Genomic DNA, 72,089 nt, shown 5'->3' with positions numbered 1-72,089 from the left:
TGTAGTACACCACACCCCTCCCGATCAACAGGACCCCCGTTTCGACCGTAGGAGGTCTGTTTCCTCCGTTGTGCGGTACGCCGGGCCTCGTTTCCATCGCCTCTTCCGTCCAAGCCCTCCCGATGAACACGACCACGCATTCCGTTCCGACCCATAAACACGACGATGACGTTGTTTCTCCGTTCCGACCCAGCCATGTACACGAGCCCTCGCCGTACGTATGCGCGAGTAGGCGTTCGAGACCCCGCCCGTCTGTACACATACGTGGCCGTATTTTCTTTCTTGCACCCTAGCCGCCTCTACTACGACACGTGCGCGCCTCTACAACCACTAGTATATATGTACGTACACGTTCGCGACCAGAATGACAACGCTACGTACGCTTGGACTAGGTGGGTCCTGACTGTCAGGCACTTCCTTGCGTGCGAAGGTGTAGCTGGTGGGTCCCAGCAGTCAGGGGGGAAACGTTTTTTTTGCAAAATATGGTGGCCCGTCCGGTGGGTCCATGCTGTTAGGTGGAGGAATCATTATTTTCCACATAATAAGGAGGCACTTCCTTGCTGCCGCCGTGGACCCAGTTGTCAGCCTCTCCACGTATAGTCCACGTCTGATGGAAGTCGTTCCTTGACCATGTTGACCACGCCGCGCTGAGAGCACCAGGGCGGTGGACGACGGCGAGGCCTAGGAAGGGGACGACGCGGAGCCGGTGAAGACGCGGCAGTGGATGCCCACGCGAAGAGGAGTATGAGGGTTCACTCGTTCGGCTGCGGTGTGAGGCTGCCGTCGACGCAGGGCCTAGCCAGCGGTGGGAATAGTAGGGGGGCGGTGAGGCCTCCACGGCAGCACAGCCGGCCACGGGAGGCAGGAGCAGGCGGCACGACCGGCGCTGCTTTGGGCGGCTGGAGCAAGAAGACCAGAGGTTGAAGAAGCACTACGGTCGTTGGATGGACATCGTACGGTCACTGGAGCTAGAATCGTGCATATTGACTAAGTTGACAAAGCCCTCCGTCCCCGTCAACTTAGTAGGCCCACAAGTCAGCCTCCCACCAAGGTGGGTCCCAGCTAGCAGGGGGTATTCATTTTGTTGTGCGTAATAAGGAGGCACTTCTGGTGGGTCCGAGCTGACAACAGGGGGAATGTTTTTTTCGCGAAATACGATGGCCCGTTGGGTAGGTCCCAGCAGTCAGGGGCAAACGGTTTTCTCGCGATATACTGGTGGGCGTCCGGTGGGTCCCTGCTGTCAGGTGGAGGAATAATTATTTTCCGCGTAATAAGGAGGCACTTCCTTGCGGCTGCCGTGGACCTAGCTGTCAGCCTCTCCACGTACAGCATTCTTCCAATGGAATTCGGTCATTGACCACATTGACCACGCCGCGCCGACAGCACCACGGCGGTGGATGACGGCGAGGCCTAGGAAGGGGACAACGCAGAGCCAGGGAAGACGCGGCAGTGGATGCCCACGCGGAGAGGAGTAAGAGGGTTCATTGGTTCGGCTGTGCTGTCGTCGCCGCAGAATAACAGGGGGTGTGGGTGAGTGGAGTAGAGGGATGGCCTGGCCAGCGGTGGGAGTAGTATGGGGGCGGTGAGGCCTCCGTGGCAGCACAGCCGGCCATGGGAGGCAGGAGCAGGTGGCACGACCGGCGCTACTTTGGGCGGCTGGAGCAAGAAGGCCAGAGGTTGAAGAAGCACTACGACCGTTGGATGGACATCGTATGGTCAGTCGAGCTAGAATCGTGCATATTGACTAAGTTGACAAAGCCCTTCGTCCCCGTCAACTTAGTAGGCCCACTATAATGGGTCCCAGCTCGCAGGGGGTCTTCATTTTTTTGTGCGTAATAAGGAGGCACTTCCTTGCGTGCGAAGATATAGCTGGCGGGTCCGAGCTGTCAGCGGCGGTAAAGTTTTTTCGCGAAATACAGAGGCCCTTTCGGTGGGTCCCAGATGTCAGCTGGAGGAATCATTATTTTGCGCGTAATAAGGAGGCATTTCCTTGCGTGCAGCCGTGGACCTAGCTGTCAGCCTCTCCATGTATAGTCCACTTCAGATGCATGTCGGTCGTTGACCATGTTGACCAGGCCATGCCGAGAACACCAGGGCAGTGGACGACGGCGAGGCCTAGGAAGGGAATGACACGGAGCCAAGGAAGACTCAGCAGTTGTTTCCCACGCGGAGGAGTACGAGGGTTTACTGGTTCGTTTGTCGTCCCTGGAGAATAACAATAGGTGTGGGTGAGTAGAGGGATGGCTAGGCCAGTGATGGGAGTACGATGGGGCAGTGAGGCCTGCGCGGAAGCATAGCTGGTCACGGGAGGCGGGAGCAGGCAGTCCCGCCGGCGCTTGTTTGAGCGGCTGGAGCAGGAAGAGCAGAGATTGAAAAAGCACGACAGTCGTTGGATGGACATCCAACAGTCACTGCTCTTGTGTGCATTATTTCTAATAATGTACAGCCCATTTGCTAATTCTTAAGAATTTTTTTGGAGCCCATCTTCTTTTTGTTAGCATTAGACCCCATATTGTGGCCATGGTTAAAAAGTATACGAAATTTTGCATATTTCGATGCGATCAACTATTTTTAATCCCGAAATATCGATTCACATTCAAACTATTTTGAAAAATAATTTAGATAAATATAAAATCCAAATAATTGTCCACGCATAAAAATCAATGGAATTTATAATCTTGTAATGAAAAAAAATTGAAACTAATTCCCGGTTTGATGTGTTTTAAAAATGTACAACCCATTTCTGGGCAAACCGAATGAAACTCTCCTCATCTTGAAAGATTTGCAGCCCAGCAGGGCTGATAAAGCAAGTAGGCCTCGTTTGGGTATTTCTTTAAAAAAATAGAACTGAGCTGGCCATTTTCAGCAAGTAAAAAGCACAATTGGGCTCATGATGTGGTAAACATAAATAAAACCCTGGCTAGACGGGACACAGCCTCCGCACAGCCCCGTTGTTACCCTGATCTGTCGCTAAAACTAGTATAAATAACAACTGCTTGTTCCTCAAAAAAAAAACCCGCGCGACCTGCTGGGTCCCTGGTATCAGCCGCTCGTAGTGTAATTCTATCGTTTATTGACTACGTTGACAATGGTGTGAGCCCCAGATGTCCAACCATTAGGAGGGACCATATTTTTGGGCTTGTAATAGAGAGGCACTTGCTTACGTACGGCCATGACGCTGGTGGGTCCCTACTATCATCCTCTCCACGTACAGTCATTTCCTTGTTCCTCCCGGTTGTTGACGAAGTTGACAACGCAAGAGGGTGGCGCTCCGCGCATGGCGAGCGAACCAAGGCCGCAAGGCGGAGGACGACGGTGAGGCCTCGGGCGGAACTAATAGGAGCCGTGGAAGATGCACCGGTCCAGTCGCAGGCGGAGGGGAGTACGAGGGTTGACTGGTTCGGGTGCGGGTGCGTGTTGGGGCTGACGTCGCTAGAGAATAACATGATGTGTGGGGGAATAGAGGGAGGGATTGGCCAACATTGGAGGGTACATACGGTAGGGCGGCAGAGGCGCGGCTAGCCATGGGAGGCGGCAGCAGGCGGAGCCGACGGGGTCGTTTGGTTTGGGTGGCTGGAGGAAGAAGAAGAGAAGAGATAGAAGATACACGACAGATGTTGGATGTCAATCCAACAGCTGCTGGCAGAATCGTTTGTTGACTAGCTAGTAAGTCGACACCACCTTGGATTTGCTATTTCCTCGCAGGTCCCAAATGTTAGAATCCAAATCTGTCACGGTCATGCAACCTTTCCTATGAAAATTTATAGCCCATTTGATGTGCTAGTTCGAAATAAGTTTGTGGGTGCTGGTGGGGGCTAATCACTTGGCTTCTGTAATGCACAGTGAGCTCAAGCAGCCGGCGAGAGTGATGTTATTTCCCTTGGTTGGGATTTGTTAGTTGTTACAATATTTCACTCTAAATTAAACGACTGGCAAGCCATTTGCCTTGCTTCAAAGAAAATATGACAGTCACAGCCGAGTTGAAAAGGGCAAGAACATCTAACTCCATCTTACAAACTGTACGAAAGCACGAGGGTTAATTGTTCATCTGGTTTACAAAAAAACCCAGGTTGAAAAGGGCAACAACATCTAACTCCAGCACTGTTTTTGGCAGTCACAGTCAAATGGATCGGCCAGGTCCATAGAATGAACATCCTGGGTCGTAAAATTTACTGGATTATGACCACAATATGTTGTAAATAGAAGCCCGACACGTTCAGTAGCTCTTTTGCCCACCTGGAACTCCTTTTTTTGCTCTTCCACATACCCATCCGTCAAAACCATGCTGCTGATAAACTTAAGCCTGATGGACAATAGTAACCTCGCGTTCAACAGGAAGAATGTGACAAATCTAGTGTTTGCACGGTTGGCTACATATCGTTCTAGCATTATTGTCTTCAATCGAGTCTCATGAGAAGTGAGAAAATCCCAATGCTTACGAATCCATCGATTGGTTATAACTTTCTTACCCCGTCCTGTTGCCTAAATAGACATGAAGATTGAAAACAGTTAAGGTCAAAAAAAAGAGTGTTGAAAGAGCAAAAGTGACCGGTTAATTCTAGTACACTATATGCGGGCTTCCAATGTGTGTGAAATTATCACCTTTATATACAACTTCTCTAGACATGGAAAGCATTGTAGCAGGCCAATAATCTTGTTCAGATCAAAACTATTCATTTGGATATATAAGATCTTGACAGAATCCAGCACCATTGATGGGCCATCCATGGAGAAACTCTTCATTGAGCATAGAACATAATATTAGTACAAAATGTGTACTCCAAGATGACATATAACTTATGTGCAGAAATTTAAAATGCAGCTTATGGTTACAAGTGTGGATGATAATATAAAGTACCTGAAGAACTGTGGAGCCTAACACCATATTGAAATGAGCACAGAGATCATGTATTACACCCAAGGTCTCTAGTTTAGGATCAGAGAGGACGGTTATTTGCAACGGTGAATAACTAGAATCAAGGATCAACCTTTGAAGTGAAGGGGCATCTTGGATGATGAGCTTCCTTCCGTCAAAATAAATTCCAATTCTTACAAGATTAGGCGACTTTATTTGGAGACAACCGATTCTAACTGTGAAAACAAGCACCAAGCACTCCAGGGCGGGGCAACTAGAGTGGATGATGTTGTGCAATGAGGCCTCCGATATACGAACCCGCACAAGTGAAAGTTTCTTGAGAAATGGGAGTCGAAGGTTTAGTACTTGATTGTCTGGTAGGTCGCACAACGCAAAGGTGGCGGTGTGGAGAGAGGAGGAAAACCGCGAGATGGACATCGGTGTTGAGGGCACAGGTAGATGGCGTTCGGTATCTGGTAGGTGATTTCCATGGGAATAGTAGAACTCAAGCAACTATAGTTCTATGAATTCAGGGGATCTCAGCCAGGCGTCCACCATGCCTATGCTTGCTCAGGTAGCATGACGAGATGCAGAGGCTTTGAACGGAGCCCTGGTGGGAGGAGATGATGGCTCTGGGGATTTCAAAATCATTGAAGAGAGATAGCTGACGATAGTCGAGATTAAGGGGCACCCCGCGCCATAGAGGGCGCCACCGAATTGAGAGGACTTGGTTGCGGCAGCAATCCTTGGTGGGGAGAAACGAGATTATCTCCCCAAGGATGGCGTCCGGGAGATCACTGATGTGGTCCACCCGAGATTCTACTGGTTCCTGGGATACGGTGGGGGTGGGGTCGCCACTTCTCCCCGCGCTGCTGGGTGCAGGATATACAACAGGCATCACCGCTGGCGGGAGCCTCATCTTCTTGGCACTGGGGTTAGCCGACTCCATTTTCCTCGAGGGCATCCCGTTCACGGATTTGAGCAGAGTAACGAATGACGAGCCTAGTTGTAGTGCGAGTGAAGAAGAAGGGGAGCTGTGGTTTTTCTGTAGTAGTGAGGAAGAAGGGGAGCTGGGGTTTTCTGTAGGAGTGAGGTGCGGAATTTGGGGGTACGAGTGGAGCGAGTTGACGTGAGGTGGGTGGGAGTGAGGAGGAAGAAGAACACCCAGGTTTTTTTTGGGGGGGGCGGTGTGCTGGGTGTGGGTAGCGCCTCTTATTCAGTAAATATATGGACTTTTGAATTGATTTTACTATTTACTAGGGTGGATGGGCTGTTTTGTCTTGGGCCTAGAGAAACAATTACTACTAGTACAGTGGAGACACTCTACAGCTACCCAGAAAAACAATTACTACTAGTACAGTGGATACAATACCGCTTCTGGCTCCTCGTAGGTCATCGAAACGTCTCCCTCTATTGAATGCCGTTATACTTCTGTTCACCGACATGCGGGCCACTCAGCGTGCGGGCCCAAATGCCATCCACCAAATTAGAAGGCAGTATGCTGGCGGAGAGTCACCCCGGTCGTAGCGCGGCAATAACGAGCCGTCGTATCACAAAACCCCACCTCCTCGTAGTCTAAGTTTGACGAACAAAGCAACCATCATTTCACTCTTCGCTGAATCCCCTCCTCTCGCACCGTCTTCAAGAAAGGCAACACTCGCATCTGCCACTGTTCTTCTCTCCCAACGAAGGGAAGGTAAGTGGATCCGTGATGTTGGTATATTTTCGTTCAGAGAAAAAAAAGAACTTTTGCAAAGCAGTAACCGATCCTCACTCTCTTTTTTGTTTCATTTTCATTGCAATTGTGTTTTACTTTCAGTGGTCTCCTAGTATTCATCAGTTCCATGATGGACCAAGGAGAACCAGGCAAAGATCTACCAATATTGGAGCAGACGCGGGAGGCTGATCCCCACGAGACAGAGAGCTCCAAGAAGATGGAGGCAGCCACCGAGCCGATCCCAGATACGCTCACGACCACTATTGAGATTGTCAACGCCCCGTTTGAGGTTACAGACCCCGTGGCACTGCAGGAGCAGTTTTCCCCATTCGAGGATGTGTCCCCCCCCCCCCCCGCTGAGCTGCCCAAGGTGATTTTCTTCTTTGCCGATCTCGATTGTGGTTTTTCATTTAAGTATGTGGTGATGAATAATGCAAAATTTTATTAGCTTCGAGGCCATGCTATACATAGTGGTTTAAATAACTTGTGTTTCTTATACTAGAAAGTAATTCAGAATTTGTTTCTGTTTCAATTAGAGCCTTGATGCAGACAAGAATTGTGTGGTTGTACGTGTCACTCGCTATGAGGTGGATGACCTGAATATACGCACTGGGAAAACAAAGTTTTTAGGCTCTTGGATCCTGGAAGCCATTTGCGCTTATACCAATGAAGAGTTGTATTCCAGCCTCACTGTTGTCAGGCATGTTGTCCAGGGTGTACTGAAGCACAAGAAGTTCAAAGCTACTCCTTCGTTTGTGAGGCATACTGTTCTTGTCAAGCTTACGCAGGAAGATGACGTGGCATGCCTCCACAAACAAGTTTATGAGTGGCAAGGCCACAAGGTTGTCTTCATGAAGGTTCACAGGATTGAGCTGCTGCCGAACGTCCTCGATGATGTTCATGGCAAGGTCCATCTTGTGTACAGCCCAAATTAGATCGAGGCATGAAATAGTTGCCCCATCTAGTGTTTAATAGTAGTTTGGATTGTGTCTAATTATCCGAATTAGAAGGCAGTATACAGGCGGAGAGTCACCCCGGTCATAGCGCGGCAATAACGAGCCGTCGTATCACAAAACCCCACCTCCCCGTAGTCTAAGTTTGACGGACAAAGCAACCATCATTTCACTCTTTGCTGAATCCCCTCCTCCCTCACCGTCTTCAAGAAAGGCAACACTCACATCTGCCACTGTTCTTCTCTCCCAACGAAGGGAAGGTAAGTGGATCCATGATGTTGGTATATTTTCGTTCAGAGAAAAAAAGAACTTTTGCAAAGCAGTAACCGATCCTCACTCTCTTTTTTGTTTCATTGTCATTGCGATTGTGTTTTCCTTTCAGTGGTCTCCTAGTATTCGTCAGTTTCATGATGGACCAAGGAGAACTAGGCAAAGGTCTAACGATATTGTAGCAGACGCGGGAGGCTGATCCCCACGAGACAGAGAGCTCCAAGAAGATGGAGGCAGCCACCGAGCCGATCCCAGATACGCTCACGACCACTACTGAGATGGTCAACGCCCCGTTTGAGGTTACAGCCCCCGTGGCACTGCAGGAGCAGTTTTCCTCCTTTGAGGATGTGCCCCCCCCCCCCCCCGCTGAGCTGCCCAAGGTGATTTTCTTCTTTGCCGATCTCGATTGTGGTTTTTCATCTAAGTACGTGGTGATGAATAATGTAAAATTTTATTAGCTTCGAGGCCATGCTATACATAGTGGTTTAAATAACTTGTGTTTCTTATACTAGCAAGTAATTCAGAATTTGTTTCTGTTTCAATTAGATCCCTGATGTAGACAAGGATTGTGTGGTTGTACATGTCACTCGCTATGAGGCGGATGACCTGAATATATGCACTGGGAAAACAAAGTTTTTAGGCTGTTGGATCCTGGAAGCCATTTGCGCTTATACCAATCAAGAGTTGTATTCCAGCCTCACTGTTGTCAGGCATGTTGTCCAGGGTGTACTGAAGCACAAGAAGTTCAAAGCTACTCCTTCATTTGTGAGGCGTACTGTTCTTGTCAAGCTTACGCAGGAAGATGACGTGGCATGCCTCCACAAACAAGTTTATGAGTGGCAAGGCCACAAGGTTGTCTTCATGAAGGTTCACAGGATTGAGCTGTTGCCGGATGTCCTCGATGATGTTCATGGCAAGGTCCATCTTGTGTACAGCCCAAATTAGATCGAGGCATGAAATAGTTGCCCCAGCTAGTGTTTAATAGTAGTTTGGATTGTGTCTAATTATACGAACCTTGCCTGTTATCGAGCCCTCTAGGGCTAGTACTCTGTTTGAATCCGTCTATGGGAATTGCTGCTACTTTTGTGTGCCCGTGAATCATGTGAGAACCATCATAATTGTTGCCGAAACAGATGCGTCCTCACTAGTTTTTTCATGAATATGGCATGGTAAGACATAAGTTGTCACGGTTTATCATATGAGCAGTGTGTGTTTTGATGAAATAGAGTACTTGTTCGAGAGTTGTGCGCCGACATATACATAAGTACTTGTAAACAGTATTGGTGCTACCCCACTTGTAAGAAGTTGTGCAAAACACGGCACATTGGCTCAGGTCGCTTCAACACTAGGCTATTGACCATCTAACAATCAACAATCTGTTGTCTGACATATAAGCAACTATGTATCTTGTTACAGTGGTTCATGCAGTTAACTGAGGCCACAATGTAAATTCCAAACGTTCACACGCTATTCCAGTGTTCATGTGGAACACTCACATTAAACTCGGCTTCATAAAAAACTTGAAAGCGTAAGTTAAGCAATTTTATACATCTCAATGATTCATAGAACATAACAAACATATACTAGTTCACAGCAAAAGACAAAGTTGTGAGAAGGTTTACAAATCAGGAAAAAAAACAAGCAAGGCTTCTCTGAGCAAAGGGCCTCCCGGCAGGCTTAAATTTCCTGGAGTTCACTCTGGTTTTTTCTTGTTGCCACCATCCAGGGTTAGGTTCTCTCATTCCAGAATAACCAATTATAATTGTGTTCTCAGCTGGAATACTGAACTGAACCATGTAGTGTACTGACCAGGTGAAATTCTTGTGCATTCCACTAAATTTAAGCACTGCTATTTGCAGAAATAAGCAGACCACAATGCCTCTTGTTCGCGCACCTGTCCAAAAAACTGTCGTGCAGCCGTGCCAGCTAGTCCTCGGTCCATGGATGAACTGGCAGAAAGTGCATTCCGGACTAGGATGCAGTTGTTTTCGCTCGTCCCTACACTGCAATCAGGAAGTAAAACATCGAATCAACTTCTTTTATATTGCGTTGGTCATTCTACTTAGTAACTACCAATGTAGGAATACCTGGAAAATGGGTGGTTAGACGATGGCAACAAGGGATAGCCATCTCATTTTGCGCAGTTCTACTAAAACTAAGGTGTTTGCTTTTGATTGCGCGGATAGAAACGATACGGAGACAGACATCCCGAAACGATATGGAGACAGACATCCCTGTTTGCGCAAATACGAAATACGGTTATTTAAAAAGTGACAGATATTTGCAATGGTGTATGATTAACAACAGCATCTATCGTGTTATAATTGGCACTAGATTGACAGTATGAAAGTGTCCTTAAGTAAGTAGCATCACATCACATCAACACTGCCACTAGATTAACATGCAGAATAATAGCATTAGTATTACTGTCATGAGAGTAGCACATGGTCAATAAATGTGCAATCAAATTTGTGCAGTTCCACTGGGATGAAGCAATGTTAGCAGTATGTGATTTCAGTGTAACTGCAAAAATACAATTCATGGGAAATAAAGCAAGACGGAAGCACTTCATAAAATGGTGGTGGCATTGCTTCAATTTATCGACGGCACTAGACCATTACTTATAGTGACATTAGGTGGCATTGCTTAATGCTTCATGTGATTTTACATTAACGGTAGCGATATGGGCGTAGGGACAGCATGGGCATAAAGTGGTGAGGCAGATGTGGTTGCCGAGAGCAGCAAACACTCAGGCAGCATGTCTGCATTTGTCCCATTTTTTATCTCCTCGGCGACATTTTCCTATGTGAGCACAGGAAATCTAGACTTGCTCATTCTCATTTGCGTTGTCCCCCAACACCCGTCACTTTCTTTCCTTTTTCAACCAAGATATAGGTCCACTTGCCCGCACCTTTCGCCATCCACCATGCTTTCTTTGTCTTTTCAACCAAGAGACCGGTTGGGTAGCCAGTATCCACTACTTTCCCCTGTTTCCTCTTAGAACCAAGTCCTAGATTCATGCTACAGTTTTCCCACTTTCTTCCCTGTTTGAACCAACTCTTAGAGTCGACTGTATGAAGTAGCTTTACCTCTAATGATAGTAAAAGTCTAGGTGGCTTTGGAACAGCGGACGGAAGTAGAAAAAGATCCACACGAAGCCAAGTGGGGAGCTGGGGCAGTAGAGCAAGGCAGGTTTCAAAGGAATGTATACCTGAGGGTCGTCGGCATGTGGCAAAGACTGCGTCAGGAGGCCTCATCTTGGCCACAATACTGCAGGGAGGAAGAAGGGGTTGGAGGCCCTCCCGAGCCGGCGCTCTCTCGGAGAGAACAGCACGGCCGCCGATCGGGACGTGCGGGCAGCCGTTGGTCTCCTCCCTCGCCGCCGACGACAGCGTGAATGATGCACCTACACCCCTGCCCCAGTCGAGGTTGTCCGGCCGGATTTGTGACCAGCCGTGAGCTGAGAGAGAGTGTGGCCACCTATGTCTTGCTTAGATGTGGATAGCATGAGAGAGTGAGCGAGAGGAACCCTAGTAAAGCAAGCGCTAAGGCTCCTGCTTATATATATAGTGGAGTGATTTTGTTGTACCAGCTTCAAAAAATGCACTCCTATGTATACCCGCGAGTGGGTGTGAGAGAACTAGTGCGTGCATGCACCGCTTCTCTTCGTGAGAGTACAATATACTATGCCCAAAGAACGTTCGCCACAAGAGTAATAGTATAAGTGTGTGACGTGTGAGCTAAAATAAAATGTGCGGGGCATCTTTTGTTTTTTTAGAAGTTTTGAGGGTAGGGTGTGAAGAGCACATATGTGTGTGACGTCTACCTGCAGAGAGACGGTGGGTGCGAGAAGACTCGGGAGAGTCGTCACTCGTGAGGGTGCGTGTGTGTCGGATTTCGGGTTCCGGCAGACCCTTGAGGTTCGAACACTGGGGTGCGCGTGGAGATTTCACCTTCTACCTACCTGCACCCCTCCGCCTCGCAGAGATCTAAGCTATGGGAAGAACAGTACAAGAGACACTGGGTTTATACTGGTTCGGGCCACCGTTGTGGTGTAATACCCCACTCCAGTGTGTGGTGTGGTGGGTTGCCTCTTGGGCTGATGATGATGAGCAATACAAGGAAGAACAGCCTCGCGAGGGTCTATTCTTGGCTGTGGGGATGAACTGCTAGGAGGAGTTCAGTCACCCTTCTCTCTCTCTCTCTGTGTGTGTGTGATGTTACTCGATCCGATTTTCCCTTCTTTTACCCTGTGGGTGGCTAGTCCTATTTATAGGCAAAGGCCCTGGGCCTCTTCCCAAATATTGAGCGGGAAGGGCGCCAACAATTGGCCATTTTGAAGGGGAACATCTGGTACACTTATCCTGACTAAAGTTAGTCCTTGCCTGCCAAAGACTCTGGTGGTGACGCTGGCTTGGGCTCCACAATGACTTCCTCCCTGCCGTTGGACTGGTCTTGGTCTCGTTGCACCAAAACGGGTGCCTTTGCTTGATGCTCTCGCCTGCGCTTGCTCCCTTTGCACCAAAGAGGAAAGGAGGACACTACGCGGGCTGGCGCCCTTGGTCGTCATGGATTGCGTCACGGGCACCTCGTGAGGTACCCCACCTTGATCTCTCCGCCTCCTCGCGAGCCAGCCTGATGTGGCCGTGCCTGAGGAAGCTCCGTGTCGTCCGCCCTGCGAGGCTTGGCCCCTCGCGAGGGTCTTGGGTCTGTGTCGATGAAGACGGGCCATGCTGGGCCCCCTTTGAGCCACGCCGCAGGCCGTAGGCAGGCAAGTCTGGGGACCCCCATTCCTTGAACGCCGATAGTAGCCCCCGGGCCCAAGGTGCGCTCGGACTTGGCCATGCAGGGAGGCGAAAGGACAAGGGCGAAGCGCCGCGGGCCCTAACAGCCTGCGGCCTTGGGCGCCGCGTGGTGGTTGATTGGACGTGGGCGCCTCAGCAACCGCGCGAGTTGATAAAGGAGCGGCATCTACCCAGGCTTTGCTTTTTTGCTTTCTCCGGTTGCTGCTCAGATCCCCTTTCTTGCGCCTCTCCTTCCTTCCTCCAAAATTTCCAGATCTACTCCAACCACGTGACCTAGGAAGACATGGCGCGTCGTCAGTCCCCGGCCGGAGCTTGGTACTCGTCTGCCCTGGACTCGCCGAATGTGTCGGAGGCGAGCCTCGCCCGGTTGCGCCGGATGGCGGCAGCGCGGGGCATCGACGGGGCGAAGGTGGTCAAGGCCGGCTCCGCCACCCCTGAGGGCCAAGGGAGCACCTTCTATCCGTTCTTTGTAAATGCCATTGCTGCTGGCCTGGTGCCTCCCTTCTCCGAGTTCTTCTTCTCTGTCCTCCGCCATTATAAGCTACAGGCTCTACATCTCCACCCCAACTCCGTCCTTCTCCTGGCAATCTTCGCCTATTACTGCGAGGCTCACGTAGGGGTGCAGCCCTCGGTGGCCTTGCTGCGCCACTATTTCTACCTCTGGACCTCTCGCGGTCCTGCTTCCGCGTGCGCGAGCTTCATCGCGTACGGCGGCGCCATTGCCATTTTGAACCCCGGGAAAAGGATTGAGGGCTTCAGGAGCAAGTGGGTCTTGGCAGATGCTGGGTGCATCCACCCTCGGCTGATCTTGCCCACAGAGCAACCCACGAGCTCCAGCGATTGGGGTCAAGCGGAGCTCGCGGACCCCCGCGCGAAGCTGGTGTTGGAGAAGATGGACGCGGATCTTGGGCCGGCCAACATGGCGGCGGCGAAGCTGACCGGCACGTCGCTGCTGAGGGAATTCCTGGAGCACCAGCTGGCTCCGCTTCGGCAGTACTCACTTGCGATGTGGAGGCCCCATCCGAGCCTCGCGGCCTTGGCCGACGGAGATCTGGCTGCGGTCCTCCAATCTCTAGTCGGGGGCGATGTGGCGAGGTTGGAGGGCGCCCCTACGCCCTTGTTCCTCCGCGACGACTGGGAGCAGGTAGTGGGGTCCATGCCCGTCTTCAACGGGGACGGGCCCGTGCCCATGGAAACTCCCGGGGAATCGGTGGACGTGTCCTCCGACGACTCCAACGAAGAGGAGGAAGGAGGGGAGCGGGAAAAAGGGCCTGACTCTGAGGCGACTGACGGAGAGTCGAGGGCTCCCCTTCCCCCGGCGCAGGTCCCGCGTTCTCCGCCTCTCTACGAGCGATGACGACGAGGATGATGACGAGCAGGACGGCGGAGCTTGCCCTCGATCCCGAAGAAGGACAGGACCGGGCTGATCTCCCGCGGGTCTGCCCCGGCCCCGAGGCGGACCACAGACGCGCCTTCCGCTTCCAAGCTTCCTAAGGTTGACCCTTCCAGCCGGCTTTCGGGCTTCAAATTTGGCCGGAGGCCGCTTGAGCTCACTAGCAACGACCCGTAAGCGCTTGATTCTTGTCTTTATTTCTTGTTCTGCTTCTGAGGCTTGACGTTCGCATCTCTTGGATAGGCTGGCGCCCACCGCAAAGAAGCCGAAGGGAGCTCCTGAGGTTCCATCCGTGGCAGCGCCTCTGCCCGCGAAGGAAGGTGACCGTGACGCACGGGCTTCTCCTGCCCGGTCGTCCTCGCGAGGCCTGGCTGAGCCGGCTGGGGCGGGCTCAGCTCCCATGGCCCAAGTGACTCCCGAGGTGCCTTTGCCTGTTGCCGCCACTTCAGCCGTTGGGGCGCAGCAAGCTTCGCCTCAGGATGCTGTGGTCGCGCTGCCGCCTTCTCCAGCTACTCCACCGACTGATGTCTCTCCGACTCCTCCTGCCGTTCTAGATCGTGCTGCTGCTGAGCTGGACCGGTTGCGGCAGGATCTACTTGGCGCCGACCCTCGCTTGGTGGCCGGGTGCTTGGAGCTGGCTTCAGGATGGATTCGGTCTGACGCTTCGATTCGGGCGGCACTGGTCCAGCCTCGACGGCTTGCGATGAGGAGAGGCAGGCCGTCCTTGAGGCGAAGGCTGCACATGACGCAGCCCTGGGGGAGGTGGTCGACGTCCGTGGTCGCTGCAAGGCGCTGGAGGACGAGCTGCAAGGCCTGCGGGACCAGCTCACGAAAGAGGTCCGCCTTCGCCAAGAGCAGGAAGAAGGCGTGAAGGCTCGCGAGGCGGCCGTCGAGGGCCGGGAGGCCAAGCTCAGGAAGCGCCGCGACCGCCTAGGCGCGCTGGAGAAGGAGTTGGGGGCGAGGAAGGTTGAGCTGGATGACAAGGCCCAGGTTCTTGCCGTGGACCGCGTGGCCTTCGCAGAGATGGAGGCGAAGGCTCGCTCCTCGCTGAGGATGCTTTACGACAGCGGCTTGGAGAGCCCACTGGCTGGCGCCGAGGACGGCCCCGCCAAGCTGCTTCCCTTCCTGGTTCGCGCTCTTGAAGATGTCGCCCTTGGCCTTGGCCCCACGGCCGAGGCCGAGGCGCGTGTCCTGTCTTCTGCAGCGCTGACACGGGTCCTCACCCACATCTACCTTCGCGATCCCGGCGTCGACCTCGACAGCCTGCTGGAGCCAGTAAGCGGCGAGCGTGCCGCTGCCGCTGCCGAGGCCGTGAAGGGTCGTGCGGAGGCTCTGCTGGGGAAGTTCCGGGCCTTCAGCACCAAGCCGAAGCAAGGTGCTGCCGACCCCGCTGCTCCATGAGGCGAACCCACTCCACGCTGCTCCACCGCCGACAAGTGACTCTGTTGTGGCTCCTGTCCTGCCTTTAATTCCTGCACATGTATCCTGCCTCGGGGAGGCTTTTAAACTTGCATTTGGCATTGAGATAACAGTGTGGACTGTAATATTTGCTTTTGAATTCCTTGAAATTTGCGCTTTTCCTTCCTACTTGCTTATGTTCTACGCCGGCAGAGCCCGGCCCCGCGCATACCTCACCCCCGGAAACCAGGACGGGGCCAAGGAGTGAGGGGCTACGTGACAAGTTAGGCTCCTGATTCGCGATGCTCAGGAGTCCCCCTTGGTGCACGAACAGCAAGTAGGGAGGTATGATGTGGCTGGATCTACCGTTCTACGTCTGCAGAGCCCGGCCACGCGCATATCTCAACCGCCGTTAGCCTTTCGGAACTAAGGAGTGAGGGGCTACGTGACCAGATAGGCTCCTGAGTCGTGATGCTCAGGAGTCCCCCTTGACGCTCAAACGGCCTTCGTACCTTGGCTCCGCTTGGGGAGAGACGCGCGATGAACCAGGCCCGGGGGAGCCTGGCTGGGTGGCGTGCGTCTGGGCGTGACCCAGGCGCAGCCCCCGTGCCCAGCCCCCTCCCACGGCACTCCCGAGGGGAGGCGTTACGATGAGGCTAGACACTGAGCTTTGGGCTCCCTGAGGTTGATGCGGCCCGGGGGCCGCCCTCAGTTGTTTATCACCAGCGTGGAGCATAGCGCTTCCGTATGTGTACGGGCATAGCCGCTCCTCGGCAATGTCGTCAGCCAGCGCAGAGCATGGTGCTTCCACTGGTACGTGGGAGGGTGCTCCCCTCCGGGAGGAGCCCCCGGGGCGTGTACAGCCCCGCCTTGACACGTGGCTGGCACGGTACGGCCTGGCGAGGTGTATCTGGGCACCCATGAGCCAGCGCGGGACTCATGGGGCCCTACCTCTAGGCGGGTTGCGCCTGGCACTGGGCCTTATCTTGTGATGTGTCCCTGTAAATTTGGTTAGGTGCCGGCACTCTACGTCCTCGGGTCCCGGCCCTCGAGCTGGTCTCAGCCGTCGCTGGTATGCCAAGTCACTATGCCGTGGACAAGGCCAGAGGGTGAGGGCTGGAGAGCCAGTAAGAGCCCTAAGTCGCGATGCTCAGGTACCCCCCCCCTTTAACGTGCAAGTGGTCGGCATGGAGAAGAAGAGGTGCCGTGGACAGGCATCAAATAATCAAGCATGGTGGGTCGAACGCATAGCCAGAAATAAACGCAAAAGGGGTACATGCCGCTCGGTCTGGCCCGAGCGACTTGGGGGATGATGCAGCCCGAGGGGCGCCCCCAATAAGGTAAGCTAACAACATGGAATAAAAGGGATACATGCCGCAGGGATGGAGCCATGCGGCTTGGGAGTAATGCAGCCCTAGGGGGGCGCTCCCAACTGGAAGTGAAACTTGAAAGATGTCACCTGATGATGTTGAGGACGAAGGAGTGTTGATGTAGCAGACTCGGTGGGTTGCTGAAGCCGATCCTCACGAGCCCCCAGGCCCAGGGGCCTCAGGAGGCTCCGGAGGCGCTGGTGGTTCCTTGCGGACCATCTCCATCTCCGCCAGGGCTGTGGAACGACTGGCCTCTTGAGCCTCCATGATGCCCCTCGTGAGGCGCTGGTATGTGGCAGCCGCGTTCGGCAAGCCGTAAGGCATGCGAACGTAGCTGTGGGGTGGACCTTCGCAGCACCCCACTTGTGAGGGCCAGAGGCGCTCTAGAGAGGCGACTCGATTGAGCCCAGGTATGTCAATGCAGATGCGCAGCCCACCATCCTGGCCTGGATGGGGAGCCACAGCTGGTAGGCGGCGGCCGCCTCTCATGACCCTTGACTCCGGTAGCTCCTGAATGGCCTTGCTGACGAACTCCTGAGGGTCTGGCTCTCCTTGCTTTACTCCTTCCTGAGGGCAATGTGCTTCGAAACACGCCTCCATGTGGTGCCCAAGCGCCTCCCTCGTGACCTTAGCCAGGTCGGTGGCCCTCCAGGGGAGAGCCCCCGAGCCCTTCCTGAGGAGGGCGCCGGGCGCGCTTTCCTATGCGATGGAAGGAGGTTCCCCCTGGGCAGGCGCGGGCCCTGAGGGGCCTGCCTCCTGAGGGGCCGGGCCAGATGATGTCTTCTTCTTCCTGGGGGCGGTCTCGGGAAGCCTCCTGCTTCCGCGATCCGGGTCTTCCAATGACGCGGCCTGAAAGGCTCGTTCCAGGGAACACACCGCGTCCTTCTCTTCACAGGGCACCATGATGACTCCACCACTTCCTGGCATCTTGAGGACGTTGTAGCCGTGGTGAGTTACGGCCATGAACTTGGCCAGCGCTGGGTACCCAAGGATGGCATAGTACGGCAGGCGAATGTGAGCGACGTCGAAGTCGATGAGCTCGGTGCGGTAGTTGTCGCATGTCCCAAAGGTGACTAGGAGGCGGACCTGCCCAATTGGGACCGTGGAGCCGTCGGTGACTCCGGAGAAAGGCTTGGTCGGCTGAAGCTGGTTGTAGGGCACTTGGAGATTGTTGAATGTTTCCACGGACATGACATTGAGCCCTGCCCCGCCATCGATGAGGGTCCTGGTGACCACCACGTTGCTGATGATTGGGGAACAAAGCATCGGGAGGACTCCGGCTCTAGCTGCACACTTGAGCTGATCTGCTAAGCTGAACGTGATGGCGCACGCCGACCACCTGAGAGGGCGCGTGGCTTCCAGCTTGGGGAGGACTGCATTCACTTCGCGGGCGAACTACTTGAAGATGCGTTGAGAGGCTGGGGCTTGAGCCCCGCCCAGGATGCAGGCGACTGCGCGCGGATCCTGGAAGCCCCCAGCCCCCTCATCCTGATGGCGGTCCTCGTTTCTCCTTGGCTTCGGCGGCAGCGGAGGGAGGCCTGCGTTGCCTTGTGGGTGATCCTCGCGAGGCTGATCCCTCCAGTCTCCCTTGCGAGGTGGGTCTTGCCAGCGATCCTCGCGAGGTTGATCGCTCCACCCTTGGCGCGGGCCGCGGTCTTCCCAGCATCCTGCGTTCCTTCCTCCTCCTCGACCGTAGCCCTGGTCACCGCGGTTGGCGCGACGGCCGATCCTTCCTTCTCGCACGGCTCGGAACTCTTGACATTCGTTGGTGTTGTGGGTGTGGAGGTCGTGGTACACACAGTACCAACTGCCCTTGGGAGGTTCGGGCAGATCTCTGCCCCACTTGGTGTCTGGTTCTGCCGCGAGCACGGCAGCCCCCTTGCGCTTCACATCCTTGGCCTTGGGCGTCTTCTCTTCTGAGTCTGCGGCAGGCAGCTCGAGGAGGGAGAGACGCCCTTCCTCAGCCCCGGCGCACTTGGTTGCCAAGTTGAACAACTCCAAGGAAGTGCACAGGTCTTCATGCATCGCCAGCTCCTCCTTCATCTTGACATCGCGCACGCCGTCGGAGAAGGCTGAGATGATGGCCTCCTCGGTCACCTTGGGAATCTTGAGGCGTGCATTGTTGAAGCGCTGGATGTACTTCTGCAGGGTCTCTCCGGGTTGTTGCTTGATGCGGCGCATGTCGCTCACGGCGGGTGGCCGGTCGCGAGTACCTTGGAAGTTGGCGATGAAGCGGGTGCGCATCTGGTCCCAGGAGGAGATCGTGCCTGGAGCCAGGTTCAGGAGCTAGGTGCGGGCCCCATCCTTGAGCGCCATGGGAAACCAGTTCTCCATGACCTTCTCGTCTCCGTTGGCAGCTTTGATGCCCAGCTCATAGAGCTGGAGGAACTCCGCAGGGTCGGCCGTGCCGTCGTAACGAGAAGGCAGGTTTGGCTTGAACTTGCCGGGCCACGCGACGCTGCGTAGCTCGGTGGTGAATGCACGGCAGCCTGCTGTGGCCACGGGAGGCCTTGGGTGAAGTCGAGCTTGGTCTTGCATGCCCCCACGCGCTGCAGCTGGGAGCAGCACTGGGTCTTGACGCGCGGGAGCAGGAGCATGGTCGCGACGTGCTGGAGCAGGGAGCGCCCGGGCAGCTTCTTGCGGGCGAGGGACTTCTTGGCAGCTCTGCTCTTGCTGCGCTGGCACCTGACGGAGCGGGTTCCGCCCAGGGGCCATGCGCCTTGGAGCCATGGCGCCTTCTTGAGGAGGAGGCGACCGGGGCGCCGCCGGAGCTTCATCGCCCGCGCGGGGCGGGGTGCAGTGCAGCGGAACGGATGGCGCAGGAGAGCCCCCTGCGGCGCGGACAAGCTCGGCGACGTGGTCGAGCCATTCTTCGTAGACGTCGTCGACGGGACGGTAGCGCAGGAGCTCGTTTGCCGCGATGAGCGCAACTCGAGCCTCCATGGGTGCGCGGAGCGCGCGGGACGAAGAACCAGCTGGGGTGAGCGAGGGAGTAGCGGTGCGGCCGTCTTGCCGCACGGACGGATGCTGAGATGACACTTACTGCTCGTCCCCCTCCGGGCCGGTGGCGGCGTTGACGGCAGGTGATGGGGAACGGCGAGGAGGCCCGCCGACAGGAGCCGTCTGGGCGACGCGGGAAGCGAGAGCGGCCCGGTGCTCGGCGTGGGCCCGACGAGCGTCAAACATGGACGCGATGGACGGAGGAGAACGGGGTGGTGGAAGACGAATTCCGGCGCACCCCTACCTGGCGCACCAAATGTCGGATTTCGGGTTCCAGCAGACCCTTGAGGTTCGAACACTGGGGTGTGCGTGGAGATTTCGCCTTCTACCTACCTGCACCCCTCCGCCTCGCAGAGATCTAAGCTATGGGAAGAACAGTACAAGAGACACAGGGTTTATACTGGTTCGGGCCACCGTTGTGGTGTAATACCCTACTCTAGTGTGTGGTGTGGTGGATTGCCTCTTGGGCTGATGATGATGAGCAACACAAGGAAGAATAGCCTTGTGAGGGTTTGTTCTTGGCTATGGGGATGAACTGCTAGGAGGAGTTCAGTCACCCTTCTCTCTCTGTGTGTGATGTTACTCGATCCGATTTTCCCTTCTTTTACCCTGTGGGTGGCTAGTCCTATTTATAGGCAAAGGACGTGGGCCTCTTCCCAAATATTGAGCGGGAAGGGCGCCAACAATTGGCCATTTTGTAGGGGAACATCTGGTACACTTATCCTAACAAAAGTTAGTCCTCGCCTGCCAAAGACTCTGGTGGTGACACTAGCTTGGGCTCCACAATGACTTCCTCCCTGCCGTTGGACTGGTCTTGGTCTCATTGCACCTAAACGGGTGCCTTTGCTTGATGCTCTTGCCTGCACTTGATCCCTTTGCACCAAAGAGGAAAGGAGGACACTGCGCGGGCTGGCACCCGCCTGGTGCCCTTGGTCATCATGGCTTGCGTCACGGGCACCTCGTGAGGTACCCCGCCTTGATCTCCCCGCCTCCTCGCGAGCCAGCCTGATGTGGCCGTGCCTGAGGAAGCTCCGTGTCATCCGCCCCACGAGGCTTGGCCCCTCGCGAGGGTCTTGGGTCTGTGTCGATGAAGACGGGCCGTGCTGGGCCCCCTTTGAGCCACACCGCAGGCCGCAGGCAGGCAAGTCTGGGGACCCCTGTTCCCAGAACGCCGACAGTGTGTGTGAGAGAGAGGGGCACATATCAACGCAATGCATGTGTCCGTAAATCATTATCCGACAAACGTTCACCACAAGCCTTTAACTGACAAACACCGTAAGAACCGTTAGATCGGCATCTGGCAGTATCAGTTTTGCCATGTCATTTAACGGAACAGCCACTCCTCCTACACACAAATCTTCCATGTGAGTGTAAGCAACTGCCGTATGCTCCCTCCATTCCAAAATGTCGTGCATATAGCTTTATTGAAAATTCGAACCTTGCAAACTTTTTACCGAGTTTTTGTGTACCAAATTGCACATGTAGAATACCATGTATATATCATTTCATTCATCTTCGAGAGGTAACTATAAAGATGTGGGAGGAGTCTACAAAGAAAGACCATCGTATCACTTGCAGAAATTTCAACCATCCTTTGGTGTGGAGGAATATCATAGGAACACTATATGATATGATTTTTATAGGATTTTTTCCTTTAGAGCCAATTGGTTCATAGGAATAGATTCATATACTCCACATTTCAAAGGAAATAAACATGATATCATTTCTATAGCTTTAGAGCCACTTGGTTCATATGAATGGATTCCTATACTCCCATAATTTCAAAGGAAAATAAACATTAGCGTATATTCAATAGAAAAGTTCCTATGATATGAACCAAATTACATCTCTTTTCTAATCCCTCCTCATAGGAATTGAGATACATGCCATCTCTAGATTCAATAGAAAAGTTCCTATGATGTGAACCAAATGACATCTCTTTTCCAATCCCTACTCATAGGAATTGAGATACTCCATGTCATCTCTTTCCCTACAACTTCCATGTATACATCTTCTATTCCTAAATAGCTAGTACAACCCACTAGTAGCTTTTTTCCAAGACATGCAACTATGGCACAAGAACTATATAGTGTGCGAATAACTTTGAAAGATGGTCGCTGGATGAAGCTAATCCGACAGTGCAGAGATGGCAAATCCGAGCACTACTGGCCATTGGATATCATCAACATTCCACCAGATCTGCCACATGTACAATTTAGAAGACTCCATGGTTGAACTTAAGCATAATGCACAAACCTCAAAACACAAGCACTTCTCCTTTGTTCTAGAATCTTCCGTATCATAATTGATTTTTTTTCTAAATTAATTGCCATTATTTGTTTTTTATTTTATGCTTTACAATGCACAACCCCATGAATCTTAACATTTTTATAAAACTAATTGATTTTGAATGAGATGAACTATAAGAACTAAACGAACATCTACATCATGCATATATGACTCAAAGCTTTACATGCTATAGTGTGTATTTTTTCATAATTTGGTTTCGAAATCTCATGCGTTCAATGCATGTGTACCTTACTAGTTTTGAGTAGAGTAGCAAATTTCACATGCCCCCGGGTATATCAAAATGCAGGGCCCATGCATCATTGCCTTTCGGTCGAACCTACGTCCACAATTTTTTGTACATACTATATCTCCATTGGTCCTCGAACCCAAAATGTTGCCTTGTTCCCCTAAAACCAAGCGGCCCACACATATTTAAGGCGTCGACTCGAACTCAATCCCTCTCCCGTTTACTACGACGTGGCCCTGCACGCCATAGTAGTACTCCTACAAACCCTACCGCCGCACGCATCATCAGTTTTCTTCAAGAGGACGAGGGAGAAGCCGATTTGTAGTGGAGGCGCTTTTAAAAAATGATCTGTACTGGAGACCCCTACCCTAGGGTGCCCTAGGTAGATGTCGCACGCATCATTGGTTTTCTCTTTCCTTTACGCTCTTGTGCCCTAGAGTGAAATGATGGTTGCTTCGTCCGTCCAGCTTAATGCAGGAAAGGTGGGCTCTGTGATTTGACCCCTCATCGCTCATTTTCTACAACTGCGGCGCTACGACTGGGCTGCCTCCAATTCGAACTACTGCTCCGAACTGTAATTTGGTGCAATGCACGTGGAATAAGACGGTGGATGAGCCACATGTCGGTCAAAGGGGTCCTGTTAAGTGTGTCGCCATTTCGTGTGCGGTCTGACCCTGCTTGAGTTGCTACGCCAACACGACAGGTACAGTCTACCACTTGGTTTTGCTCCTTGGTGAATCCCAACTATATTGATCTAAAAAGATACGTACTGAACTACCCTCTCCGTCTCGTTTTTTAGGCGTCTCGGTTTATAGGGCGTGCACGTAGTTCTAGGTCATCCATTTGACTAACTAAATATGAGTTACTATGTCACAAAAAGTATATCATTGGATTATTAAGCGTATGTAGTTTCTAAACATATACTGTTCATCACATATATAGCCAGTTAAATTCTCAACCTAGAACGACGTGCATGCCATGTAAACCGATACGGAGGAAGTATAGTAGTAAAAATGAGGTGATTTTACCGAGTGATCGGCGAGGGAGCATGGCCTGTCATGCGGTCCCACGTGTCATGATGTACCAAGGCGATGCGCGTGTCCCTCTTGAGGCAGAAGCAATACTACGTGGTTTGAGATGATGGCGAACCGAAGTGTGAAATAATGGTTGCTTCGTCCGTCTGGGAAGGTGCGGCATTGTGATTTGACGTCTCATTGCTCATTACTACTACTACTGGGGCGGTACGACTGGGGTGCGTCCCCCTGCTGTTCTGCACTGTTATTTGGTGCTTGACACGTCGACCCGGTTGCTATATGTCCCACATGTCGGCGACATGAAGTACAGAATTCATGAAAGCGAGCGTCGACGGAGGAGTACAAGACACGGCTTGGGTTTTTGCTGCTTCGCGCGATCCATCGATACAAACCCGGACTAAAAAAGGCGAGGGCGGGTCTTTTCCCGCGCGGCAGGCAGGGGAGTTTGGCATAGTCTGTTCGAGGCAAGGAGGCAGGAAGGGAAACAAGCAAATAAAGGTTGAGCGACTTAGTTTTGGGAAAATCTGATTTTACGGAGTACGTACCCACTAGGGTTTATAGGGCTCATCTAAAAAACATTCGTTTTTCCGTTTTATAAGTCTCAATTCTACTACTAGTAGTAGTACCATCACATGTTGGATTTCGAGGTGCGTTAGATCACCCGATGCAAGCAGTGTCAAGAGAAAACTCACCAATGCATGTAGAAGTTCATGGAAATTTAGTGGTCATTCATGCATTTGTTCTAATTAATTCCTCGGTAACCATAACTTCTTGAGAAAAACGAGCATACTAATTACTTGTGCAAACTAGGAGTACGAAATTAATTCGACCACTCACTGTCTACCTTGGTTGGAGAGATTTTGAAATTGAGCCATAAACTGGAAAGGAGGGAGTAGTAACTTTTGTCTCGATTACTATTTGTGGCCTTGTATAGATGCAAAATGTATTTTTTTATAGTGGTATTGTATAAGTAAATGGAGGGAGTACTAAAGGACATATATATTCCAACCAATATGATAATCTCTCTAACCAAGGTAGTAGGGACGAGGAGTAAACGGAGGGACTAGTAAAATTTTCTCCTAGTCCTGCGAGCCACCGCGCGCGTGGGTGAGGAAGCGGGAGTAAGGCGTACAGTACTACTACTAGTAAGCAAGCTTCACCTCATCCTACGAGCCACCGTGCCCTTGGGCGGGGGAGACGATGTACTAAGCAAGCTTCTCCTCGTTCTGCGAGTTGACGGGACACATCAAAAGTACTCCAGTGTATAGAGCCTTGCCTCTAAGGTAGGCCCCACATGGTTTGCCTGTTTTTTAACATAACGCGTCAAGTCGCAATTCGTTTGTTCACCCATGGTAGATGATCCTCCCTCCAACAAGTGGACAACCAGTACACGGTCAAATTACCACGTGGGCTGCCTTTTCATACAGAAATGAGCTCCACCGTGTACCCGCGCGGGTGTGGTTGGGAAAGAGATGGGAGTGCGTGCACCGTGCGTGCACCTCTTCTCTTCATGCACGTCCCCCACCTACGTGGGTGTGTGTGAGGGATACAAACCTAGACAAATGACTTGTGCGGAATAACTACTCTTCGTAAGCCATTGTAAGAGTGGACAAAATGGTGAAGGGGGGATATGGGAGCGGCGGAGGTGTGTGGTTATTGGCTGGCGTTTGGCCTCGTTTAAATAGGAGGTTAAATAGATGGCGGACGGCACGAGCTCGGCCGGCGTTGCGTTTAATGTCGGACGTGTGTCCAGAGTGGGTTTCTCGGCTTCCACACGGGCGGGTTTCATGGAGGCGTTTGAATGCGGCAAGGAGGCGTGTTCAGCCCGGAGTACAGCGAGTGGCGCCCTCGACTCTGAAGTAGGACACCGCGCCGTTCTTCCACTGACGTGTGGGCTCTTTGGGTACATGGCCTGCATGTCAGTGACCCAACACAGGCAGCGCACAGCAAAGGAACCTTTGGTGGGCCAGGGCGGTCAGAAGCGGGCATTTCATAAACCGATGATTGTTCATTGAGTGTGATGTCATCCTTTTCATTTAGATAAGCCTACTATGTTGATAGCCCGTTCGATACGTTGTGGTTCATAAAGACCGCTGCAAACATCAATGTTCTGCTTATCACAGATAAGATTGATTAATACCCGTAACAATCCATGTCCTTAACAAAGGGTGCATGCACGTATAGGTTGAGCGCGTGTCTTGCGTCGTGTGCTGTGTGCATGCAGGCGTGCGAGTGTTGCGTGCATGCAAGGGTACGTTTCAATGTTGCATGCATGTGTGCGTACGTGCGTGTGTTCATGATTGCATGTGTACGTGTCAGTGTTGCACGCCTACATGCGTGCGTGTGTTCGTTACGTGTACGTGTCAGTGTTGCACGCATGCATGTGTGTGTGTCTTGCGTGTGTGCATGTGTACGTGCGGGGTGAGGCTACACGTCAGTCGGCTGACTTTTTCATCTCTGGTCATTAGATTTTCCAGCCGTTGGATACGAAATCAAGGGCCTGTAGTTTATCATCAAAAATCCACCCCCTTGAGCAGCCAGCCACCACCGGCCGAACCGCCAGCCCCCGCCGCCCGCGGTCGTCCCCCGCCGCCACGCCGCCCCAAAACCACTCCCCACCGCCGGTCCACCGCCGCACCGGCCATCCCTCTAGGCCCCCCTGTGCCGAGCTTTTTCTCCGGCGATCCCCACCCCACCACCCAATCAACGCACGCCACCGCCGGAGACTGCCAACCAGAGGTCTCACGACTTTGAGTACCCACCGACCACTAATTTATTACCATTTCTATCGTTCATATACGCGCTGACGGGTGGGCCATATGGTAGTGTGCGCTGCTGAATGTGGACCGTTTGGCTGGTCAATTGATCGTGCCATCAACAAATTACGGAGCTGTATGGTGAGCCAGTGACCGTATGATCACCCTAAAATGTATTTTATTAACACAGTACAGACTCAAACTACCATTTCTTTCTTTCATATACAGGCTGACAGGTGGGCCCCACAGTTATGCGCCCTGATGGTGCAACACTAGTTGCGCCACGTGGAATGTTTGACTGGTCAATTGATTGTGTCATCAACAAAATACGGAGTTGTACGGGTGAGCCAGTGACCGTATAATCATGACATGTATTTTTTTAACACGGTACAGATGCAAGGGCTCATATATACGCGCAAGCACTCACCGCTATAAGCGCACACACGCAGACCCTACCCCTATGAGCACCTTCGAGAGAGTGAGCCAGCATATGATCTTGAGATTTTACGAAGTCACCATAGGTGCCTCGTAGTCGAGTGGAACGGCTCCTCCCACTGAACGCACATCGTCGGGAAATACTGAAATTAACCCAGGATAAATACGAGCACCGGGACTTTAACCCTGGTTGGCTCGAGAAACCACTGTCCTCCTAACCATCCAACCACATGTTGGTTAGCACGACAAAATGTATATGGTGACTGTGATGAGCTTATTCTGAAGTCCAGTGACCATATCGTGCTTTCGCTTCAAATACAATGACCGTAAGTGTCATCAACAAAATACGGAGCATGCATCAAATGCAAAGTCCGTCAGTGTCATCAAGAAAATACGAAGACGTATCGTGAGCTAGATACCGTATGATCACCACGAGAATGTATACGGTGACCGTAATGAGCATATTCTGAAGTCCAGTGGCCGTATAGTGCCTTATCTTGAAATATAGTGACCGTCACGCGTGAATGTGTCGTGGGCATCCATACTTTTAGAGGGCCGAGAGATAGTTTGTGTGCGTATGTGAAAGTGGTGTAGAAAGAGGGGGTGTCCGATGGAGACAAGGAGAGATATGCCCTTCGTTTCTCTTTCCCGTGACTAATATTTTAGGAGAATATATAAACATTCACAATGCAGAACAAATATTTTTGGATGCACCATGCAATTAACTTTCATGTATAACATTGTACTATTGTATATGCTTATTTTCTTAGTGGCCTATTGCGTGTGTGGTGTCGTGGGCGCATCATTTCTAGTTGTGGTGGGTCAACATGAGGCTCATGGGTCGGTTCCATCCTGCGCCACATAGGTTGGACCAAGACGCATTATACGAAGACCCATGTGGACTCGACATACAATACGAAGCTAGCTACCAGAGTCGCGGAGGACTCTATCCCCACTGGTGATAAGCCAACTATATATGATTTGTAACCCTAGGCCCCCAATATGTTATAGAAGCTTGGGGGCTAGTTCGTCGATAGTATACACACACGCATAATGCCTGGTATTCATGTGTACTTTGTACACACCCCTATCCCTAATATACAGTACGAGGAGTAGGCTTTTTCCTCAACTGCAACGGTCCGAACTAGGGTAAAACTTTGCCCCGTATTACCATCCAGCCTAACAGTCAGGGATATCCTACCGAATGATATGATGGAATCATATCTGCCAACTACTAAGAGAGAGGTGTGTCTGGGGGGAAATGTGTGCGAGAGAGGCCTAAAGATAATGTGCGTGCGGGAGACATGTAGGCACATATATGTGCGTATAGAGGGCTAGTAGAGACCGTGCGTGTGTATATATGCATGTGAGAGAAAACTATTTTCCAACTGAGATTAGTGAAAAGAGTTGTACATAGTAGTCAGAAAAAGAGAGAGGGAGAGAGAGAGAGAGAGATACAGAGAGAGCAAGTGCGTGAGACTCCCCGACACCCCGAGAGAGATTGTGAGCATGTGCGAAAGAGAAATTCCGATGCATATAAAGTGTGTGCACTTATGCGGTGGATAGAGAGATATATAGCGCGTTTGTGAGAATGGGCCGAGGCATAGTGCATCTACTTGTAAAAGGCAGTTCTACGCATTAAATTAAAATATAAATGGCATTATTATTTTTGGATGAGATCATGCATTTTGCAAATTGCGTATGGACGAAAATCGGTCTATCAGACACCCATACTCTATTGAATTCTAGCATGTGCATGTGTTTATTTCATATTATCGATCCATAGAGTGAGAGCGGTTTGAAATACAGGCAATGGATGCTTTTGCAATTCATATATAAACATTAATTAGTGCACTCCATGTTGTTAGTGTGAAGTACTTTATACATTTGTCACTTGCATGGATACATTCCAAATTGCTAGCTATGAAATAGAATACATATCGAATTCAACATAAAGGGGGTTTCGAAGATTCGAATTCATAGGAAGTGCATTCATCTATTTGAACCCGAGATAATGGCATTTGTAAATCAAATGTAAAAGGGGGCATCAATCTTTGTTGTGCGTTTGAACATGCTATATATATTCATACGCATGTCTAACTTTTTTTTGCAACCAAGGAGATTATATCTACAACCATGCATGAACTGAGGTAAGTTGCATATTTTTTAATATATACTCGTGTACAATGTATATTCAAATGTACCCCCTCCATTCCAAAATAATCGTAGCTTTAGGATTTTCAAGAGTAAAGATTTGTGAAGTTTGACAAATCCTGAAAGTTCAATTCAAGAGAATGGAAAATGTTAATGATTTTGCTCCCAAATATTGAATGAAGCGCCAAATAGGCCTCTGGTCACCCGAAACCGCGCGAGACTAATGTTTGGTGGTAGGAAATTACTGTCCTGACTCTGGCCCGTGTAGCCTATCGGCCCGATGTCCAAAGGTATAAACCGAGGTAGGTTTGTAACTTCACCATGACACCAGTCTCAACCGCCTCCGAGAAGCATTCATATGCCGTGGGCGCCTAAACACCCATGTGCTCGGCCGAAATCTATCCCGCCCACATTTGGGACACCTGAGATTACCATCCTACCCCCAACCCGCAATATGTCCAAAATTTTAGATGGGGGCAAAGTTTGTAACTTTCCCCAAATTTCAAACAAGCGCGTCCCAAACCGAAACATTGTTCCCCCTTAGTTCCTTGCCTCCCTCCGTTTCCCCACTCATACCCCGTGGGCGCCAAAACGCCCTCTCCACCAGTCGCGAAACACCAGCCTCCTCCGTCCTCCACCCCATAGCGCCCAATCCACCGCCGCCCTCCTCCATCACGCCGGAGCTGGTACCCCGACGTCGTTGTCCAATGCAACCGCAATAGCAACGCCCTCAAGGACTTAGCAGCTGAAGCCGAGGTAGAGCTGCCTCCACGACACCGACGCCGACGTGCGTCGTACTAGAACCACTCCGCCCACGTCGTCCTGCGCCTCACTGATGTCGCTCCACTATCGCAACCGTCCACCGCACCGGAGTTGTTCTCGCTATGTCGTTGTTTGCCGCCTCGGTTCTGGTTCCCCACCGCCAACAGACGGCCACCGCACCACACTCAACAACTGGGCCATGGGTTCGTCCAAGGCTCCACCGTCCTCCACAACTTCTCGTTTCTAGCGAACCACAAGAAGATCGTTGGAAAAACAGAAGGAGGACACAACACTGTCAGCAGAAAGAGGTACTCCTCTTCCCTTATTCATGCAAACCTTACGTCTCTGCTCACACCGTATTCATCCCACGAAAGAAACTAGTTGAGCACTTCTTACTACATCTTCTTCGTGATACTAAATGCACAAGGTTTCCCCCCTTTACTATTTCACCTTTGCTAGAGGTCAGTAGCCCGCCTGGATTTCACTTTAGGGTCAGTCGAACCGCAATTAAAAGAAGCAGCACCCACTTAGGCGCGCGGAGCACCTAGTCCGCCTATTCGCCGGGGAAGCGGCGCATTAGTGTCTATCATAGGGGTTTGGGCACAGGAGCTGCTTGCGCCCGATCTGGAGGTCAGCGGGGCTTGAATGGATGGCCAGGGCGATGCCAAGCACAGCGGTACAGTGAGGTCGAGGGGAGGGCGCAGGCAGGGGACTGGGCCGGTGGTCGCTGGTGTTTCAAGGAAGATCGTCAACACTGACTGGCTGGAGGTAGATGAAGGCGATCTACTCGTTCTTTGTACATCGGACGGTGCAGAAAAAATGGACTGGCCTATTTGTTTTCAGTCGACTATTATTTTCATAGAATCATGTAGTAATTTAGTGTGCCATGCATGTTGTAGAGCTATCATATGTCTCCCGTCATTTATTTCTCACCGACCTGCTATCTGCTACCTTTACACTGTACTATTTGTCCACACACTTCACCCATACTCACACTATTGTTTTTTTATGCATGGGTATTTCAGACTCTGACGCAGTGTTGATGAATGCAGAAAAGAAAAGACAGAAGTCGCTCCAGTGTAATTCGAAGATAAGCACTAAGCGTTTCAGCGCTCTAAAGGGTGCAGTGTCAGTAGTTGGAGACAGTAAACGTAGCTCTACAGTTGATGATCTCAATTGCCACACACAACCATCCCAGGTGCTTGCTTTAACTTCACGCTGTCAAATGTGGTTGCATGTTGCATATGATGTCTAGCTTGTATTGCTTCCAATTTGGTTAAATTGCATCTGCTTACTTTACACATTATACCTTTGATAATGACATGCCTTCCTGCTTTTAATACATACTACATATGTCTAATAACCATGTTCGTACATCAAACTAATGCTCTTTTGTATCCCTCGTCAATCACTTATGATGAGACAGTCACCCCAGTGGGTTACTGTGAGACGCCATACTTGTTTAAAGAGTGTAGTGTCATCCTCCCCACATGATTCTCAAGAAACAGCAAGGCTAAATGAAGATAGTCAACATAGCTCTCTAGTTGATGACCGCAATTCCCCCACACCACCATCACAGGTGCTTGCTCTAACTTCGCAGTGTGATATGTGGTTGCATGTTGCATACGGTGTCTAGCTTGTAATGCTTCTAATTAGGGTAAATTGCATCTGCTTAGTTTACACATTATACCTGTGAATATGACATGCCTTCCTATTTTTGGTACACACTACATCTATGTGTTAACCTTGTTCTTACATGAAACTACCTCTCTTCTGTATCCTGCATCAATCACTTACGATGAGTCACCTTTATTCGTTGCATATTGCATATTATTTCTAGCCTGTTGCCATGTATTGCTTCTAATTTGGTCAAATACATTTGTTAGGGCACCCTTTTAATTTGGCAGAGTGATATTGGTTTCATCTTTCATATGGTTTCTAGCTTGCATTGATTCTAACAAGTTCAAGCACCTTGTGCTTAGTTTACACTTTATACATCATACATGTCAATATGTCACGTCGTCCTGTTTTTCATACATATTCCATCCTCCTATCATGCGGCTGCCTTACATGAAAGTAGTGTTCGTCAGTATCATGCATCAATGAGTTCTGAAGAGCAAATTTTATTCCTTTTTCTTGGGGGTTTGACTTGACAAGGCAAAATCAAGAAAGAGGAAGGAAAAGAGTAAGGAAGGCGATGATGGTGGTCCTCTGCAGCAACGTAAACGGAGCATCTGTACCGATTCTCCTTGTACTGATAGTGCATTACAAGGTCCAAGTCTCCGCTCCCCTACTCCACCATCCAAGGTGCTTGCTCTAACTTGGCAGTGTGATATCTGGTTGCATGTTGCATATGGTGTCTAGCTTGTATTGCTCCTAATTAGTGTAAATTGCATCTTCTTAGCTTACACATGATACGTGTGAATATGACATGCTTTCTTGTTTTTGGTACATACTATATCTGTCTATCACACCATGTTCTTACATGAAACTACTATTCTTGTGTATCCTGCATCAGTCACTTATGATGGGACACCTTTAAGTTGGTAGTGTGATATTGGTTTGCATCTTGAATATGATTTCTAGCATGTACTGCTTCTAGTTTGATGAACGCCACCTATGACGAGATAGTTTTAACTTGGTAGAGTGATATTGATTGCACCTTTCATATGGTGTCTAGTTTGCAGTGCTTCTAATTTGTTGAAGTGCCTTCTGCTTAGTTACCACATCATAGGTGTGAATATGTCAAGCTGTCCATTTTGTCATACATATTCCATCCTCATATCATGACTTTGCCTTTCATCAGAGTAGTGTTCGTCAGTATCATGCATGAATGAGTTCTTAAGAGCAAATTATATTCCTTTTTCTTGTCGGTTTGACCTCACAATGCAAAATCAATAAAGCTGAAGGAAATTGGCAAGGCATTGGATGATGGTGGTCCTTCCGAGAAACTGAAATGGAGGTTCTCTACAGATTCTACTCCGCCATCCTCCCAACAAGATTCGCAAGACAACGCAAGGCTAGACAGTCAACGTAGCTGTGTAGATGATGAGCACATCTCCCCTATTCCACCATCACAGGTGCTTGCTCTAACTTGGCACTATTATATGCGGTTGCATGTTGCGTATGATGTCCAACTTGTACTATTGCTTATAACTTTGTTGAATTGCATCTGCTTACTTTACACATAATGCCTGTAAATATGACATATGTTCCTGTTTCTAGAACATACTATATCTGATCACAGGATGTTCTTACATCAGACTATTGTTCTTGCATATCCCGCATCAGTCACTTATGATAAGGCACCTTTAAGTCGCCACTGTGATATTGGTTGTGTCTTGCATATGATTTCTAGCATGTACTGCTTCTAATTTGTTGAAACGCCATACAGTTTGAACTTGGCAGAGTGATATTGGTTGCATCTTTCATATGGTGTCTAGCTTGCAGTGCTTCTAATTTGTTGAAATGCCTTCTGCTTAGTTACCACATCATAGGTGTGAATATGTCACGCCATCCTGTTTTTCATACATATTCCATCCTCGCATCATGTGTTTGCCTTTCATCCGAGTAGTGTTCGTCAGTATCATGCATGAATGAGTTCTGAAGAGCGAATTTTATTCCTTTTTCTTATCGGTTTGACTTCACAATGCAAAATCATTACAGCTGAAGGAAATTAGTCCGGCAGTGGATGATGGTGGTCCTTTGGAGCAACTCAAACAGGGGGTCTCTACAGATTCTACTCCGCCATCCTCCCAACAAGATTCGCAAGACAACACAAGGCTGGATAGTCAATGTAGCTGTGTAGATGATGAGCACATCTCCCCTACTCCACCATCACAGGTGCTTGCTCTAACTTGGCACTATTATATGTGGTTGCATGTTGCGTATGATGTCTAGCTTGTATTGCTTCTAACTTTGTTGAATTGCATCTGCTTACTTTACACATAATGTCTGTGAATATGACACGTGTTCCTGTTGTAAGAACATACATGTACATGATGAGCACATCTCCCCTACTCCACCATCACAGGTGCTTGCTCTAACTTGGAACTATTATATGTGGTTGCGTTTTCCGTATGATGTCTAGTTTGTATTGCTTCTGATTATGTTGAATTGCATCTGCGTAGCTTACAACTTATACCTGCAACGATCACTTACCCATAAGACACATTTAACTTGGGACTGTATTGTAGGTTGCATCTTACATTGTCTTCTAGCTTGTACTGCTTCTAATTTCTTGAAATGGCACTTGCGACGAGACACTTTTTACCTGGTAGAGTGATATTGGTTGCATGTTCATATGGTGCCTAGCTTTCATTTCTTCTAATTTTGTTGAAATGCCTTCCACTTATGGTTTTTCCATACATATTCCATCCTCCTATCATACGTGTGAATATGAAATGTTTTCTTTTTTGTATGTATTCCGTCCTCCTATCCTGCGCTTGCCTTACATCAAAGTAGTGTTCATCTGTATCATGCATCAACCAGTTATGCAGAGCTAATTTTATTCATCTTCTTGTGGTTTTGACTTCATAAGGAAATATCAGAAAATAGGAAGGAAAAGAGTAAGTTAGGGGATGTTGGTGGTCCTCCGCACCGACGTAAACAGAGACTCTCTAGATTTGCCACTGCTACTGCTAATAAAGTTGAAGTCCCAAATATACATGATGAGTTCATCTCCCGTACTCCACCATCGCAGGTGCTTGGTCTAAGTTGATAGTGTGATAATTGGTTTCATGTTGCATATGTTGTCTAGCCTGTATTTCTTCTATTTTGATTAAATTGCACCTGCTGAGTTTATACGTTATACATGTGCATATGACATGGCGTTTTGTGTCTAGAATACACTGCATCTATCTATCATACCATGTTCTTACATCAAAGTACTGTTGTTGTGTATCCCACATCAGTCACTCATGATTGGACGCTTTTCACATGGCAGTTTGATAGTGGTTGCATCTTGCATTGATTTCTATGTTGTACTGCTTCTAATTTTTCGAATTGCCACTTATGACACGACACTTTTAACTTGGCAGAGTAATATTGGTTGCATCTTTCATATGGTGTCTAGCTTGCATTACTTCTATTTTCTTGAAAATTCTTCTGCTTAGTTTACACATCGTAGCTATGAATATGTCATGTCGTCTTGTTTTTCTTACATATTCCATCCTTATACAGTTGTCTTACATCAAAGTATTGATTGTCTGTATCATGCATCAATGAGTTATGAAGAGCGATTTTATTCTTTTGTGTTGTGGGTACGGCTTGACATGGCAAAATCAAAAAAGAGCAAGGAAAATAATATAGTAGGGAGTGGTGTTACTCGTCGAGAGAAACGAAAAAGGATCTGCCGTCCAGATTCTACTGGTACTTATAGTGCAGTAGAAGGTCCAAGTCCACCAGCTAAATCTGCAAACACAGTATCACCTGCTCCACCAGCTGCAGCATCCGCTTCAACTATACCAGCATCTCAACGAGTTACTCGTTCGTTTGCTCCGGAACTGGCCAGTTCCCAAGCTGCCTTCACACCTAACACTACTTCCGAAGCACTGCTGACACAACAGGACTTGGCAAGATCAGATGAACCTCATGAGCATCAACACCAAGACGGTACGTGACCGAGTCAAGTTGAAGTTGCATGCTCCTTTATATGTACTCTCACAGTTTGATGTACACTAACACTTTCCATATTCGTTGTCGAACTAGCACCATGGCGCAAGCAGAAACAGACATCAGGGATAATGCTTGACAGATTAACAAAATCTAAAGGAGGAAGAATGGAGATCCATTTTGAGGCAGGTTTAAAAAGGCCACGTGATGCTACAGAGGCAGCCAAGTTAGTATCAGAGGTAGCCGTTGCCATTAGGTGTCATGCATGTATCCTCCCAACGTGGATCCAGTACATGAATGAGAAAGACAATACCCAGTTTAACACATTCCTTGACCATTTATCTGTAAGTAATGTTATTCATCACAATTAGTAATATTGTCTTGCTCTGTCTCATACTTTGTAGCTTCCTCCTAATAAGACTCACATTCTATTTTCAACAGATGAGGTTCAAGTTTGATCCGAAAGATGATGCAACTAAACAAGCATGCACTCATGTTTTTCAATCTGCTATGCGACAGTATCGGTACCACCTTAGAAAATCTCACTTTGAAGGCAGGGCTAATAATGAAATCGCCCAAACATCTCTAGTGGAATATATTACAGATGAAGACTGGACAGCCCTTGTTAAACACTAGTCTGATCCAAAGTATCAGGTAGGCCATATGTATTTGATCAGACCACATATTGAACTTGTATTTATGTATGTGCCTTACAAGTGTATCTTCTTCTAGGCTAACTGTTTGAAGAACAAGACCAACCGTTCTAAAGTGAAATTCCAACAGACAACAGGATCTCGTAGCTATATTGCGCACTGCGAGGCTCTTGTAAATAGCTGCTACTTCCTTCTTTTTCCTGTGTCGTATTATCGTATCTATATTGACTTGTTCCAAATACAGAGGAAAGCATGTGCGGACCAAAAAGAACGTGAACCGAATGCAGTGCAAATCTTTAAGGATTGCCACACCAGCAATATGAAGGGCATGATCACACCAGTTCAAGCCACTGTTGTAAGTCCTTACTCCTCCTACCTTTGAACTGATTGGTATTGTGATGTGTACATTTAACTACTTGGTTTGCAGCCAATGTTAGTTACTCTGTCCACTTTTATACACAGTTGTCTTAACGTATCATTTCACCATACATGGTTTAAAAGAGATGAAGGATATTCTTTTGGTCCTGATCTATAATCTAGTTGTTATGTTCACGTGCGCACACAATGATAAAATAGCATGTTTGTTTTATATATGTTTGCCCATGATATGAATGATGTCATACTATGTTCATCCTACTTTAAACCATGTCTCTTTATCCTTAGATGTCAACGACTGTGAGGAAATAGACAATACAGTAGGCATGCTACATGGACATATGTTCCGAAAGTGATTTTATTATGTAGTTGGCACTACAATACATGCTAATGTATTACAGTAGTTCACCAAAATAATTTATGTATAAACGTGTAACCTACTTTGTTTGTTTTTATCTCATTAGTAACTTATCTGGTACACTAATCTACAAGTTCAAACTTTCAGGAAGCTATGGAACAAATGATTGAATAGCCACAACCACCTGAAGGTGACGAGGCTACCACAGGCACAATGTCACCTCTTGCTGCAGTGCGTCGGTATCTCTCCACTAACAGTGCAAAAAGCACCTTCCTACGTAATTCTGGGTTGGTTGTGAAGGTAACCTCGTCCAAATCGCCTACTGAACAAAATCTTCCTGCTAGACAGAGTGATATATCTGTGCTCCAGACACAAGTCCAATCCCTAATGGACGTCGTTGTGGAAACAAGAATAGTGCACTACAAAAAAAAGACACATCCGTGACATTTTGGGCCAAACGAAAAAAAAATTGTCATACATATGACACTTCTATGACGATAATTGTGACAAAACCCGGTATCATCATAGATGTGGTGGACTCCTACTTCTATGACAAAAGATCATGACAGAAAATGGGCTTTTCGTCCTGGGCGGGCCAGAGACTCAGCTACATTCTTTGGGCCGTCCATGGCGGAAAAAACCATGGTAGAAGCGAGGGGAAGGAAAATTTCGTGGAGTTCCCGGTTATGGTGGGAGGTCGAGGGCCGAGCGATGCACGTTTCTCTCATACACGTATGCGCGTGTGTGCGAGGCATTGTCTCTAATTGAACCCGAGCGAGGCGTTGGGCTCTAACTGAACCCGAGCGATTGCACTGATGGCTACGCGTTACTGAACCCGAGCGATCGATCGATGGCTGTTAACTGAACCCGATCGAGCGATTCCTTGGCTACTACTGCTAACTGAAGTCGATCGATGGGATGAAGAGTGAGCGTTGCGGGGGGGGGTTTGGATGAACAGTGAGCGGTGGCATTGCCTCTGGATGAACAGGACCCCGTGGTGTGGTGGAGGGCAGGATGAACAGTAGATGGTGGAGGGGTGCCCGTGGAGGGGTGGATGAACAGGACCCCGTGGTGTGGAGGGCAGGATGAACAGTAGATGGTGGAGGGGTGCCCGTGGAGGGGTGGTTGAACAGGACCCCGTGGTGTGGCGGGCTAGATGAACAGTAGACGGTGGAGGGGTGGTTGAACAGTAGCCGGTGGAGTAGCACGCGGTGGAGGCTGGATAAACAGGAGCCCGTGGAGGCTGGAGGAGGTCGACGGTGGATGAACAGTAGCTCGTGGAGGCTGGAGGGGGTCGACGGTGGAGATGAACAGTATCCCGTGGAGTCCTGTTTTGCGGTACGCCACACCCCTCCCGATAAATAGGACCCCCATTTCGACCGTAGCGCTCCAACACAAGTCCGTTTCCTCCGTTTTGCGGTACGCCACACCCCTCCCGATCAACAGGACCCCCGTTTCGACCGTAGGAGGTCCGTTTCCTCCATTTTGCAGTACGTCACACCCCTCCCGATCAATAGGACCCCCGTTTCGACCGTAGGAGGTCCGTTTTCTCCGTTTTGCGGTACGCCACACCACTCCCGATCAACAGGACCCCTGTTTCGATCGTAGGAGGTCCGTTTCCATTGTTGTGCGGTACGCCAGGCCTCGTTTCCATCGCCTCCTCCGTCCAAGCCCTCCCGATGAACACGACCACGCATTCCGTTCCGACCCATGAACACGACGACGACGCTGTTTCTCCGTTCTGACCCAGCTATGTACACGAGCCCTCGCCGTACGTATGCGCGAGTAGGCGTTCGAGACCCCGCCCGTATGTACACATACGTGGTCGTATTTTCTTTCTTGCACCCTGGCCGCCTCTACTACGACACGTGCGCGCCTCTACATCCACCAGTATATATGTACATACATGTTCGCGACCAGAATGACAACGCTACGTACGCTTCGACCAGGTGGGTCCTGACTGTCAGGCACTTCCTTGCGTGCGAAGGTGTAGCTAGTGGGTCCCAGCAGTCAGGGGGGAAACGTTTTTTTCGCAAAATACGGTGGCCCGTCCAGTGGATCCCTGTTGTTAGGTGGAGGAATCATTATTTTCCACATAATAAGGAGGCACTTCCTTGCTGCCGCCGTGGACCCAGCTGTCAGCCTCTCCACGTACAGTCCATGTCCGATGGAAGTCATTCCTTGACAACGAGGCCTAGGAAGGGGACGACGCGGAGCCGGTGAAGACGCGGCAGTGGATGCCCACCCGGAGAGGAGTATGAGGGTTCACTCGTTCGGCTGCGGTGTGAGGTTGCCGTCACCGCAGGGCCTGGCCAGCGGTGGGAATAGTAGGGGGTGGTGAGGCCTCCGCGGCAGCACAGCCGGCCACAGGAGGCAGGAGCAGGCGGCACGACCGGCGCTGCTTTGGGCGGCTGGAGCAAGAAGACCAGAGGTTGAAGAAGCACTACGGCCATTGGATGGACATCGTACGATCACTAGAGCTAGAATCGTGCATATTGACTAAGTTGACAAAGCCCTCCGTCCCCGTCAACTTAGTAGGCCCACAAGTTAGCCTCCCACCAAGTTGGGTCCCAGCTAGCAGGGGGTATTCATTTTTTTGCGTAATAAGGAGGCACTTCCGGTGGGTCCGAGCTGACAGCAGGGGGAACGTTTTTTTTTTGCGAAATATGGTGGCCCATTGGGTAGGTCCCAGCAGTTAGGGGCAAACGTTTTTTTCACGATATACTGGTGGGCGTCCGGTGGGTCCCTGCTGTTAGGTGGAGGTATAATTATTTTCCGCGTAATAAGGAGGCACTTCCTTGCGGCTGCCGTGGACCTAGCTGTCAGCCTCTCCACGTATAGTATTCTTCCGATGGAATCCGGCCGGACCACATTGACCATGCCGCGCCGACAGCACCAAGGCGGTGGATGACGGCGAGGCCTAGGAAGGGGACGACGCGGAGCCAGGGAAGATGCGGCAGTGGATGCCCACACGGAGAGGAGTAAGAGGGTTCACTGGTTCGGCTGCGCTGTCGTCGCCGCAGAATAATAGGGGGTGTGGGTGAGTGGAGTGGAGGGATGGCCTGGCCAGCGGTGGGAGTAGTATGGGGGCGGTGAGGCCTCCGCGGTAGCACAGCCGGCCACGGGAGGCAGGAGCAGGCCGCACGACCGGCGTTGCTTTGGGCGGCTGGAGCAAGAAGGCCAGAGGTTGAAGAAGCACTACGACCGTTGGATGGACATCGTACGGTCAGTGGAGCTAGAATCGTGCATATTGACTAAGTTGACAAAGCCCTTCATCCCTGTCAACTTAGTAGGCCCACTATACTGGGTCCCAGCTAGCAGGGGGGTATTCATTTTTTGTGCGTAATAAGGAGGCACTTCCTTGCGTGCGAAGATATAGCTGGTGGGTCCGAGCTGTCAGCGGCGGTAATGTTTTTTCGTGAAATACAGAGGCCGTTTCGGTGGGTCCCAGATGTCAGGTGGAGGAAATCATTATTTTGCGTGTAATAAGGTGGCATTTCCTTGCGTGCGGCCGTGGACCCACCTCTCAGCCTCTCCATGTACAGTCCACTTCAGATGCATGTCGGTTGTTGACCACGCTGACCACGCCACGCCGAGAGCACCAGGGTGGTGGACGACGGCGAGGCCTAGGAAGGGAACGACCCGGAGGCAGGGAAGACTCGGCCGTTGTTTTTGTTTCCCACGCGGAGGGGAGTACGACAGTATGAGGGTTTACTACTTCGTCTGCTATTGCCGGAGAATAACAACAGGTGTGGGTGAGTAGAGGGATGGCTAGGCCAGTGATGGGAGTACGGTGGGGCAGTGAGGCCTGCGCGGCAGCACAGCAGGCCGCGGGGAGGAGGGAGCAGGCAGTCCCGCCGGCGCTTGTTTGAGCGGCTGGAGCAGGAAGAGCAGAGATTGAAGAAGCACGACGGCCGTTGGATGGACATCCAACAGTCACTGCTTGTGCGTCAACCTTTTTTTAGGAAAGCCTCAAATCTGTGGAAAACATCATATATCCCATCTGCCATTATTTCTAATAATTTTCAGCCAATTTGCTAATTCTTAAGGGTTTTTTTGGAGCCCATATTCTTTTTGTTAGCATTACAGCCCAAATTGTGGCCACGGTTAAAAAATTATACGAAATTTTGCATATTTTGGTGTGGTCTGAACTATTTTTGATCCTGAAATTTTGACTCACATTCAAACTGATTTTAAAAATAAATGTATATCAATATAAAATCCAACAAATTCTCCATGCATAAAAATTAATGTAATTTAAAATCTTGAAATGAAAAAAATGATATTTGAAACTAATTGCTGGTTTGATGTGTTTTAAAAATGTACAGCCCATTTCTCATTACTGATGGGCCATTTTCTCGGCCAGTCGAATGAAAGCTCTCCTCGTCTTGAAAGATTTGCAGCCCAACAGGCCTGACAAAGCGACTTGCTTGGCAAATCACAAAAAAAACTGGGGTGTGGTCGTGGACCCAGCTGTCAGCCTCTCCACGTATAGTACTCTTCCGATGGAAGTTGTTCCTTGACAACGTTGACCACGCCGCGCGGAGAGCACCACGGCGATGGACGACGGCGAGGCCTAGGAAGGGGATGACGCGACAGTGGAAGCCCGCGCGGAGAGGAGTACGAGGGTTCACTGGTTCGGCTGCGGTGTGAGGCTGCCGTCGCCGCAGGGCCTAGCGAGCGGTGGGAATAGTAGGGGCGGGGAGGCCTCTGCGGCAGCACAGCCAGCCACAGGAGGCAGGAGCATGCGGCACGACCGGCACTGCTTTGGGCGGCTGGAGCAAGAAGACCAGAGGTTGAAGAAGCACTACGGCCATTGGATGGACATCATTATTTTGCGCGTAATAAGGAGGCACTTCCTTGCGTGCGAAGATATAGCTGGTGGGTCCGACCTATCAGCGGGGGGAATGTTTTTTTAGTCCATTTGGTGGGCTGGGTGAAACAATGATGTAGCATCTATGCAGCTCGTTTAAATCTCATTTGCATTTTTCTTGAAATCCGCGGACTTGCTGGGCTGGGTGAAAATATCATGTTGGGCTAGATGGAGAAATGTTATAAAAACACAAACACATGATTGCACGTCAGTAAAATCTTTGCAAGCTTATGTACGCAATCACTTGGAGTTAACTTGCCAAGTTATATATAAACAATTATTATTATTATTTTGTAAGAACTTTCAGCTTACGAAATAAAATATCATTTTAATTTGATGAGTTAATAGTACGTGGGGTATTATTATTTTGTAGGCTAGACGTGGGACAGTTGAGTTGGTTCTAGGGGAAACTACTCGGAGAAAACTCAGTTTACATCAAAAATGAAAGTGGGAGAAAATTTAGAGACCTGCTGGGTCCACCTGAGGAGGGGAATATGTTGGGAGGAAGGAGATTCAAAGCACGGCAGCCGAGTGAACTACTTTTTTTACGGACAAGTGAACTAGTTTACATACAAAAGCAAATAGCCACTAAAAATAGCAATCAGGTTAATGGGTTCTTAAAAGAAATATTTCAGACAAAACAGATAATTACGACACATAGGCTAATGCATGAAACACTCAGATGATAAAGGTGCTTATAAACAGATAAAGTGCAACATCTAGACCTTCCTGGCACGCTTGATCATGACGCTGCGGCTGTCCGTGTACTCGTCGGTTACGGGAAGCAGACACGCCCTCATGTCCAAGATCTGCCTGTACATGTCATAGCATGCGTATGCATCCTTGGCCGCGTAGGTTATGTAGGCTAGATTCAGAGGTACCTCCCACGTGTTCAGGTCGTCTTCTTTCATGTTAGCGTATCAGGGGTCGATGATGGTCTCAGCGAGGTCAACCACGGAGTCCTTCTCCTGCCCGTTGCTGATGATCTTGTATTGCTTCTGGATGTCGACAAGCTTGTTGCACCAGATGGCTGAATTGTCGTGTTCTTCCTTCTCTCCACCGTAGCGAAGGTGCAGTCGGCACTGCCGATGAAATGGGCGAATGCTCCAAAACCTGGTGCAGCCATAGGACTGAGACGAGGCAGAGCTTCACCGAGTCCGTATCGTTGGTGTACATCACATTCAACTTGGTGCAGCCATAGGACTGAACGGGGAACTCAAAGGGGGACCCCTTGCTGAAGTCCATATCCAGCAGGCTCACCCCTCGGGTCGCCATTGGAGTCTCTTCGAGTGAACGAGTGTGTAGGCGGCGGCAGCAGTTTGTTTTTCAGCTCCTGGGGAACTAGATTCAACAGTAAGCTGAGTGTGTACAGGCGACAACAGTTACTACCCCTCCCTCGTCTGCTGCACGCCCGACAGAAGATGCACCCTTGGCCACACGTCGGTTCACGAGCGGGTCTATATTGGTACTGTAATAACATGAGTTAGTGGTGACTTTACTTAAATTTAATTAGCTCTAATAGAAATTTATACTTAAAACAAGCAATGCATTCGCTCGTTCTATCAGTGCCACAGGATCAACATGCACAACAATTAGAATTATTATTCTTAGGACGCACACGATCAGCACATTTGTCGCACTTTCACAAAGATAATACTACCAAGTTTGAACTGTTTGTTATGGTTGTTGTCCTCTGCATCATCATGCCATGTTTCCCAGCTTGGAAGATTCAGAACCAACAAATAAGATCCAAATAATAAGTACAACAAAGATGCCTACACATCTCATTGATTCCCAGCTTGCAAGATTTAGAACCAACAAATAAGATCCAAATAATAAGTACAACAAAGATGCCTACACATCTCATTGATTCCCAGGTTGCAAGATTCAGAACCAACAAATAAGATTCAAATAATAAGTACAACAAAGATGCCTACACATCTCACTGATTCCCAGCTTGCAAGATTCAGAACCAACCCATTAGAGCCTTTTGATAAAATGAATATCAGGATTAAATCCATCTTCGCTAGCCATGTCATACAATCAAAGAACTTGGCGAATGCTCTTGACCGTCACAACATCTGTAGTTGAGTATTCTTGTTTGCATAGCACAAACCAGGAGAGCATGATTTCACTTTAATAGTGGCCTCCTTTACTCAACATGCAGCTCCACTCGGATGAAGCCTGCCTGGACTTCCATGATTCAATTCATGCGCCTTTTTCTGCAATTCACCTGAAATGAAGCAAAGATTGCATCATTCAGCTAGCAAGAAGTGCTTGCTCTCGTGAGTTGGCAGGTTCTTCTTTAGTAGTTGCACTAAAATTGAGGAACATTAATGTTGGCTGTCCGGCTCATGTAAGGTGCAACTATAACTTTGTTATCCTTTTGTGCAGTTCCACTAAAATAAAGTGCCATTGTGGTGACAGTGACGGCTCATCTTGCAAAGGCTAATAAAATGTTGCACGAGATTACCAGCAGAACTAGATGGAGATTTTGGAAAGTCCAATCACCATTTTGTGCAGTTCCACTAAAATTGAGAGATGTTGCCCACGTGACATTTTAGTTGAACTGCACAAGACACTCATTCCAAAAAAAGTGTTTTGTGTAGTTCACCAAAAGGTCACAATAGCAACAAGGTGAAATGGATATCCCTATCTACACAAAAAGATAGAAAGTAAACAGTTGCTGGTCAATAAGAATATAAGAAGCATATACAAAATGAAAAGAAGCATCTTAATTATGTTCATGGCAATCACGCAAGGACAATAGAAATTTTAAAATGTCAGCAATGCTTCATGTTACCAGAAGCATTACGATCAACAATGAGATTCCTCAAATATGGGATTACTTTAATGGTGGCATTGCTTGTTCACCAGACACAGTAAATCAACAGCAGCTATAGAGTTGGTTTAAGGGCATGGGACCGTGGGGACACCAGGACACTCAGCAGCGTAAAGGAGCAACTTACTTCTCATACTGGGGAAAACAACAGGAGTGCCATTTGTAACACAGTTTAATTGCATCTTATCAGTGGAGGCATTAGATTAACAATAACACTGGTTAGACATGTCCCTAAGGTAACAGTGTGATCGCTTCATTTTACATGCGCCCTTACATTAACAACAGCAAAAGGTTGGTATAAGGACATGCGACAGTGGACGCATCAGCACAATGTACCTACAAGGAGGCATAAAGTGGTGATGCCGAGTTTGTTCATGCTATGTGAGGGCAGCAAACCTAATCCTGGAGACCTTGTACTATGTGAGGGCAGCAGATCTAATCCTGGAGACCTTTTACTTGTGAGGGCAGCAAATCTAATCCTGGAGACCTTTTACTATGTGAGGGCAGCAAATCTAATCCTGGAGACCTTTTACTATGTGAGGGCAGCAAATCTAATCCTGAGACCTTTTACTATGTGAGGGCAGCAAATCTAATCCTAGAGACCTTTTACTATGTGATGGCAGCAAATCTAATCCTGGAGACCTTTTACTATGTGATGGCAGCAAATCTAATCCTGGACATACTCTGTTGACTTGTCCACCAGCCGCCACTTCCTATCCTTTTTTCAACCAATAATAGATCTGTTCCTTATCCAGTTTGTACTGCGTTTTCCCATTATTTCCCTTTTCAGCCAAGAGACCGGTTGGGAATCCGGTCTCTACTACTTTCACCATATTATTTCCTCTTTGAATCAAGTCCTAGATTCATGCTACAACTTTCCCCCCTTTCTTCGTTGTTTGAACAAAGCCCTAGATTCGAATGCATGAAGTAGCTTTACCTCTAATAATACTAAAAATTTAGGTGGCTTTGGAAAAGCTGATGGGAGTAGAAAAAGATGCACATGAGGACACGTGGGGAGCTGGGGCAGTAGAGCAAGGCCGCTTTCGAAGAACTTATATCTGAGGGTCACCGGGATGTCGGCGGCGGCAGGTCGGATCTGCGGACAATACGGCAGGGAGGAAGAAGGGTCGGAGGACCTCACGAGCCGGCGCTGTGTCGGAGAGAATGGCACGGGCAGAGGATCGGGCCCCTCCGGTAGCTGTGGGTTTCCTCCCTCGGCGGCAATGACCGCATGAACGATGCACCTTTTAGTCCTCTACACACAACGGCCGAAGGGATCCGGCCGGATCTATGACCAGTGGTGAGCAGAGAGAAAATGTCACTACCGCTGTCTTGTTTATATCTGGAGAGGATGAGAGAATGAAGAGAGCAACCCTAGTAAAGCAAGCGCTTAGGCCCCTGCGTCCATATATAGTGGAGTGATTATCTTTTTTCTCTCCACAACAAGCGTTTCAATTTGTGTATGTGGCATTAAAGAAAAGAAACTCTCTATTTAAGGTGACTACTGTACGACTCCTACTTACTACTACTAGTAGTAGTACAGTATTGTTCACTTGTGCTCCCCGCCCCTCCATTCATTGAACAACCCCACGGGTGAATAAACATACAGTACTTACTGTATTTATATAGAACGAACAAGCTCGAACTATTTTTGTGTAGTTAAAAGTTGAGGGCGGGGCCTTTCCCGGGCAGTACGCGCGACAGTTTTCGAGTAGGCAGTTTGACAGAGAGGCGAGGAGGGTGAGCGAGTGGGGATGTGTGATTTGACGGCGCGTTACTGCTGGAAAGACTTGTGATATGACCACTCACTATAGTCATGAATTACTGGCGCTCCGACCGGGGTGATGCCCCCCTTCCGTTCCGCGCTCTAATCTGGTGCATGATACGTCGACCCGGATGCTGGCGGCCACATAGCATGGAGCCGACCCCAACGATTTTAAGCTTACATGCACGGTACACGCTATCCTAGACTACTCTACACATGAAACTGCCACACAAGCGTCCGGGTTGCGCTTGGCTCTTCGCCTCTTCGGGAAGTCAAACAATGATGGAGTACTACTGCACTAGAGGAGTACTATAGTACGCTTCTGGCCATCTGACACTGATTGAACTGCTGCATGTCCACCGCGTGCGGGAGGGAGAGTGTGTAGCGAAAGCTTCTCCTAGTCTTGCCAGCCACCACGCTCATGGGCGAGGGAGGGACGCTCCTGCCTTTGCGTGTATGACAGGTGGGCCCGACAGGTGTGTGACCAACTGAAGGATCAAAAGTATGTCTAGAGGGGGGGTGATTAGACTACTTGACCAAATAAAAACTTAACCTTTTCCCAATTTTAGTTCCTGGCAGATTTTAGCTATTGTAGGACAAGTCAAGCAATCATCACACAATTCAAGCAAGCATGCAAAGAGTATATTGGTAGCGGAAAGTAAAGCATGCAACTTGCAAGAATGTAAAGGGAAGGGTTTGGAGAATTCAAACGCAATTGGAGACATGGATGTTTTTCCCGTGGTTCGGATAGGTGGTGCTATCCTACATCCACGTTGATGGAGACTTCAACCCATGAAGGGTAACGGTCGTGCGAGTCCATGGAGGGCTCCACCCACGAAGGGTCCACGAAGTAGCAACCTTGTCTATCCCACCATGGCCATCGCCCACGAAGGACTTGCCTCACTAGCGGTAGATCTTCACGAAGTAGGCGATCTCCTTGCCCTTACAAACTCCTTGGTTCAACTCCACAATCTTGTCGGAGGCTCCCAAGTGACACCTAGCCAATCTAGGAGACACCACTCTCCAAGAAGTAACAAATGGTGTGTTGATGATGAACTCCTTGCTCTTGTGCTTCAAATGATAGTCTCCCCAACACTCAACTCTCTCTCATAGGATTTGGATTTTGTGGAAAGAAGATTTGAGTGGAAAGCAACTTGGGAAGGCTAGAGATCAAGATTCATATGGTAGGAATGGAATATCTTGGTCTCAACACATGAGTAGGTGGTTCTCTCTCAGAACATATGAGTTGGAATTGTGTATGTGTTCTGATGGCTCTCTCCACGAATGAAGAGGAGGTGGAGGGGTATATATAGCCTCCACACAAAATCCAACCGTTACACACAGTTTTCCAATCTCGGTGGGACCGAATCAACAAACTCGGTCGGACCGAAAAGGTAAACCTAGTGACCGTTAGAGATTTTCGGTGGGACTGACATGCAACTCGGTAGGACCGATATGGTTAGGGTTTGGGCATAACGTAATCTCGGTGAGACCGATTACACAAACTCGGTGAGACCGAGTTTGGTAATAAGCTAACCAGAGAGTTGGTCAGGCAAACTCGGTGGGACCGATTTGCTCTTTCGGTGAGACCGAAAAGTTACAAAAGGGAAACAAAGAGTTTACATTGCAATCTCGGTGGGACCGATTCGCTCTTTCGGTGAGACCGAAAAGTTACGAAAGGGAAACAGAGAGTTTGCAATCCCATCTCGGTGAGACCGAGATCCCTATCGGTAGAACCGAATTGCTAGGGTTTGGCAGTGGCTTATGACAAGTGAAACTCGGTGGCGCCGGATAGAAAGAATCGGTAGGACCGAGTTTGGCTTAGGGTTTAGGTCATATGTGGATATGGGAAAGTAGTTGAGGGTTTTGGAGCATATCACTAAGCACATGAAGCAAGAGGCTCATTAAGCAACACCTCATCCCTCCTTGATAGTATTGGCTTTTCCTAAAGACTCAATGTGATCTTGGATCACTAAAATATAAAATGAAGAGTCTTGAGCTTTTGAGCTTGAGCCAATCCTTTGTCCTTAGCATTTTGAGGGTTCCACTTTCACATCCATGCCATGCCAATCATTGAGCTTTCCTGAAATAGTCATCTTGGAATAGCATTAGCTCAATGAGCTATATGTTGTTATGAATTACCAAAACCACCTAGGGATAGTTGCACTTTCAATCTCCCCCTTTTTGGTAATTGATGACAACATATAGATCAAAGCTTCGACAAATGATAATAAGCATGAAATATATCGTCGCTTTGAGAAGTATGTGACAAGTAAGAGCTCCCCCTAAATTTGTGCATATTTAAAATTTGCTTTGGACTGCAAATGCACAAAGAGTTAGAGTCATGGGTTACTCTTCCATGTCACATACATCTTGGTGGAGCGCTTAAAATGATAAGAATGAAATACATGCACTCATCACCAAGAATAGTGAATGATCACATAAGATAGATAAGATGATAATATTAAGCAAACATTAAGTGTAGCTTATGATCAAACACATGATCATCAATGTCTCACGAGCAATGACATAGTATCTCACACAAAAGCAAACAAAGTTCGAAAAACCACCAAATAAAACAAGAGAGAATAAAAACTAAAGCAACACTCTCTCTCGAAGCCTATGATCTATACATTTTCTCCCCCTTTGGCAACAAGTTACCAAAAAGTTCCTAGAAAATGCATAGTGCTAAGTCGACACTCAGGCTTGATCTTCAGGTGGTGGTGGAGTCCGGAGCACTCCAAGGACGAAGCCTTCTGTAGACGTGGTCGGAGTCGAGGCTGAAGTGGACGCTGGAGCTGGTGGAACTGAGGCTGTAGCTGGTGCAGACGTGGTGGCTCTGGGGTCAGCAACTGGCACTGCAGACGACCTCGGACCTCGTGGCACTCTGGCAAAGGCATCAGTTGTAGTCTTGCCTCTCCTCTCCTGCATGTCATCCTGGAGCTGCTCCACTGCAGTCTGAATCTCTGTCACTTTGACATCCAAGTCATAGAACTTTTGTTCCATGATCCTCTCTAAGCTTGCCTGGTTCTGAGTTAGGGTGGCTAGTCCTTGCTCAATCCGCAGGGTGGATGCAATCAAGTAACCAAGCTGCTCTTGTTTGGTTTTCAGGAAATATTCAGATGCCTCCTCTTGAGTAGGCATCTTGGCAGCTTTCTCCTTCCTCGCCTTCTCCTTCTTGGCTTGTGCTTGGGCAGATGATGGCTCATTCTCAGTCATGACCACTTGATTATCTTCAAAGTCTGGACGGATGGGCAGGTGTTCCTTGTCCAATAAGTATATGCCCCGTGCCCATCTTAGAGTTGATGAGCTCCTGAATCTGTGGGGCATATCCACAGCTCCTCTTCTGGTCTGCTGCTGTCCTCTTGATTGTTTCAATCATAAGGCTCATGACTTTGAATTTCTGTGGCACGTCAAAGATATGAAGCAAGTTGATCGCGTGGCCCCTGATCATCTTGTGATCTCCAGACTTGGGCAATAGGGTGTGCCTAAGAATCCAGTTGATGGTTGGCAGCCCTGACAGAAGATAGTGTACTGAGCCAAACTTGAACGTATCAAGTGCTTCATTTGGAATCTCCTTGTACATGTTTGACATTGAGTTGTGGTCCATCTTCTTCTTGGCATAAATGTCCAAGTCATCGTCATGCTCTTCTGGGGCATTAATCAGCTGAGCCCATTCAGCAACTGTAGACTGGTACCTCGTACCCTCTGACATCCATACAATCCTGCCATCTGGATAGAAATGGGCTGTGGAGTAGAACTGCATGATGAGTTCCTCGTTCCACTTTGTGAGCTTCTGCCCAACAAAGTCCTCTACTCCACATGCCTTGAAGCTGTCCTGCACTCCAGGGTAGTACTCTTCATTGTCCTTGATGTATTGCCAATCAACCCATCTCATATCACAGACAATTGGCTTCTTGTCTAGCAGCACTGTCTCATAAAAGTCTTGCTGCTCCTTGGTGTGAAACCTGTAGTCAACTGCAGTCCTTCTCCTTGAAGCATACGGGTCTGCTTCTCTCCACTTCCGGAGCCCTGAATCTCTCCTGAGTTTCATATCCTCAGCCACAGGATGAGCATCGTTGTGGTCTGGGATCTTGGGCTTGAGCTTTCTAAGAACATTCTCTTCTTCTTCTTCTGCAGCTTCAGGCACTGGGGCCTTGTTCTTCTCAGTAGCTGGGATGCTTCTTGTGTTCCTCTTTGGCTTTGGCTTTGGAGCTGGCTTGGCCTTGGAAGCAGCTGCCCCTGTTCTTATGGCATCACCCATCAGCTTGGGTGCCTTAGGTGCTGGTGCAGCTACCTCTTCTTCTTCCTCCTCATCTTCCATGATGGAAGCCTTGCCAAGCACTCTGGCTACAGTTTTCTTCACCCTTTCTTTCCTCTTCTTGCCTTCAGCAGCAACTGGCTCAATGGGAGTGGGCTTCTCAGTTGAAGCTCTGGCCTTTGACATAGGCTGCCTGCCTGCTGGCCTTTTGATCTTCATCCCTGGTTTTATGCCCTGTGCTGGCTCAACTCTCTTGGAAGTTGCTTCCTCTTCTGCCACATAATCCTCATCTTCTGAGTCTGAGGTTCTCTTCTTTCTCTGTCTTGTGGCAGCTTTAGGCAGATTGCTAGGGGTGCTCCTGCTGCCATCATCTGAGGAACTTGAGGGACTAGTGCCCTCACTCATCTGCACTTGCTGCTCTGACAAGTTCTGGCTATCACTTTGGTCTGACATGATGCAAACTCTGACTGCTGACCCTGTGAATAGGTTATAGATGAGATAGAGTGGATAAGCATCACAAAATGCAGAGATTTTTGCAAAAGAATAATTCAAAAACTTAGTTTTAGTTTCCCACTGAAAGCATCTCGGATCTACCGATTTCTAAACTCGGTGATACCGAAGCAGTTTTGGCACCTAAACTAGTGAACTCGGTCAGACCGAGTCACAGTTCGGTGGCACCGAGACTGCTAGGGTTTCACAGAGTTCCAAAATCGGTCACACCGATAAGTAATTCTCGGTCAGACCGAGTCTCACTTGTGCAATGGCATAAGCCAAATCGGTGGGACCGAGTTTTTCAACTCGGTGGGTCCGAGATGGTTTCGGCGGAAACCTAACCCTAAATTTTTGAATTAAACCTAATCTACGAGTTCATTGACTGGATAGAAGTTTAACAAACGTGGCAAGAATCATGATGATCACAATGTGCTAAGAATCGGATTGGGGAATAGCACAAAGATCGAGTCCATACCCTAGTTCGGCGGAGACTCGCTACGGCGGCAACGGCGGGGTTGAATTTCCGTTGACGGCGACGGAGACCAGCGACTGGAGGCGGCTGGCGGCGAGGAGACGATCCGGAGACCAAGTTGGCAGAGCAGGCTATCGCGCGGGCGAAGGGGTTCGGAGAAATTTCCAAATTTTTGCCCGTGACTATATATAGCCCGACCCTGTCGGTGTGACCGAGTGGAACAACTCGGTGGCACCGAGATGCAAAACTGTATACAGTTGTTGCAACTCGGTGTGACCGAATGGTTCAAATCGGTTGCACCGAGATCGAAAACCTAGATCAACTTAATGATCTCGGTAGGACCGAAAGTAGGGTATCGGTCAGACCGAGAATCATAAAGAGGTTTTGGAAGTTTAAGTCTATGACGAATCGGGGACTCCGAGCGCTCCTCACACAGAGTGGTTCGAATCTGACTTGATCAAATTTTGTGATGTAGCATGAATAGAGTTTGAGACGAGAAAAGCATAGATAGCTAGAGGAGGTTCTTAGGCATTCTTGTCCATCCACTTGGCAAAAGGAAATAAAACCAAACAATCAAAACAACAAGTGGATGTCCTCGAATGAGTAAAATATGCAACCAGCATGCTCACACAATAAGATGGCAAATGAAATATGTGACAAGGCATGCACAACCAATTCTAGCATCTATCAAGCAATTTGCGATGACAAGGTCATCTATATATGAGTATATTGACTTAGGAGTCAAGTGAGAACACTTGATCATAGGTCATACTCATCGTTTAAGCTCAAGTGGGGTTACCACTTTTACATAAAGCATTGTTGTGTTCACATCTTTAGAGTTGCTTTAGCTCAAGTCTTAGAGTAAAGCTCCCCCTAGATGTGATATCCCCCCTTAGAGGGATGAACTAACCTCGGGTTTTGTCGATGATGACTTCATGTAGATGTTGAAGATGTGGATGCTCAATGTTGATGTAGATCACTTGGAGCTATCCATTTGAGTGAATTGCACTTTCAATACCTACATGGGTTAGTCCCACAAGGAACAAACAAGGATATCCATAGACATAGAGTGATGCACACACAAGATGATGTCCATGAAAACTTTTAGGTTACCTTGTCCCTTGTCTTACCAACAAGAGGGTTTGTGACTCCTTGAACTAGTGCAAGATGTGGAAGTTGATTGCACTTGTTCTTGCCAAAATGATAAGAGTGAAGTATGTTGGCGGAGTCACCCTCAAGAACTCTCTAGTTCTTCTTCTTTTGGATCCACACCATCTTGATGGGAATCCTTGGAGTTGTAGTCGTACTTGATGAAGTGGAACTTGAAGTAGTCTTGGGAATCCACTTGACTAAGGTCTTAGGAGCTTCTTCAAATGCATCAATTTCCTCTTGAAGCTTGTCCTTGCCTTTTTGCTTGTAGTCTTGTGGTGGAAGATCATCTTGAGCTTGTGTCCCCTTGAAAGAAGTATCATACTTCTCTTGTTGAGGAACAAACTTTGTCTTGGGGTATTGATCTTCTTCCCACTCAACTCCATTGGCATTGAACTTTCGTTCAAAACCAACACCTTGATTCTTCCGGTGCATTCCTTGCTTGCGCACAATTTCCTCGAATTGCTTACTCCCGGCAAGGCTTTTGTACACTCCTTTCTCTATAATTCCCTTCAATAAGCTATTTTCTTGCTCAAGTGTAACTTGGCTAAGAGAATCATTAGTGGAATCAAGAGAACTACTAGAAGCAACAATATTGGATTTAGCATGATCATTGTTACTGCTAGAGGAAGAATCTTTCTTGTTCTTGTTACTAGACTTGACTTGAGGCATGTAAGTGGATAAGAGTAAACGCTTGGCAATGTAAGAAGAACTTTTCTTGCGGAGATCATCATTGATTGCTTTTAAGAACTCATGCTCTTGCTCAAGATTGAGCTTTTCAAAGCGTAATTTCTCATGAGCTCTTAAAAGTTCTCGATGATCTTCGAAGATAGTTTCATGAGCTAACTTAAGAGTGTTTAGTTCTTTAGTTAGAGCCTCAATCTTCTCCTTATCATTGTCATTCGTTTTATCTTGATTAGCATGATTAATTGACGTTTCATCATAGTATTCATCACTAGAGTTGTCAACAAGCAAATCATCACCTAACAAGTCATCTTCATCACTATTGAAATCAACATACTCGGGGTGTGTTACCTTAGGACCTTTGGCCATGAAGCATCTTCCAATTCCTTCATTTGGTGAGTCAAATATGTCGTAGGAGTTGGTTGACACAAGTGCTAGACCGGCAACACCTTCATCTTGAGTATCTTCGGAGTCGGAGTGATAACTTCTCTCGGAGTGGCTGTCGGAGTCGGAGCCGGATACCCATTCACCAACATGAGCTTGATGTCTTCGTTTTGTGTAGCTCCTTGATGATTTTTCCTTCCTTTCCGAATCCTTGCTTCTCCGTGAGTATCTTCGTTCATAACGATCATCTCTACTCCTTCTCTCTCTTGGTGGTGATTCTTTGCTTCTTCTTTTTGGAGAATCTTCTCTTCTCTTGTAGGGAGCCGTACACTCATTGGAATAGTGTCCGGGTCTTCCACAACTGTAGCAGTTTCGCTCTCGACTAGAAGATCTTTTGTCATTGTAGGACCTTGACTTGAAGCTTCTATCTTTGCTTCTACTCTTGTAGAACTTGTTGAAGTTCTTCACCATTAAGCTCAATTCTTCATTGAAGTTTTGTTTCTCACTTGATGATGTAGGGGCTTCACATGAGGCTTTGTAGGCACCACTTGATTTGTTGTGAAGTTCCTCTTTATCCTTAAGTGACATCTCATGAGCAACAATTCTTCCAATCACCTCCGTTGGCTTGAGATCTTTGTAATTGGGCATCATTTGGATCAATGTGCACACGGTATCATATTTTCCATCCAAGGCTCTTAGAATCTTCTTGATGATGAATCTATCGGTCATCTCTTCACTTCCTAAGCCGGCAATCTCATTTGTGATGAGAGCAAGCCTAGAGTACATTTCAGCGACACCTTCACCATCCTTCATTTTGAACTTGTCAAGTTGACTTTGAAGCACATCCAACTTGGATTCCTTGACGGAGTCGGTACCTTCGTGCATATCAATCAAAGTGTCCCAAATTTCCTTTGCATTCTCAAGACGGCTGATTTTGTTGAATTCTTCGGGGCACAATCCGTTGAAGAGAATATCACAAGCTTGAGCATTGTATTGCAACATCTTCAACTCATCCGCGGTAGCTTCACGGTTTGGTTCTTTCCCATCAAAGAAGTCACCTTGCAAACCAACACACACAATAGCCCAAACGGCGGGGTTATGTCCAAGAATATGCATTTTCATTTTATGCTTCCAACTAGCAAAATTAGTACCATCAAAGTAAGGACCTCTACGGTGATAATTTCCCTCGCTAGACGCCATACTCTCCTAGGTTGTGAAACCAAGGCTATGACCACCAAAAGCTATGGAGATCAAAGCAAATGGAGACCAAAGCTCTGATACCACTTGTAGGATCGAAAGTATGTCTAGAGGGGGGTGATTAGACTACTTGACCAAATAAAAACTTAACCTTTTCCCAATTTTAGTTCTTGGCAGATTTTAGCTATTGTAGGACAAGTCAAGCAATCATCACACAATTCAAGCAAGCATGCAAAGAGTATATTGGCAGCGGAAAGTAAAGCATGCAACTTGCAAGAATGTAAAGGGAAGGGTTTGGAGAATTCAAACGCAATTGGAGACACGGATGTTTTTCCCGTGGTTCGGATAGGTGGTGCTATCCTACATCCACGTTGATGGAGACTTCAACCCACGAAGGGTAACGGTCGCGCGAGTCCACGGAGGGCTCCACCCACGAAGGGTCCACGAAGTAGCAACCTTGTCTATCCCACCATGGCCATCGCCCACGAAGGACTTGCCTCACTAGCGGTAGATCTTCACGAAGTAGGCGATCTCCTTGCCCTTACAAACTCCTTGGTTCAACTCCACAATCTTGTCGGAGGCTCCCAAGTGACACCTAGCCAATCTAGGAGACACCACTCTCCAAGAAGTAACAAATGGTGTGTTGATGATGAACTCCTTGCTCTTGTGCTTCAAATGATAGTCTCCCCAACACTCAACTCTCTCTCATAGGATTTGGATTTTGTGGAAAGAAGATTTGAGTGGAAAGCAACTTGGGGAAGGCTAGAGATCAAGATTCATATGGTAGGAATGGAATATCTTGGTCTCAACACATGAGTAGGTGGTTCTCTCTCAGAACATATGAGTTGGAATTGTGTATGTGTTCTGATGGCTCTCTCCACGAATGAAGAGGAGGTGGAGGGGTATATATAGCCTCCACACAAAATCCAACCGTTACACACAGTTTTCCAATCTCGGTGGGACCGAATCAACAAACTCGGTCGGACCGAAAAGGTAAACCTAGTGACCGTTAGAGATTTTCGGTGGGACTGACATGCAACTCGTTAGGACCGATATGGTTAGGGTTTGAGCATAACGTAATCTCGGTGAGACCGATTACACAAACTCGGTGAGACCGAGTTTGGTAATAAGCTAACCAGAGAGTTGGTCAGGCAAACTCGGTGGGACCGATTTGCTCTTTCGGTGAGACCGAAAAGTTACAAAAGGGAAACAAAGAGTTTACATTGCAATCTCGGTGGGACCGATTCGCTCTTTCGGTGAGACCGAAAAGTTACGAAAGGGAAACAGAGAGTTTGCAATCCCATCTCGGTGAGACCGAGATCCCTATCGGTAGAACCGAATTGCTAGGGTTTGGCAGTGGCTTATGACAAGTGAAACTCGGTGGCGCCGGATAGAAAGAATCGGTAGGACCGAGTTTGGCTTAGGGTTTAGGTCATTTGTGGAAGTGGGAAAGTAGTTGAGGGTTTTGGAGCATATCACTAAGAACATGAAGCAAAAGGCTCATTAAGCAACACCTCATCCCTCCTTGATAGTATTGGCTTTTCCTAAAGACTCAATCTGATCTTGGATCACTAAAATATAAAATGAAGAGTCTTGAGCTTTTGAGCTTGAGCCAATCCTTTGTCCTTAGCATTTTGAGGGTTCCACTTTCACATCCATGCCATGCCAATCATTGAGCTTTCCTGAAATAGTCATCTTGGAATAGCATTAGCTCAATGAGCTATATGTTTTTATGAATTACCAAAACCACCTAGGGATAGTTGCACTTTCACCAACCTGTCATACAGCCAAAGGCAGGTGCAGTTAAGTCGGCGAGGGAGAGGATAATCAAACTTCTTGTTGATGTACGAGTTGACGCGACACATCAAAGCACTGCACTCGATATATTTCAATAATTTGCGTTTACCGATGCATTAATTACAACGCATGCATGCATGTTGTGACTCTCCTTTTGATACTTGCATGTGTTGATTTAATGCACCTTGAAGTAGTATAAAATATGTGACGGTAAAGCTTTGTAATACCCCGGCTCAAGTCGAGAGATGGTTGTGCACGAGGAGGGCGAGATCATGCAGACCGAACAGGACCCGAGGATGGAGCTCTCTAAGGTCTCGATGGACCTCACCGTGCTCCACTACCCCTTGTGCCTCCGCCCCTTGACGCCTCCAGTGTATGAGGTTCGAATACACCTCATTCGTTCGGCTGATTGAGCAAGGTGCAGGTTTCTTGATTGATGTGTTGTTCGATTGATTTCTGCAGTGCAAGGGAGGGCACCTGGCCTGCGCAGACTACCGCGTTGAGCGCCCTAGGAACCAGCGGCAGTGCCAGAAGTGCGAGCGCGACGGTGACTTCGACGTGCGGAACACGGCGGTGGACTCCGTCCGTTCGTCGGTGAGGGTGGAGTGCCCGCACGAAGGCTGTGGGCTCTACGTCACTTACCACAAGCCCGCCGATCACCAAAGCGTGTGTCCGCTCGCGCCCTGCAAATGCCCCGTGCCCGTCTGTGGCTACGAAGGCCTGCCGCCGGTGCTCTACCACCACATCAGCACCGCGCATCCCATGCCCGTGCACAGGATCCAGTACGGCAAGGTGCTCCAGCTGCAAGTGCCACTGTCGGAGCCACGGCTCTTGCTGTTCACGGAGGAGGACCGCCACGCGTTTTTCTTGGCCAGCGGCGTGCTCGACATCAGCACGCCTATCGTCGTGTCGGTCGTCTGCATCAGAGCGGGGGCGTCCCCACTGCCGCACTACGTGGCCAAGCTGTGGGCGAACGGCCCATCAGGGGAGCCCAAAGGCACGACCGACGCCGTCAAGATGGAAATGGAGGTGAGAACCAGCAAGGATCCCGGCGACGTCGACATGCAGGAGCTGACCTTCTTGACAGTTCCACCCAAGCTGCTGGCCGGGGCTAAGCTTGTGTCCCTCCACATTCAGATTGACAAGCTCACGTCCTAAATGTTTCTATAGTGCCTTCTATTTATCTTAGTAATATGCTAATATAGGGATTACCTTGGTCTACTTTAGCTTAAGAAATGGTGGGTTTTGGTGGCGATAAAAATTTATGTTTATCAATGCATTAATTGCAATGCATGCATGCATAAAGTACATGCATTGGTCAATTTTCTCTTAATACTTGCATGCAATGATTTAATGCACCTTGGAATCTGAACATGTGTTGGGGAACAACCAAATTGAGCCTTATAAAATGGAAAAACTAAAATTTTGAGATAAGCCCTATAAAACCGGAAAGGAGAGAGTAGAAAAAGAAGTACTCCATCCAGGAATAGTGCCGCACTTCGAAACTTGAACTATCAATAAATTTTGAGCTTGCGTCTCGTCACATTCCAAATTACTCCATGCTATATTGAATTGCAAACCTGTTCACACCGATCACAACCTAAACGGTTTCCCACTTAGGAGCGTATTAGTACTTGGTTATAAATACTAGTATGCCAAGATGACTGTGCATTCCTCCTCAACTCCTCATCCACAAAAACAAACAAGCCATTCAGCATCCTTCACTTGCGTCTGCCATGGCCAGCGTGAGTTCTGGGTCGAGAGATTGCCACCAGGGAGAGGCGAGCATAGAAGCGGAAGCACGAGAGATGTCCCACCTCACTGCGAGAGCAGCCGACATGTCCCGCCGCGCGGAAGTAGCAGCACAGAGGTCCGGCCACGCCGCTGAAGCAGCACGGAGGTCCCGCCACGTCGTCGATGCAGCAGACTGGTCTGGCCGCGCCGCGGAAGCAGCAGAGATGTCCCGTTGCACCATGAATGCGGCAGAGATGTCCCGCCACGCCGTGCCGGCCTGGGAAAATTTCTCGCATGCAGGCGACGACTGTTACAGGCGCATGCATGCAATCGTCCATGGCCAGATGGATCAGATCTTCTGTTTTGCGAGGTTGCATGACGACATGAAAGCCTCGTTTGAACAGGCTATCGGTGCACTAAGGGAGGGCAATGAGAGGCTCCAGGCCGAGCGCGACCTGCTGAGGGAGAAGATCGTCCGAAGTGCAGACCAGCAGGAGGAGACCAGTGCCTTGTTGAAGAGGACCAGCGTCATCGTCAAGAAACTTATGGACGAGAATGACATGCTCCGCAACGAGCGCCAAAGGCTGGTGGAGGAATCCGTGGATGTTCGCAAGCAGTGTCTTGAGGACATGAAAGAGCTCATTGCCGCTCGCCGCGGAGACTAGTTCCCGCGGCCAGCAGCAACGCATCAAGAAAGTAGAGATCAGCAAGCCAGATCCTTCTCTTCCTTCTTCTTTTGCCCTTGTGTATTTCGGGCGTAGCCACATGTGGCTTTTTTTAATTATCTTTCTAATTATGTAAGACAATTAATCGTCCTTATCTTTCTGTGGAAGATCAATGTTGCGAGGCTGGGATGAAGAAAACTCTTGCTGTGGCGACCCTAGCGTTGTTGTTCTTCTAGTTGCTGTTGGGCTTCCTTCAGTTTCCTGGTTTCTTTTGATGTAATAATCGGTTTAGGATGTGGATTGTGCCGTCGGTTGTAATGTTGGATTCTAGCGCGGATGTTTGGCCTTTGTTGGCCTCTTGGGATGTTGTGATTTCAATCTGGTAGCTTTTAGTTCTTCGTGTTAGGCTGGAGTTGTGCTGAACTTCTTGTGAATTGTGGTGGTTTTCAGTAATGAAAATCAGAAGGGACAAGCCCTTCTTTGATCAAAAAAAATTAACCGTCCTTATATATTCATCAGTCTTGCTATAAGTCGCAGTAGATGCTATATAGGTCCGTCGGATCTTACATCAAGATCCGTGCTTTTAGATTTTCTTTTTTCTCTCTTAAATCTCAGTCGAGTGAGACATAGCCACGCCATTAAACATAGGCTCGGGCGCCATTAATGGAGACCTTGGGAGAGAGGTGGATGGCAGATGGAGGTCAAAGGGCTCTCCTCCCGATAAGCACGCGCAGGGTTCTGATCGCACGCCTCTCGTACTACTCAAATAGTACCCTGCACGGCGCCTCCTAGCTAATAAAAAATGGGGACGCGTGGCGGCACGTAAATTGTACTAGTAAGTAGAACGTCCATGGTTTCAACAATACTTGTGTTTACGATTGTAACGTGACAGCACTTGTTCCAAAATGACTTTGTTGATTGTTAATGTGTGCGCCTTCACAAATCGGACTGCAAATTTACCACAGCATGTTGGTGCCATGTCATGGCACCAAGCCAAGTTTCATTATTTTCATGCGTGTTTTGGATTTACAGGAATTAAAAAATTAAGTTTCTCAATGTTTCCAACCCATCCACAACGCCCAGAATTTTTAATTTCATTCCCATTTCTTGCATGTAACCTAGAAATTTACCCGAGGACACACATGTGATTTTTCAACCAACTTTGGTGCATTGGAACATGTGCTTGTATTTCAAATTTGAATTATGCACACAAAGGTGACACATTCCCTCCCAGAACCATGAGCCTTCTTGAGAGAAGCTCCGATTTGCAAGAAGCTTATACCAAAATTTGTTCCTATTCGGCCAAAAAAATTTACCACGGCATGGTACTACCATCACATGACACCATGCCAAGTTTCATGATTTTAAAACCAAGTTTCTCAATGTTCTCGACCGAGCCACGATGCCCAGATGTTTGAATTTGATTCTCATTTTTTGCATGGGACCTAGAAATTCACCCGAGGACACAAATGTGATTTTTCAACCAACTTTGGTGCACGGGAGCATGTGCTTGTAGTTCAAATTTGAATTATGCACATTAAATGACCAAAAACTCAATTAATGTGTAAATAAGGCCAAACGAAGCCGGAATAATTCCAAAATTTAACAGGGCACTCATGTAGTTCTATGTTGCCTTTGTAAATAAACTCAAGGGGGACAACGTATATCGTTTCGCACTCAAAGGTGGCACGTTCCCTCTCAGAACCACGAGCCTTCTTGAGAGAAGCTTGGGTTTGCAAGAAGCTTATACCAAAATCTGTTCCTATTCGGCCATTTTTTTTACCACAACATGGTAGTACCATGACATGACATCCACGCCAAGTTTCATGATTTTCAGACTTGTTTTGGATTTACAAGAATTTTAAAACCAAGTTTCTCAATGTTCTCGGCCGAGCCACGATGCCCAGATGTTTGAATTTGATTCTCATTTCTTGCATGGGACCTAGAAATTCACCCGAGGACACAAATGTGATTTTTCAACCAACTTTGTTGCACGAGAGCATGTGATTGTAGTTCAAATTTGACTTATGCACATTTAATGACCAGAAACTCAATTAATGTATAAAAAACGGCAAACGAACCCGGAATAATTCCAAAATTTAAGAGGGCACTAATGTAGTTCTATGTTGCCTTTGTTAAGCTCAAAGGGGGGGCAGCGTATATCGTTTCACACTCAAAGGTGGCACGTTCCCTCTTAGAACCACGAGCTTCCAAATCGGCCCAATTTTTTACCACAACATGTTAATGCCATGACATGACACCATGCCAAGTTTCATGATTTCCAGGCGAGTTTTGGATTTACATGAATTTAAAATCAAAGTTTCTCAATGTTCTCGGTCGAGTCATGACGCCCAGATGTTTGAATTTCATTCTCATTTCTTCTATGGGACCTAGAAATTCAACCAAGGACACACATGTGATTTTTCAACCCACTTTGGTGCACCGGAGCATGTGCATGCAATTCATATTTAGATTATGCACACTAAAAGTCCAGAAACTCAATTAATGTATAAAAAGGCCAAATGAACCCGAAATAATTCCAAAATTTAACAGGGCACTCATATAGTTCTATGTTGCCTCTGTAAATAAAATCAGGGGGAGGCAGCGTATATCGTTTCGCACACAAAGGTGACACGTTCCCTCTCGGAACCACGAGGCTTGTTGAGAGAATCTCCGGTTTTGCAAGAGGCTTATACGAAAACTTGTCCCAATTCATCCAAAAATTATACGTATGAAAACAGGGTTTAGATTATCCCAAACATCTCGCTACCTAGACCAATAATGTACTATGATTTGAATTCAACATAAAATGGATACAAATATTTGAATTGGAGAGCGTATGGTACATGTAGTTCATAGTGAAATATGATTACTGCTATATGTATGTTTTTTGTTATCAAGATAATATTTAAATTATTGTATAACTTGGCAACAATCGTATTCAAATAAGGAAAATTGATTCAAATTTAGTCCATATGGTAGACGACAATATATATGTTCACATGGTGGAGTAAAATGTTCATATATGATGGAAGATCAAAATGTACGACTACATCAATTATAAACCGCAAGGTCACCTAATGATATATTAGAATTCAACATAACATGGATTCAAAAATTGAAATTCGAGATCATGGCATCTGTAATCATATAAAAAGGGACATTACTCTCTCTTTGGTGGGAATTGATTTGTTTTTTGTTCTTGTTGAGGGAAGTGCAAATCGATTTGGTACTGTGCAGGGTAATCTTGTTCTCCTAATTTTTTTACATTTTTATTGTAGTTTTTTCAATGGCATCTATAGCAATATAGTAAAAGGGGACATGACTCTCCTATGTCATGTATGAATTGTTTTTTTACACATTAAGTTTGTTCTGCCGAACAAGGAATCCGCACCTTGTTATCCCAAAATTTTCAAGCTCGAGTATCTTTTTTCTCACCTGCTTTGAAACTCCCGCTTCTTCAACATGCACCGCGCCTTGTTATCCCGAAATTTGGACGCGTGCGAGAACGCCCTCCTCATCCGAAATCGCTCCCGCGGCCCAGACACGCGAAATCCCCCTTCTACCCCTCAGCCGGAAATGAAGCTCCACATCGCGGTGTCAAAACCGGTGGGGGTACGCTGGTAACTTACCCTACATTTCGGACAAGCGCGTCCCTAATCTTGGCTCCCCCTCCCCCTTCGCCCCCCCCCCATTCGTACACCAAGGCCGCCAAAACCCGCGAAACCCCACGCTCCTCCGTCGGCCTCCCGACCGCCGCCCAGCCGGAGACTCTTCCTTGACTACGTCGTCCACCACAATAGCTTGATGTCCCTCATCCACTGCACCGGACGAGGATCCATTATCGATCTCGTCGTCCCGCCGGATCAGCCGCCCCGTCCTCCACCTCTAAGGAGTTGCCCCGACGTTCGCCTCGTCTATCGCGCCACCTCAATCCCCACAGTGCCGTCTTGACCTTCCCCACCGGAACCGCAGCACCCTCACCAATTCCTCCGATGAAGCCCAGGCCAACTCGGCGCAACCAAGGAGGTTCTGCACTCACCGCTGCATTTTATCTTTTATTCTATCTCACGGGGCTGCCGGTGCTCGATATCGAGCAGACATGGCGTGTCTCCATCGACGGCGCTGTCGCCGGCCATATCATCCACGGCGTCTCTCCCCCATGTCGTTGCTTCCTCGGCGGCGACTTCCACAATGGCACTAGCTGTAGTTGCTCCGGCTCTCGCTCGCGCTGCGGCTCTGTTCTTGCCATTGGTCGCGTTGCTGCACTGCTCCTGCTTTTGTTCGTGCCACTGCTCTACTCTTGCTCTCGCTTGCGCTGCTGCTGCTGCTGCACGACCTCCGGCAGCTACAGCAGTTGCTGCTTTAGCACTCGCTCGCGGTGCTACTGCACGACTTGCTCTCTGCTAGTGCATTCCCTGCTCGAGCGTCTGCTGATTTAGATCACTGCTTCTCTGCTACTAGTGCTCGAACGCCCTAAACAACTATTGCAATGCTCTGTTACTAGTTCAATCAGTTTCGACAGTAAAATTCAATTTCGACTGTGAAGTTCATTTTCTTCAGTTAAGTTCAGAGTGAACAGTACTTACAGCATCTGTCGGAGCGGCCGTGGCACGGCTGATGTGTTCTACATCTAGCACTTTTTGGTGATGTATTTTACATCATCTATTGCAGATGATATTAGGGTCCCACTTTAGATTAACGTTGTCTGTCTTGTCATGCTTCAGCCTCGTCGCCATACACCTTAGCGGAGCTGCTCCAACGACGGAACCGTCCATCACAGCGGAGCAGTACCCTCGGCGCCGTTTCCAGAGGCCTCGGATCGTCTTCCCCGCCTCCGATAGTCACACCAGCATCATCACCATCCTCCACGTCCAACCCAATGATGCTGAGGTCCACAAGGCTATGCCAAAGAGGTTGTACACTCGTCGCATCACTTTGTTTCTCCATTCCTCTGTTCTTCCAATTCATGTGAGCCAAACACACAGGTTGACTGAAATCCTATGTTTCCAAATGCTCTGTTTTGCACGTGCATTCCTATCCTATTCCTGTGTTTTTCCTGTCCCTGCGTTTATAGAATCCTCCAATTCTAAGGAGCCCTTACAGATTTACTTCATTTTCAGATAGGCGTCAAAGAAAACTATGTGTGTTATGTCCTGCTCCTGTCGTGCCGTCATCCATTCCACCTGAGGTGCACCATCGACAGAAGCATTCACTGCAGCAGAGATCCCCCCTGCAGACTTCCTTTCGCCACCTCAGATCATCTTCCCCGTTGCCGGCAGCCACGCCAACCGCATTACCATCACCGACTGAGCAGATGAACCTGAGGACTACATAGTTCCGGAAGAGAGGTCGCAGTCTTTCGTGTTTGCTTACGTTATACATCGGTTATTATTACCTGCTACTTTATCATTCAATCTTGAGTTTTGAAATGCCCATGGGTCTCATATCGAGCCAGCAACAAATAGTATCTGTCTACTATCTGGTTCATCTGGGGTCTTCTATGTGGTTCATGTTGGGTGGGCAACAAACAATAGATGATCCATTGTCTATCTTTTTAAACTGAAGCTATAATCTACCTAGTATCATTAGTTTTGGATCCATCCACTCTTTTGCTACCATCAGTCTTGATATTTGCATGCACCCCTTAGGCCTTATAAAATCTAACTATTTTTTTATTATGCATGTCAGATATTGTACACAATCGTACTGAACATGTAGAGAAAAAGAGAAGACCGTTGCGTGCGAATATAATGTCATGCAGACGCCGCTCCATGGTGGGCGAAGTCCCCCCCCCCCTCCTGCATTTCTAGATTGTATTCCAGAGGAAGATAACTATTCAGATGGAGATTCAGAAGGAGCCGACCACGCCTGTTTACCACCTGAGGTGTTTGCTCTAACCTGGCATGCTGATGTTGGTCATATCATGCATATGGCGCCTTGCATTGCTTACATTATACATCTTATATGTCATCAGCTTAGTTTAGATTTGCTTTGTGTGAATGCCACCTGTTTGGTTTCTATATCATACTCCCACCATTCCTAAATATTTGTCTTTTTAGAGATTTCAACAAGTGACTACATACGGAACAAAATGAGTGAATATACACTCTAAAATATGTCTTTATACATCCGTATGTGGTAGTCCATTTGAAATCTCTAAAAAGACAATTATTTAGGAATGGAGGGAGTATATGGGAATTATGCAATGCCATCTTCTTTAGCCAGGCATCATATACGTGAATCATGCAATGCCATCCTGTTTAGCCAGTCATCGTATATGTGAATTGTATCATGCCATATTTTTTCCATAATGTATTCCATTTGTCAACAATGTTTATACATTCATCTACTCTTCCTATGCATCAGCCATTTGAGTCGGTCATTGGAAAATCTGGAGTGAAAACAAGGTCTTCTGAGCAGTCAGTGCTACCTGTCGATGCAGATTTCTTGCTGGTTACAGATAGCTCCTCAGAGGAGGATTCAGAGAGAGATGACCAGTCGTATTCCCCTCCCCCCGAGGTGCATGCTCTAACTTGGCTGGGTTATATTGCTCATATCTTGCATATCTTGCATTGCCATGCCATCTGCTTAGATTAGACATGCTTTGTGTGAATGCCTCCTGTTTGCTTTCTATATCAGATATGTGAATTATGCAATGCCATGTTTTTCAGCCAGTTATCATATATGTGAATTATGCACCGCCATGGAGCCAAGCATCATATATGTGAATTATCTCATGCCATCTTTTTTTTTCATTACGTATTCCATTTGTCGACAATCTGTGTATATTGAACTACTCTTCATGTGTATCAGCCATTTGAGCCGGTTATGGAAAAATCTGGAGTGAAAACAAGGTCTTCAGAGCAGGCAATGGTACCTGTTGAAGCATATATCTCGATGGTTATAGGGAGCTCCTCAGAGGAGGATTCAGAGACAGATGACCAGTCCTATATCCCACCTGAGGTGTATACTCTAAGTTGCAATATTTATATTTCTCATATGATGCATATGGTGTCTTGCATTGCTTAGTTTAGACATCATATGCACACTATTGAATTCTATCTGCTTAGTTTAGAGAGCATACATGCGAGTGCCAGTTGCTTAGTATATGAATCAATTATGTCAATTATATCATGCCATCCTATATACTTAGAGAACATGTATGTGAATTATATCATCCCAACCTATTTTAGAAAGACATCATATAGTTTTGTCATGTCATCCTTTTAGGTACTCATCATATGTTGAATTATGCCATTATATCCTGTTAAATTATCCATCATATATCTGAAACTGTGTCATGCTATCCTGTTTAGTTAGGCATCATATATGTGAAATTGTGTCATGCTATCATGTTTGGTTAGACAACAAACATGTGAATTACCACATCTGTCTATCATACAATGTTTGTATGTTCAATTTCTTTTCTTGTTTATCAGCCATTTGAATTAGAGGGGGTGATGGCAGTATCTAAGGGAGCAAAAACCCGTTCTTCACAAAATACAGTGCTACCCGTTGATGCAGATAGAACCATGGTTGTACTGGCCCACAAACTAGCCCCACCACACATAATCGAGACTCTTCCAGATTGCACACTTACACCGTTGGGCATAGAACCAGCTACAACCCATCTAACCACAACCCCAGCGGATAGTAACCCACTTATAGTTGACAAAGCACCATGTCCACCACAGAGTACCCCCACACGAGTAGTTTGTAAAGCTACTGCAGTGCCCAAAGCACGAAGACCACCACAGCTAACCCAAACTCCACGTTTAAAGCAGAAGAGCAACTGTTCTCAGGTCAGATTCCGTAGCTATGGTCCATACTCCTTTGCTGTTGCATCACTGTATTTACTCATACCAACTACTTTCGAATTTGAAGGATCCAATTGAAACTCCAATGGCGCAACAGGTATGTTTTAAACCTATTTCTTTAACTGGATTGTTGTTCTAACTTCTTGCTCTATGTTGATTTCAGTTTAAGTTGCATAAACAGTTATGTTCTCATGTGATGCACATTACAAGTGCTGCCAATGCTGTGTAGTTTCTCACACTTATATTCTGTCTATGCTGCTGTGTCTTAAAAATATATGAGTTGAACTGTGTCTCTATCTTGATTAGGGAACATAAACTAGAATGATATGGACAATACAGTGACCATAGTACATAGATATATGTTTGTTTCATGCTGTTATCCTGTCCACCTTACTACTGAACCGGTTTACCAAAATGAGTTTCGTATACTACAAGCTAAACCTGTGATGTGTCTGCTTGTTTCTCTTGTAGTATGCAAACAGAATATTGGAGAAGAGCACCCCACTATGCAATGGTAGAGAAAGTAATGCAGATAAGGTTCAAGATAGTGAGACAACCCTGTTAGTCTCCAAGAAAGGTGATAAAAACGATCTTGTAGACAGTGAGAAAACCCCACAGTCCTGCGTTGATGTAGTGTTCGAGTTACTGGCCAGTACCGCTGGCACAAGCTCTTCCAACTCGTTGCCTGAATCACTTCGGCTTCTTCAGTCTCAGCTACAAGCTGAAAGGCATCAGTCAGCTGTGCTGCGGCAAGAAGCCGAAGGACTGAGGAAGTCCCTGCAGAATTCAGATGTGTACTTTCTTGTGCAACGGCAAGCGCTGGAGGATTTAAGCGCCAAACAAGAGAAAGTTAATAAGCTTGCTAAGCATCTTGCCAGCATTATGGGTACCCAGGATTTTGTTTCTTGAGCTCTTCTGAAGTGGTTTCAGTTCTGGACTTGTTTTGCTGCGGCTTTTATATGCTGGTGTGTTCCCTATATTTGCACTGGTGGCGAACTTTGATGCCCAGTGGATGTAATATGTGTAATAGCCATGATAGCCTAGCATAAATTGCTCGCTTATTTATTTCCTTGTTTTGTTTATTTGTTTGCTTGTAGTCAGTGCAGTTCTTTTTCCGCGGTTTGCTAGTGGCTGCAATAACCTATTTTTTAAAACTAGGCCACAATAACCATGGGCTAATATTTACTATAGTGACACTAGGCCTCCTACGGGCCGTAGAAACAGTGGGCCTTCTGCGGGCTGTAGAAACAGTAGGCCTTCTACGGGATGTAGAAACAATGGGCCTTCTACAGGCCGTAGAAACAATGGGCCTTCTACGAGTCGTATCATCAATGGGCCTTATACGGGCCGTATGATCGATTGGCCAAACATGGGCCAATAACAGGCCTCATTATGGCTGTAAACGGGCTAGAGTTGGAATCGTCTGTTCATGGGTCGACCATAACGGGCAATCATTAATAGACCGTATTTGATGACGCTATGAAAATGGCCCAACGAATTAACGTACCACAAACGGGCCGACTATAACCACGGGCTGAATTTGGCCCACAAGCAGAAAATGACAGTAACGGGCCGTAAGTAAACGAATGCTGGAAATGAGCCCAAGAATAAATGGGCTCTGAGAAGGCCGAAAGATAACATGGGCTGGAAACGGCCCAATGGAATAACGGGTCGTCAATGGGTATAAAGTGATACACTGTTCATCACGGGCCAGTTTCACCATGGGTCGTTAATGGGTGTAAAGTGATACACTGTTCATTACGGGCCAGTTCCACCACGGGTCGTTAGTAGGCCAAGAGTTACATAGGGCCTCATATGGGCTGAAAGACGTCATGGGCCATACATGGGCCAGAAGTGAAAACGGGCTGGAATCATATTGGATGGCCCAGATGACACTACTGGGCCTATTTCGGATAGGGCGTAACAGGCCTTGGGTTAGCGGGCTGTAATGGGCTATATTCGAACAGGCCGTTAACATGCTTTCCATGGGCCGGACCGCCAGCTTTTAACCAAGTCAAATGGGCCGGCCTTTACACAGGAATGGGCCTCTGTTGGGCCGTGCCACGTGTGGACCTATCATAGGCGCCTATCTGACCCACTGACGAGCTGACACGTGTTTCGTCCGGCCATCAAGAATTTTACACGTGGAAATTTCCCATTGGTCGGGGCTGTTAACGGGTTATCGGATCCAAAACCCGACCCGATAGCTTAACGGCGTTCCGTTACGGTGGATGCCACATGGTGGTCACCCTTGACGAAAGCACTTCTATGACGCGCGATTTATCGTCATGGAAGTGGACACTTCCGTGATGATATTTTTGGTGATGTCATGGAACACTTCTACGACAGCACAGGTATGACTATCTTGATTCTGTCATAAATTTGTCATGGATGTACATGCATGACAAAAAAAGCGACCTACTGTGACAAACACGTATCATCACGGAAGTGTATTTTTTTGTAGTGGTGGTTGACAAATGTCGTCAAGATATGAATGGTTTTGAAACCAGACTATCAGACATTCGCTTCGTTGTTCAAGAGCAATGGCAGAAAAAGGTGAAGATCGTGCTGCTCCATCAGATTCTAGAGCCTGAAACATTAGCACGCAGGTCAAATGATCTCTGCTTCTATACATCTGATGGTGCTTTTATCTGCAAGGACTATAAACTTTATGCCAACAGGCCTTTTGTTGTATGGTTGGAATTTATTTTGTTATGATACAACATTTATGATGCTGCCAAAGGCTGCAGTAATTACGACGCTATTTTTGTATAGTGTAGGTTTATCTTAGTAATGTATTTGCCGAAAGCTTTGTAGGAGCCCAACATGCCAACATTCGTCGGGCCCATTCCAATTGGGCTAAAAACGATTATGGGCCGAAATTTGCATGTAGCCCACTAAAAATATCTGGGCCAAATCAGCATAAGCTTTCATATTTTTCTAGTAGGCCTGTGCCCATAGTGGGCCTTTAACAGGCCTAAACATAATTTGGGCCCTCGGTAACAATAGGACATTTACAGGTGTAAATATCTTGAGCCCATAAAAAACATGGGCCTTTAATAGACCGAAGGTGAGATTGGGCCTTGATTGTGCCAAATAACCCACTGGTCTTAGCAGGCCAAAATGGTGGCCCATTTACGATGCGGATCTTTCACAGGCCAAAATTCGGACGGGCCGTAAATGCGCCGACCTAATACACAAGCCTTTAACAGGCCGGAAGTTCGGTCGGGCTAGATTATCGTCATTTTCATATGGGTCATTAATGGGCCCGATGTGACGTTGGGCCACATATGGCCCATGGATTTTGTCCGATGTTAACAGGCCGAAAATCACAATAGGCCGAAAGTAGCCCAAATCTATAGTGGGCCTCTAACAGGCCGAATGTCAGACATGGCCGAATATGACCCAAATCATTCACGATCGTTTATGGGCCGAAAGTTTCAATGGCCTGTAAATGGGCCCAAATGAAGCAGGACCTTTAATAGGTCGGAAATACACTAGGTCGTAATTCTTCCCATATACTTAGCGGATTGTTAATGGGCCAGAAGTGACCATGGGCCGCGATGATGACAAGTTTGGGACAGGTCGTTGATGGGCCGATTTGACACTAGTTGTACGGGCCTTACCTGAGAATGTTGGGCCTTTAGCTGGGCCGGCCCATTAGGGTCTGGAGAATCTTGTGGGCCTTTAGCTGGGTTGCCCCATTGTGGGCCGCTAAATCTTGTGGGCCTTTAGCTGGGCCGGCCCATTATGGTCTACAAATTCTTGTGGGCCTTTAGCTGGGTCAGCCCATTATGGTTCGCTAAATCTTGTGGGCCTTTAGTTGGGCCGGCCCATTTAAACTTTATGGGCCACTTTTGGGCCCATCCACGTGTCAACATATCATAGGCCCATCTCGACCGTTGGATGAGTGACACCTGTGCCAACGCGGAGCTGACGCGTGGTTCCGTCAGCCAATGAGAATTTTACACGCGGAAAATCGACATTGGTCGTTGCTGTTAGCGGGTTATCGGATCCAAAACCGGACCTGATAGCTTAACAGTGTCCCGTTACGGTGGATGCCACGTGTCGGTCACCCTTGATGAAAGCACTTCTATGACGCGCGATTTATCGTCGTGGAAGTGGACACTTCCATGATGATAATTTTGGTAATGTCATGGAACACTTCTATGATAGCACAGGTATGACTATCTTCATTCTGTCATAAATTTGTCATGGATGTACATGCATGAAAGAAAATGTGACCTACTGTGACAAACACGTATCATCACGGAAGTGTATTTTTTTGTAGTGCTTATCTACCAAGTATTTTGGGTAGTCCCGCTACCAGTGACTGTTCCCCTTACAATAGAAGCACTTAGTCTTGGGTTTAGGTTCAACCTTGGGTTTCTTCACTGGAGCGGCACCTAGCTTTCCATTCATGAAGTTTCCCTTCTTGCCCTTTCCCTTCTTGAAACTAGTGGTCTTGTTAAACATCAACACTTGTTGCTCCTTCTTGATTTCTACCTCCGCGGCCTACCGTGAACAACTCCGGGATCATCTCCATCCCTTGCATGTTATAATTCATCGTGAAGTTTTGGTAGCTTGGTGATAGTGCCTGGAGAACTCTGTCAATCACTATCTTATCTGGAAGATTAACTCCCACTTGATTCAAGCGATTGTAGCACTCAGACATTCTGAGCACATGCTCACTGGCTGAGCTATTCTCCTCCATCTTGTAGGCAAAGAACTTGTTAGAGGTCTCATACCTCTCAACACGGGCATGAGCCTGAAATACCAATTTCAACTCTTGGAACATCTCTTATGTTCCATGGCATTCAAAACGCCTTTGGAGCCCCGATTCTAAGATGTAAAGCATGGTGCACTAAACTACCAAGTATTCATCAGAACGTGTATGCCAGATGTTCACAACATCCATAGACAATGATAGAGGGGTTGGCACACCGAGCGGTGCATCAAGGACATAAGCCTTCTGTGCAGCAGTGAGGACAATCCTCATACTACAGACCTAGTCCGCATAATTGCTTACAATATCTTTCTACTTAGTCTTTCTCTAGGAACGTATTAAAACAGGGAGCTACAGCATGAGCTATTGATCTACAACATAAATTGCAAAGACAACTTAGACCATTGTTCATAATAAATGAGTTCAATTAATCATATTACCTAAGAACTCCCACTCAAATCGACATCCCTCCGGTCGTCCGAGTGTAACACGATCCACTCCCACTCAAATTGACATCCCTCCGGCCGTCCGAGTATAACACGATCCAAATTCACCAACCCAAGTCCGATCATCATGTGAGATGAGGTGGTTTCAATGGTGAACATCTCCATGTTGATCATATCTACTATATGACTCGTGTTCGACCTTTTGGTATCTTGTGTTCCGAGGCCATGTCTGTACATGCTAGGCTCGTCAAGTTTAACCCAGGCGTTCCGCATGTGCAAAACTAGCTTGCACCCGTTGTATGCGAACGTAGAGTCTATCACACCCGATCATCACATGGTGCTTCG

Source organism: Triticum aestivum, chromosome 4A (genome assembly GCF_018294505.1).
Source record: "Triticum aestivum cultivar Chinese Spring chromosome 4A, IWGSC CS RefSeq v2.1, whole genome shotgun sequence".
In the NCBI taxonomy this organism is placed as follows: domain Eukaryota; kingdom Viridiplantae; phylum Streptophyta; class Magnoliopsida; order Poales; family Poaceae; genus Triticum; species Triticum aestivum.
The sequence above is the reverse complement of the archived record's forward strand: the minus strand, read 5'-3'. Positions refer to the sequence as shown.